Source organism: Furipterus horrens, unplaced genomic scaffold (genome assembly GCF_987537825.1).
Source record: "Furipterus horrens unplaced genomic scaffold, mFurHor1.1.pri manual_scaffold_1, whole genome shotgun sequence".
NCBI lineage: Eukaryota > Metazoa > Chordata > Mammalia > Chiroptera > Furipteridae > Furipterus > Furipterus horrens.
This window is the reverse complement of record NW_028327171.1, coordinates 141,213,930-141,286,018: the sequence shown is the minus strand read 5'-3', so window position 1 is coordinate 141,286,018 and position 72,089 is coordinate 141,213,930. Positions and strand designations below refer to the sequence as shown.

Below are 72,089 nucleotides of genomic sequence, written 5' to 3'. Positions count from 1 at the left end.
GAGCCTCAGCAGCTGATTTTCTCAGAAGCTGAAAATAGATATTGTATTAGTCAACTCTGGCTGCCATAACAAAATACCATAGATTGTGTGACTTAAACAACAGGAATTTATTTCTCATGGTTCTAGAAGCTGGAAAGTTCAAGCTTAAGGTGCTGGCCAATTCTGTTCTTGGGTGAGGACCCTCTTCTTGACTTGCACACGGCCACCTTCTCCCTGTGTCCTTTCCTGGTAAAGAGAGAGAGCAAGCTTTTTGATGTCTCTTCTCCTCATAAGAATATGAATTCCATCATAGGGTTGCCATGCTCATGACCTTATCCAAACCTAATTACCTCCCAAAGGCCCCACTTCCAAATCCTATCATATTGAAGGTAAGAACTATAACATATTAATTTGGAGGACACAATTCAGTCCACAGCAGGAATATCAACCCAAAAGAGGGGATCTGGGAAGAGCACTACAGTATCCACTACAACAATATAATTTGGGAAATCATTGAGCAGGGGCTTTGTGGCAAGACTAATGGGAAGTGGTAAACAAAGACATGTCTTCGCTCATGACAATAAGTGGCTGGCAGAGGTTAAACAAATTACCATTGCCCTAGGAAAACAGGTTGGATTTGGATGGGCTTCCATTCCCAACAGGAAACTGGAGACTGTCTCAGAAATTGAGATAAAACCTCTTTCTAAAAAATAGGAAATTTCATTGATGTAGTCATCAATGGGAGAAGGCAACAGTTCAATAGTTTTGTGCATAAACATGCAAAAAGGGAAGACCCTACATTATCCAAAGATAAGGAAAAAAGAGTAATGAAAGTAATTCCAGATCATGCAGTGTCTGGGTCTTGGGTCATTGGGTTATTTGTAGCCACGATTCTGAAACTGGGTTGTTATGTTAATTGCAGAATTCTCATTCAAACTTCTTCAATGGTCTTTTATTGATATGATCTGCATTATCTATGATAATGGACATGTATATGCCATGCCCTGAAGGTGAAGATGTGAAGTGTGACATAAGTGACATCTACAGAATGCTGCTTTGCAGTAGTACAGAAGGAAGGTTTACAGATTTCAGTTTAGAGCAGAGTATAACCTCTAAGGCTGAGAGGAACCACCAATCTCCCTTTCATGGATCAGAATATGTGCCCACCTCTTGGCTCATTTTTCTAGATTCTGAGGTTTTGTAGTTTTATACGTCACCTTTTCTTTCCCAGTGAGTCTACCTCCACCTCCCACTTAGGTTTATTCAGAATCTTTCAGTGAATTTAGTAACCTTTGAATTTTGCAGTCAGAGCACAAGGGTATATATCTTAGATATACAATTCATTCTTACAGTCCTTGCCTGTCTGTCTTGAAAAAGTCATGCTCATCAATGCCAGTCCTGAGTTATCACACCAAGAATTTGTAATGCCAATTAACTCAAAATTTTCATCATGTATAAAGATTTATGATTACTAGAGTGATGTCTTGACTTACTAAAAAGCAAGCCCTGAGATTGCTAATACAAGCTTTTTCTTCAAGAATGAAAGAGTAACTTCAGGAAAATGACATTAGCTCATCCTTTCCTGTGCTGACTATTTAGAAAAAAGAAAAAACCCTTTTAAAATAGAATTTAATTTATGCATTCATTTTTCCTTATTTCATTTATATAATACATCTTATATTCTTATTTTTATGATAATTATAAACAAATATTCAAAATAATTCTGATATATGTGGGAAATGTTATCTTTACAGCAGTGTTCCTGTTGGCCAGAAAAAATTACATTGCTTATGTTATAATAACAGTATCTTTTATAATGCAACAAAAATATAATATATAACCAGAGCAACAATACTATGTATGGAAAAGATCATCTAAACATTTATTTAAATTATGTAATTTGTAAATTGCTAGACTGTTGAATGACACACGTGACTCCAATTTTATTATCTGATCAGATGTTTCATGTGAAAAATGAGGCCAGTAGTCTAAAGAATGTTTTGATTTATGTTTACTTTGAATAAATTCTCCAAAAAATTAGGCATTTGTGTAAAGGAATAAATAATTACCGAAAAATTCAATTGTATCCCCATGGTTAAACTGCAAAGTTCAACAAAGAAAAATGATACTTAACCCATGGAAAAGATTGTGTGATGATTAGATTTCTTTTTCCCTACAAGTCTCCTCCATTTTACTTTTTGAAAAAGCAAATAGTAATTTCTAGTTTGGCAATGTTTCCTACCTTATTCTCATCTAGGCCAAAATTCAAGTCCTAGTGTGGAGAGAGGGAGTTGCTAATAATATCTCAGGCTGAACTTTGCAGGTAATCCACTGCTACTTTACCTGCAGGAAAGTAACATTCATTGAGCACTTACATTTATTGAGCTAGGCTTATACTTGATTATGCTTCAATAGGTCATTTATTTATTCATTCATTTAGTAAACACTTATTAAATGTTTACTACTTGCCAAGAACTGAGAATACCAAAAAGAATATGGCATAGTTCATAAAGAAATAGCAGATTCCATAAAGAATATGGCAGATTCAAGAGATGTAGTCTGGTTTTCTAATCCAGACCATTTAATCTCACAAAAGTTGAAAGAGAAAAGTATTTTTATTCACTTCTATTTTAAAGGTAAGGAAGCTGAGACATATATTGAATGACTTGCTCAAGTCTAGAGGCAGTGTTCATGCTCAAGTCCATCAGACTCCAAACTGCATTCTTGCTCCATTGTCTCTTCCTTTTTGCTGGATAAAATACTTTTATACCCTGTTTGCAGTGTGATGGTGGGAAATGAAATGTCAGTAAAGTACTCAATGTCAAAATGCCATGATGTTTACTCTGAAAGCTTTTCTTTTCTTTTTCACTTTCTGTATATCTATTGTTTACATAAATGGTGCCTAGAGATGGCTCTTTGCCTTTTCTACAAATTAGGAAAAGAGACAAAACTATATTATACAAGTAATCTAGGGATCATTTGTTGATGCTGGTTTTCACAGGAGTCAAACCTGAGCAAGCTATTACATTTAGACTCAAATTCAGTCAGGGCTGATAATATTTAACAGTATGTTAGTTGAGGTTTATGATTGCGTCTCAGGCTCACTACTTCACAGTTTGTTTTTCCCTCCTGAGGATTGTCAGTACTAACTCTTATTTTCTATGCATAAATGCTGATGCTAAACCAAGGCAAGCTTTTATTTATACTGTGGGGAGTACATTGAATGATTGACCTGGGGCTTGGCCAAAGGCCAAGGCCATTGGAAACTCCCCTCTAGGTTGTGCATTTTTAGGCTGTGGTCATCTTTGGGATTTCCCCTCACCCCCCCCACCCCCCCTGCCCCCACCCAAAACTTCTCTGTCATGGTAGAAATTTAACAGCCCCATGTTCAGAATAGTATACAAAGCCAGATGTCAAAGTGAGTATGAAATAATTTACATCTTAATTTGTCTATTCTTCTTAAATTCTTCCTCATTATTAAATCTTTTCTATTTGCATATTCTTAAGTCTTTCTCTATTTGCCAATTGAATTTTCTTGTGAAAAATCTCTGCTTTCCCCCCAAAATGGTGCACTCAACATTTCCTGACAGTCTGTGTCCCATAGAATTCTAGGTACTTTTGGTTTATTATAACCAAGACTAAAGAGAAAGTTTCTAAATAGCATCTGACATGCTTTCAAAGTAACAAGAATTAAAAGCTAAATGTTTTGTCAAGTACAATGATACAATCATATTTCTAGCAAGCTATTTCTAGGTTAAAAGCTGAACTAAATGTATATATACATACAAAAAAGACATTCAGAAAAAGCAGATCATGCATATTTAAGTTGTTGGTAAAATCACTCAATCACTGGATTTCATTTATTGTTCAGCATAATACAATATTTGGCCTTGAAAAGTGTCCTTATAATGGCAGGCTGTTATGAAAAAGAAAAAGATCCTCATTGGTGGAAAGGTATCAAACTACCTAAACTATTCAAATTGTTTTATTTTCCAAATAGGCCCATTACCTCTACATGTACTGGAAGACAAAAAAGGTATTCAGAAATTACTGGTCAAAAACTATCTGTGACCCAGATACTGTTTGGATTTGCATGAGATGTTTCCAAAGTAGTCCGGGAAAGCCCACAAATTCAAAGCAGCTCTTTATCCTCACCCCCATTTCTGCTGAGTCCAGGAACCTTATTTCATTTCCTGCGTGGTAGGCATTTTTTAGGGACTAGGTAAGCCATGACATCTGCACAGCTTTCTGAGTCATTGTCGTGAAATGATACATGCTTGGGTGTAGTACAGCTACTTGGTTCCCAGAGAAAACAAACAAACAGAAATCAGCAAGGAACTTGAGTTTTTCTAAAAAACAAAGACAATACAAAATGTAATTTTTTAAATTTATTTTTTAAATGCAAGGCCTTCAGCTTTTAAGTTTCCAAACGATATCTTCTAACCCTGAAAAAATATTTTAAAAGAGCTTTTACTTGGTATGCCTCATTTTAGGAATTTGCCAGTCCTCTCTCAAGAAGGTCTGCCTCTGGAAGATTGGGACGTAAAGCCCCTATTTTGATAGATCAGTGAAGCATGTATTTAGACAAAAAAAAAAAAAAAAATCCTATATTCCCATAGCCTTAAAAATAGTTTCATCACTTTTATTTACATAAAAGGCAAATCTGTTTTGATTCTATTAACTGTCATACATCACAGTGTCCTAGGTTCTGGACAGCTCTAAAGAGTGAAACATAGATCTTACTCTCACAGAATTTAGAGTATAGCATAGGGAAATGAGAATGAGGCATGCATACAAAGGCCCCTAACTTCAGTAGATTATGGAATTGCAAATAAAGCATAGAGGACTTCAGAGTTAAGTTTCCTGCTAGTTAGACTATATGCAGGACAGTACTCACATTTCTTAAATCTTTAAAGTAAGACATAGAAACTGTAAGTGTTATGGTAAAATTCTTAGGACAACAAAATCAAAAAATTAAGCAATTAATTAATCCTACCTTCCTCTCCAATGAGGAATAAACTTGGGTACAAATGTTATAAAGTGTCTACATTATGCCACACATGGCTGAGATATTAAGTTCTCTAATCATAATAATATCTTAGTATTATTTGCTTCAGTTTTAGAATGAACTGATGGGAGTAGAGGTCAAGTAAGTTGCCCAAGGTCTCACAGATTAAAAATGGTAGAGTCAGGATTAAAGGCAAAGTCAAGCCTGCTTCAACTAAGTGACCTTGAATAAACAAAGGCTGAGAAGGAGAGGAAACAGACATATGAAGCAATTTAAGGCTTTAACAAGCAGTTTAAGTCTAGCATGCCTAGGCTAGGTTGTGCTGTGGTAACAATACCCATCTCTTTCTGGCTTATAGCAATGAAGTCTATTCCTAGCTCATGTAATATGCCAGCTGCAGGTCTACGGGGGCTCTGTTGTGAGTATTCTTCACTCTGGAGTGCAAGCTGAAGGAACTACCACTATTTTGGACACTACAAATCTCATTTACAGGTTTCATGGCAGGAGGAAAAGCTCCTTAAATCTTCTGCTCAGAAGTAGCACATACAACTTCTGCCCTCATTTTTTTGACTAAGTAAGTCACATAGGCAAGTCAGATGTCAGTTGGGCAGGGAAATATAGTTGCCCTCAGAGGGGAGCAACAAATACTGTAAAGAAGAATACAATCTATCACCATCTTCCCTCTTTTTTCTCATAAAGCCATTTCCTCCTTTCTGTACCATATACCCTGTCCTCAAAAGAGACAATCTGAAATTCATATTTGTTCACAGAATAGGCCCAAAGTTCAGGATATTGTGATACTGACTATATTAGGTCTAGCGGTTGTTCATTTTGATCCAGAGACCTATAAATTAAGTAACAAGTTATTTGCCCCCTAGTCTCCCAGTACAATGTGATGGAACAAGAGCAAAACAAGGAAGAAGAGGAAACACACATGGGCCACTGAAATGTTAAGATTCCACTTGGCAGCCACAGTGAGGGGCTCTGACCAGGGCGTGGGCCTCCCAGTTCAGGTCAATACAGACCCAGGGCAAGCCTGATCTGTGGGCTAGAGTGACATGTTTTGAACTGGAAAGAAAGTAAAGGTTTGATTTTAAAAAACAACAACCTGGACTGGTCTTAAATAATTGAAGGCAAGTCTTATTCTGGGCTACAGAAAGAAACTAAAATCTCCGTGATGACCTGAAGGTGTTTTAAGGGATAGAGAAGGAAAATGCAGAAGAACATTGTTGAAAACAGGGACTAGAGGAACTGAAAATTTATTGTATGTTCCTACCTCACTGAGTTCAGACTTTCTGTAAATCATAATTGGCAGCTGGTGAAGGGGTACCCCAAGATGACTACATTTTTTTTATCTTAGATGGTTGGGAAAATGATGATACTGTACTTAGACATTGGGAAATATAGAAAACTGATTTCAGAAAGGAGACGACGGCTTTCACTTTGCATATTTTAGATTTGCTAAGTGCTTGACATTGAGCTAAATACTATGGTCAAGAGAAAAAGAGAATGGAATTTTAAGAACCATGTTCAGAGTCAGGAAGCTCACAGTGCATTGGGTTAGGTAAGACTAACCTACAAGAAACAAAGGTGAAAATATCATGTTTGGATTTGGTGGTTGAGCTGCTTTTAATTGAAGTGGAGGTTTAGGAAGTGAATTCCCTCCCCTCTTTCTGCATGTTGTGGAGGCCGTGCCCTATCTGTCTCAATGCTACATTTATCACTTCTAATAATGTTTGTCCGACGTCTGGCTGGAAGGCCCAAACGTCAGAGTTTCCAAGCAGTCCTCTCCTATTGCACAACATACAACCTTCATTGCTGAGGAACATCCTTGGATGGGCCATTCTCAAGGACAAAGAAAAAAAGGTCAGAGACAGATTGGGATAAAATTGATGATCTCAAAATCTAAGCCACAAAAAAAGTCTGGATGAGTATAGGTCTGACTGAATCACATACCATAATAGGCATCCTTAGATCACTATTATAAGACTCTAGCTTATTTTTTTACTTTCTCCTTCTCCAAAGGTAAGCCAAAGCGCAATGCTGTTATCTATTCTATACACAATCATAATAATTTTTCACAAACATGTTATTTATGTTAATATGTATTTGGTTTATTCTTGTTTTAATAAAATAAAATATTTAAATATTTTATTAATTAATATATTATTATCTAAATAATATTGTTAGATAAAAATAAATATTTTATATGTCCCTACTTTGATTTCTAATACAGTTAACAATAGCTATAATACATATTTTATTTTACTTTATTTTTTCAGTGTGATTGAGGTATAATTGACAAAATTGTAAGATATTTAAAGTGTGCATATCATGATATCTGATGTACATACATCTTGTGAAACAATTACTTTCATCTAGTTAATTAATACATGTTTACCTCTCTTTTTTGGTGAAAACATTCAAGTTCTACCTTCTTAGCATATTTCAACTGTAGTGCTATCCACTATAGTCATCATGCTATACATTAGATCCTCTGACATTACTCATCTTATAGCTGAATGTTTGTACACTTTTACCAATCTTTCTCTATTTCCTCCACCCTTTAGCCCCTAATCACCTTATTTCTACATTCCGTTTCTACATTGAATGTGACTTTTTAGTGAGATTTTATATATAACTTATTTTATGCAGTAGTTGTCTTTCTCTGTCTGACTTATCAGTATTTCACTTAGCATAATACCCTCAAGGTCCATCCTTGTTGTTTCAAATAGCAGAATTTTCTTCTTTCTCATGGCTGAATAATATTCCATCATATATAGGTGTGTGTATATATCATATGCATACATATATATCACATCTTCTTTACCCATTTATTCACAACAGAAACAGGTTATTTCCATACCTTGTCTATTGTGAATAATGATGCAACAAGAATGGGGAAGGTGATATCTCTTTGATACCTTGAGTTTGTTTCTTTTGGATATATAACCAGAAGTGGGATTTCTGGGTCATATAGTAGTTCTATTTTTAACTTTTTTGAAGAAAGGCCATACTATTTTTCATAGTGGCTACACCAGTTTATATTCCTACCAGCAGTAAATATTTCCTTTTTCTCCACATCCTTGCCAGCGCTTGTTATTGTTTGTCTTTTTGCTGATAGCCGTTCTAACGGGCATGAGATGATATCTCATAGTGGTTTTGACTTGCATTTCCCTGATGGTGGGAGATGTTGAGCACCTTTCTTTTACCTGTTGGCCATTTGTATGTCTTCTCTGGAAAAATGTCTGTTTAGTTCCTCTGTACATTTTAAATCAGATTGCTTGGAGTTTTTTGGTTTTTGGTTTGGGGTTTTTTTTTTTTTTTTTTTTTTGCTATTGAATTATATGAGTTCTCTATAAATTTTGGATATTAACCCTTTATCAGATATATGATTTGCAAATATTTTCTCTTATTCCACAGGTCTTTTCTTTCTCTTGTTGTTGATGCTGTTCTTTACTGTTCAGAAGCTTTTTACTTTGATGAAGTTCCACTTGTGTACTTTTGCTTCTGTCATCTTTTATTTTGATATCAAGTTAAAAAAACTCATTGCCAAGGCCAATGACAAGGAGTTTACCTCCTATGCTTTCTTTCAGGAGTTTTACAGTTTCAGGTCTTAAAGTTAAGTCTCTAATCCATTTTGAGTTGATTTTTGTGTATGGCATAAGATAGGAGCCCAGTTCTAATCCTTTACATGTGACTGACCCATATTTTTAAAAGCCTGTTAGGATCCTTAATAATTTTTAGAATACAAATGGATCCTGAAAGCAAAAAATTGGAGAACATATGAGTTATATCATTTATCCCACCTATACAGTGTGCAGATCAATTACTGCTGCCACTGCCTACACTTTATCCCACATCTACAATGATTATCATTAGTTTTGCCTCAGCCAGGAACTCTCTCTTGTGTTTGAGAATGATAGGAAAGCCCACTGAAATCAAAGCATCCTGAGTCCAGGAACTGTGTCATTTTCATCCCTATAGCTTCAATATCAATCCTGGAGCCTTGAACATGGAAGCTGCTTAATTTAAAAGTTGTATACAAATCAACAGATGGGACAGCTTGATTTGTTGACATAAAATGGATTTCTTCATTTCTTTGATGTTCAAAGGATAAATTGAAATGATATTAATAATGCTAAAATGATAAAGTGCTGAAATGACCTAAACAGACACCAAATAACATTGTATTTTAAAATATAACAACCATAAAACAGTAGCAGCTAACCTTATTTGCATGCTTCATGTATCAAACACTGAGCTAAGCACTTTACCTTCATTATCTCATTGATTCTTGAAAATAACTCCAGGAATTGGGTGTTATAATTCTAATTTAATAGACAAAGATACTGATAGTCCAGAGGGTAAACCACACAGCTTGCCTAAAGTCACACACTCGTGAAGGGCAGAGCTTGGCTTCTTTGTCCACCAAAATATACTCTCACCCTGGCTGGTGTGGTTCAGTGGATTGAGTTCCAACCTGCGAGCAGAAAGATTGCTGGTTTGATTCCTGGTAGGACACATGCCTGAGTTGCGGGCCAAGTCTCCAGCTGGGGGTATGCAAGAGGCAACAGATCCATGCTTCTCTCCCTCATCACTGATGTTTCTCTCCCTCTCGGTCTCCTTCCTTTTATCTCTCTCTAAAGATAAATAAATAAAATCTTTAAAAAAATACTCTCCCCAACACCCCCCCCCTAAAAAAACGATAAGAATGTTTAGAACCTTTATGTCTATTATGTCATTCACAGCAAGGTGAGAGTCTTGAGTAATATCCCTCTTTACAAATGTGGAAACCGAGAGTCAGGAGAGTCCTGAAAATCACCTAAGTTCCCACATTAAGTTCAGGGGCATCTCCTGCTCAGGTATGGAGTCATTGTTCTCAAGGAAATCTATGAATTCAGCAGGCATTTCAATTGAACCAATACTTACTAAGTGTGTGTTTCAATAGCAGCCCCATTGCCTCAGATGGGGACATACTGTCCTTCAAGGACTAAATCTTCTCAGTACAACAATTAATAGATATTTTGAGTACTACTCCTTGATGAGTGAAACTGTATATACTGGGTAAAGAGAAAAGCTAGTTGTATACAGGATAGGAAGTGAAGGAGAGTTGACTTATGGTAGAGAAAGGGGGTAAATGTCAGGAGTAGAGGAGAGAAAGACTGCTTTTATGAATGATTTCCTGAGGTATGAAGATCAAGAAGTAAAGATCAAGAGGTTGGGTCTGTTTTAGGTTTTTGTCTTATTTTACCTGTGTGGCTTAGGGTAAGCCACAATATTTCTGAATCTGTCTTCTATCAGTAAAATGAGGAAGTTGGGCTAGATCAATAGCCCAACTTTTCATGTTTTCCTGCTATCACTCCCAATCCTACTACCAAGAGATAAAATTTTCAATACACTGTCTTTCCAGAAATAACATGTAATATATATGTAAGCTATAAACTTAATAGATCCTGAAGACCTTTCTCTAACAATACATGCAGATTTATTTTTCCTTCAAAGATACCTATTTAGTATTCCATTACATGAAGGAAATATATTTAGACAGACCCTTATTAAAAGACATTTAGGTTGTTTCTAATTTATTGTTATTACAAACATTACCATGGTTAACTTCCTGTAGCAATTCAAATCTTCAATGTTTGGCAGAGAATACATCATTCTGTGTGGAACTCCCAAGGCATGTACCTGAAGACCCAGGATTCCAGGAAGCACAGTTTGAAAACCACCAAATAAGATAATCTTAAATTTCCTCTAGCGTTTGTTTCTCTCACACATTTTGCAGTGCCTCCTAATAATTTCTAGTGAGCAGATACGACTTGTCCCTCAAACCAGAATATAATCAGTTAGAGGCTACTGACTGTTTATCATACATTTGCTCTCCTCAAAAGCCTAGCATAACACTGAGCGAGGTGTAAGAAGTGCTCAATGAATGTATAGGCTGAGTGGTATTAGAAGAGAATTGGGTTGGTAAAACAACATTTAGCTATACTTCTCTGTCGATTATAGTTGCTTAAATAAAGTGTAAATACATAATAGTTAACCCTGATTTCAATACAGATTGCTTCAGTGGGGTAGATACAGCTTAACTGTCACTCAGATAGTGGTATATAGGTGAAATGGTTTGCAATTATAGGATCGTCAGCCATGCACAACTCTGGAGGCTCCTTTCACGTTGTATTTTGTGTAAATGGATCCTCCTAGAGTTTTGCTCCAATTAACTAAATTCACATAAAGTACAACATGACTTGTGCCATCTAGAGCTGAACAGGGCACTAGTGAAATACATACTTTCCATCCTCTATTCTTAGGAACTTGGTTCCATCCATCATACTGTTACCTAAATCTATAGTCTTTCCCATTCTACTTACACTTTCCATATAAACATGCTAAGTTTCTTTTATCATCATAGTAGTACTCCCATCTCTTTCATAGGTGAAGCTCTTGAAAGAATAGCCTACATTCCTGTACTTAACTTTGCAACCAATCCACTTGGTGATTTTCAGTCATTATCTTTATTCTCTGTGGCCTGAGCCACTATTCATCATCTCGTCCTAAAAACTCTCTCCTTCTTTCCTTTTTGTGATGGCACCTTTCTCTGTTGTTTTTTTCCCGAGCTATCTGTTCACCTCTTAGGCTTTTTCAGGAGCTCTTCTCTCTCTACTCAGTCGATATGTCTTATCTCCCAGGGCTTTGTCATCTGGCTCTGTTATTCTTAGTCCAGTCTCTTTTTGATTCATTGGCCTTGACTTTCCATTCTTTCTCATCCATAACATTCAATCAGTCACCAACTTTAGACATTTTCTTATATAGCACAAATCTGTTTATATCTTTTTACCCCCACAGTCACTCTCGAGGCAAACCACCGTCTTCCTAAGTTATTGCACCAGTCTCCTAAGTGGACTCCTTGCCTCTGGTTTAGTCCTTTACAGTGCATTGTGCTTTTGGTCAACTTTCTAAAACATATACCTGCTCAGATAATCAGATTTCTAATGTTTTTAATAGTTTCCTATATCATTCAGGATCAAGTCCAAATACTTTTTCTCAGTACTGTTGAAAAACAAAATTCAGCTGAGTACATTTGAAGATCCAATTGGCTTTATTCGGTGATTCATGAATCAGGCAGCATCCCATCTAGCAACAAGAAGGGCTCTCCAGGGATTGTACAAAATAAAAGTTTTCTACAGGAAAAAGGGTGGGGCAAGGGAACTTAAAAACAAAAAGAAAAAAAAATTACAACTAAAATATAGAACAACCATCACTCAGAACTGTCAGAAATCAAGTTGAATAGAACTCTGACAACTACGAAATTAAAGAAACTACATTCATCCAGACTGGTAGGAGGGGCGCAGATGAGGAACAGGCTGGTCCCTCACCCCCATTTAGTGGATAAAAATTCAGAAGGAATATCTCAGGAGTGAGGAGTACCAGCACTACACCAGACCCCCACCAGTCCAGGGTTCCACTGCCAGGAAGATAAGTCCCTACAACTTCTGGCTGCAAAAACCAGCAAGGATTGAGTAGATGGAAGAAACTGCTAAAGCCCCAAGAAGATTCTCTTTAAAAACCCACACGTGAACTCATCTACTCAGACTCACACCCTTTGAGCTCCAGCACTGGTGTGGCAGCTTGAAAGACACGAGTGGCACACAGGGAGAAACTGAAGTGTCTGGTATCAAGGCGAACAGAGGTCACTGTTCCTTTTCTAAATTCTCCCCACACAGAGCCGATAAGCTGAATCCATATCTGAGACTCCATCAACCTGGCTAATACTGTTTGACTGACCTAGGAGATCCCCAGAGGCTCTGCCCCACACAATTTACATTCCCACCCAAGCTACTTTTCCATATGAACGGTTGGTGTTAGCTCATACTTCACCACTTCCTAAATCCTATCAAACAAGCAATAGCTGGCCTGTACTAGCAGCATGGCTTTGCCTGGGAATTTCCAAGCCCAGCACAAGTAGCAACCATCTCAGATTGTTTTATACCTCAGGCAGGGTGGCCCCAGGAAAAACACAGATGGGAGTTGACATTGGCCTGCACCACCCAGGGAACCCCAGAACCAGAACACCCAGTGGACAGCTACAGATCATATTGGAGTGCCACCACCCTGCTCCTACACAGCTAATACTCCATGGAGGGCAGAGGTTAGTGTTTAGCGGTCACAGCAAGTCTTTACAGATGACTGTCCTGGGTAAACCCTTCCCATTGGTCTGCCAACAGCAACCAAGGTTCAACTACAAGAGGAGGGTGTATTCAGCCCAGCCAAAGGCCACACCTTGAGTACCCAGCTTGGATGATAGGGAAGGCTATGCCACTGAACCCTAGAGGACACCTACTACATTAGACCACACTACCGAGGCATGGAGTCAGAGCAACTCTGCCTAATACAGAGAAACAAACACAGTCAGGCTGTCAAAATAAGGAGACAAGAAACATGGCTCAAATAAAAGAACAGATCAAAACTCAAGAAAATTGGCTAAACAGAATGGAGATAAGCAATCTATCAGAAGCAGAGTTCAAAACACTGATTATAAGGGTGGTCAAGGAACTAAGTGTGGACCTCAACAACATTAAAAAAAAAAGATTTGCTAATTGAAATAAAAAACAATTTAAAGGGAAACAACAGTAGAGCAGATGAAGCTGAGAATCAAATCAATTATTTGGATCATAAGGAAACAAAAAACAACCAATCAGAACAACAAGAAGAGAAAAGAATCCCCCCAAATGATGATAGTATAAGCAGCCTCTGGGACAACGTCAAGAAGTCCAACATTTGCATCATAAGGGTGCAAGCAGAAGAAGAGAAAAAGCAGAAATTGAAAAAAAATTTTAATGAAAGAAAATATCCCTAATTTGGTGAATTAAATAGACATGCAAGTCCAGGAAGCACAGATTCCCAATTAAGATGGTTGCAAAGAGGTGCACTCCAAGTCACATCATGATTAAAATGCTAAAGGTTAAAGATAAAGAGAGAATCTTAAAAGCAGCAAGAGAAAATAAATTAGTTACCTACAGGGGAGTTTCCATAAGACTATCAGCTGATTTCTCAGAAGGAACTTTGCAGGCTAGAAGAAATTGGCAAGAAATATTCAAAGTCATGAAAAGCAGGGGCATACAGTCAAGATTCTCTACCCAGCAAAGCTATCATTTAGAATCAAAGGGCATATAAAGAGCTTCCCAGACAAGAAAAAGCTAAAGGAGTTAATCATCACCAAACCATTATTACATGAAAATGTTAAAGGGACTTATTTAAGAAAAAGAAGATGAACACTATGAACAATAAAATGGCAAAAAATACATATCTATCAACAATTGAATCTAAAAAACAAACTAAGCAAGAAAGAAGGACTGAGACAGAATCATGGATACAGAGAGCATTTTGATGGTTGCAGATAAGAGGTGAGAGGATTGAGAAGTACAAATAGATAATGACAGAATAGCCATGGGTTTGTATAGTAGAGGAAAATGGAGTAGCCACAGAACTTTTACAGATGACCCATGGACATGAACGATGGTGGGAGGATTGTCTGAGGGAGTGGGTGGTACTGGGTGGATGGGGGGAAAGAAAAATCAGAAACAACTGTAATAGCATAATCAATAAACTATAATTAAAAGAACAAGAAAAGAAAGGATTTTTTTAGAACAAGGTATCTTTTGTGGGAGAAGGCAAAGTCTTTTTAAAAATTGAATTTATTGGAGTGACATTGGTTAATAAAATTATACAAGTTTCAGGTGTACAATGCTATAATACATCATGTATATTGTATTGTGTGGATCCTTCAGCTGCGAAGAGAGGGGGGGTCTGCTGCATGGGCAACAGCAGACCCTCCATATCACCCTGCCCAGGCTCTGTAGCTTCAGCTCCACTGGAGAGGACACTCCAGTGTCATCGCAAGATGTCGATTCAACACGGGAGGAGACAGATACCGTGTCACTCCCGAGTCGGACTGCACAGCCATTCTCGGCGGTGCAGATAGACTCTTAAGAAGCTACACCATCGTCTCTTGAGACGGGCGGCTGCCGACGACGATTGTATTGTGTGTTCCCCACCCACAAATCCTAGAAGAAAATACAGGCAATAAAATTTGGGACACTGCTTTTTTTCATGCAGGTTGTCTCTCTTTTTTTTTTTTTTTTTGTATATTAATTGTTACAGTAGTCCCATTTTTTTCTCCCTTTGCTCCCCTGCCCAGTACCCCCCTTCCCTCCAGTAATCCCACCCCCCCCCTTAGTTCATGTCCATGGGTCATCCAAGTAAGTTCTTTGGTCTCACCCTTTCCTATGATTCTTAACTTCCCCCTGTCTATTTTGTACCAACCAATTGTGCTTCTTAATCCCTGTACCATTTCCCCATTTCTCCCCCTTCTCCCTCCCAGCTTATAACCCTCCAAATGATTCCCATACTTATGATTCTGTTCCTATTCTGATTTGCTTAGTTGGATTTTGTTTTGTGTGGATTTTCCTTCAGTTCATTTAGCATAGCCTTCACTTCTTCCCTTATGCATTTGCCAAACTTAACCATATCTGTCAAGCCTGTGAGCATCTTTATCACCAGTATTTTGAACTCTGCATCTGTTAGGTTGGCTATCCCCTCGTTTGTTAGGTTAGCTATCTCCTCGTCACTTAGTTCTCCCACTGGAACCTTGATTTGTTCCCTCTTTTGGACCATACTTCTCTGTTTCCTCATCTTGACAGGTTTCTGTGTTTGTTTGCCTCTGTGTCTTAGGTAGAGCTGTTGCTCCTGTTATGTTGTAAGGGATGGAGCCTTAGGTTTTCTCATCAGTAGAGCGCAACCTGTTTCACCACGTTGTGGTGCTGTTTGTGGGGGAGGGATCTGAGAGGGAACAATGCCGCTTGCTCAGCACTTGCCCCTTTTCCAGGCACTTCTCCCACTTCATATGGGACTGGCGCCTCTCTAGCTGTTTCCCTGGCTGTTGTTCCCAGAGTGGTTAAGTCTGCGAATGATCTAGGACTGTGGAGTCCCTTTAAACAAGCGGACTCTGATGAGAGATTGACAGTTTCTTCCTCCACCCCAACCCCCACTGGTTTGCACAGACAAAAGCAATGAGGCTTTATTTTTCCTGGTGCTAGGACCGTTAGCTGTGCAGTCTGGTCTGGTGCTGGGAGAACTCCCCAGGTGTCCCTCCCGACTTCTTAAAATGTGTGAGTGTGCTTTTCATCAGCCTGTCACCGCCGCAGCTGTTGCTGCCACCACACCGCGTCCTCTCTGCCCTGGATTCACCCCTACCTGTCTGGATGAGTATTTCTTCTTTATTTCTTTGTTTGTTGAACTTCCATGCAGCTCGATTTTCTGGAACTTCTGGTTGTCTGTAGTTTTGAGGTAGTTGTATTCCTTTTTAGTTGTGGAGGGAGATGCAGCATGTCTGTCCAGGCCTCCATCTTGCCTAGAAGTCTGTTTCTTCTTTTATGGAGGCAGTAGAAACATGGAGGAATCATGTGAGAGATTACCTACTGATGCTTGATCAAAAAATTCAGAACTGGTTGATTAAGATTACATTTCTATGAAAATCTGTAACAGCAATTAGGTCAGGTATTAAATCTAGGCTTGGTATCATGGGCATTAGCATAAGTTATGCCAATTTGAGCCTGTGGCTTTCTCCTTAACAGTACAAATAGCCTTTCTTAATCTGTCCTGTTTATCTCCCTCCCAGCTTTATCTTTCAGCATTCTTTTATTTCATTCCCCCTATATTTACACAGCCAATTACTTCTTGGAATACCATTTCTCATCTACTTTTCATTATCATTGCTTCCTTTTTTGTAACACAAACTTGCATTATTCTTATTCATCCATGTCAAGTATCATCCCCTCCAGGAAACCATTCCAAGCATCAATTCTTATTTGACCTTCTCCCTCAGTCTGTGTTCTAACAGTTCTTGAATATAACTTTCTCTTTCCATTGCCAAAGTGTGGTGCAATCATTGACAGATCTCTCTCCTTATACTGAATGGTAAACTTCTTAATGTCTTTTTCTACTGGGTAGAAAAAGGGTTCCAATACTTACAACAAAGAATAAATATTATTACATGAACAATAAATAAACTGTATTTGATAGGGTTATTTTGAAGAAGAGTGACTATTTATGTTAAATTTGAATATTCAAATCTTGAAAGTTTAATACATGAACCTTAGTATTTTTTTCTTACTTATAAAACAACAACATTAGAAAGTATGCAAAGAAAAGGGAACCCTGATACACTGTTGGTGGGAATGTAAATTAGTATAGCTACTATGGAAAACAATATGGAGAGTCCACAAAAAATTAAGAGTATAACTACCATATGATCCAGCTAGTCCACTTATGTGTCTTTATGTAAAGAATACAAAAGCACTAATTTGAAAATACATATGCACACCTGCACTCATTACAACACTACTTATAATAGCTAAGATATGGAAACAATCTGTGTCCATCAACAGATGGAATAGATAAAGAACATGTGGAAATCTATCCAGTGGAATACTACTCAGCCATAAAAAGATAAAATACTGCCAATTGTAACAGCATGGACAGACCTTAAGAGTATTATGCTAAGTGAAATAAGTCAGACTGAAAGAGGCAAATACCGTATAATTTCACTATGTGACTATAAAATAAATAAATAAATGAGCAAAAAAAGAAACAAAAAACAAACTCATAGGGGCATACAACAGATCGATTATTACCAGAGCAGAAGGGAATATATGTAGGGAGAACAAAATGGGTAAAGGGGATCAATCATATAATGATGGATGGATACTAGACTTGGTGGTAATCACAATGTATGTGTATGTAGATGTTGAATTATAATGTTGCACACCTAAAACTTATATAATGTTATAAAGCAATGCTACCTCAATAATTTTTTTAAAAAAAAACTGGGTAGTTATAATTAGTATGAAGTATTAGTACTTTAATGCAAATGAAAATTAATTTTTAATGCATCCTTCCTCTAGTTAACCTATCTTTATTACATTATTAGAACAAACATGGTCAATAAACTATTTTACTCTATAGAAAAAATGAAGGTGATGTCTATGTTTGTTGATACTTTGAGACATTGCCAAATAAGAGTAAAAGAAGGTGGCCAAGAGAAACTTGGGGGCAAAAGATACAACACCTTATTTTTTCTTTCTTTTGTTTTTCCACAAACAGAATTTTTTATTAGTCACCATTAAATGTCCAAATTTTTAACGCATTCTTAGACTGGGTCTCATATCCATCATCTTGTTCAACTTTAGCACCTATCTTACCGCAGTAGCTTTTCCAAAACTTCTACCTCCACCATGAAGATCTATGAGTTTTTCCAATGCTGGGTATTCTCAGCATTTTGACTTTTCTAAGACAGACATTATGGAGTGGATATATACATTGGTAAGCCTTTTCTATGTCTTTTCCAATGTAATCTGGAATCAATTTATTGACCACTTCTTTCAAGTCATTTTTCTGCAGTTCTTGGGTTGTTCCATCATGTTCTTCCAGAGTTGATGGACGTGTTGATGCTGAGCATAAGAGGTCCTCTGAATCTGATTGTTGCATTTCTTAGTAAAACCAGCACAGAATAGACAAAGCAAATAATGGATCGTAGTCTTCACATCAACATGAACTTCAATTCTTTTCTGTCATTTTTGACCATGAAGCACATTTTGTCATGAGTAAGATCCATGCCATGGAAATTATCAGGCAGTGTTTGCCCCGAATATCTTCAGTAATTAGCTTGCATTTTCTAAATGCAACTTCATCATTCTGCAGATCAGGTAGGCTCACTTCAAAAACACAACCCTTGAGACCAGCAGATACAATTTTGGTTCCTTGAGTTCGTGTGACTAGTGTTTTCCAGTATTTCTTATATTGAACATAGCTGGTGCTTTCACATCATACCAATCTTCTTAGAAAAGGGATCAACCACTTTCTCCTCAGCTCCCTTTTTGCTGACTTTCATAAGGCGCTTGCTCTTCTTCACCTCCATGGCACTGTTCAGGGAGACAAAGGGCAGAAGAGCGACCCAGGCAATAACTCATGGGTCTATAAGAACTTATTCTAAAATAAAATGAGACTATTTTCCTTTTTAGTATTTACTCTGATCATCTATATACATCCTTTCATTCTTGTTTTTCTGTTTTCATTTTTCTCCCTTGAACTCTTCATTTCTAACACCTTCTCCTGAATGCTCTCAGTCTACCTCCTCCCCCAGTCAGGCTTCCCAGGCTTTACTTTGGCCCCTGACCCCTCCTTCCTCTCCCAGGACTGTATTTCCCCTGCCTCTCATTTGCCTCCCAGCCACCTAAGCAGAACAATACTGGAAGTGGAACTGGCACTCTGATAAAGGAGAAAGCAGTTGGAAAGAAAACTTTACTCATCAAGAAGGAGGCAAGTATCTTAAAAATATCTGTGGGAAGGTGTTTGCTAAATCATCTGTTTCTTCAGATGTGGAACTTCCAACAATATGGTTTCCACTTTGGTGGAGGTGAGCAAAAAGCGCCTTCTTGGGCTGGCTGAATGAGCAGATGTGAAGAATTATAGACCTCAATAACTTAGCCTTGAATAAAATTCAAGATTTTTCCCTTTATTCATGTTCTTTCTTTCTTTCTGAAAGCCCCGTTGCAGGAATTCAAAGGGCTGAGTTCTGCCATCAGCGGTGAGTCATGACTCCCACTGAAGCCAAGGAGCTCATATGTATGTATTCAGAGGAAGTATTGGGCCTTGGGGACTCAGATTAAATAACAACAGCCCAGTCGTTTGTTTGTTTATTTGCTTAAACCTTTATAAAAGAAGCAAGAGTCCTGCTGTACCTGAATGCCTTTTTATAATCATTTAAAAAATACACAGTAGAATTTAAATTCCCACAGTAGATCTCCTGCATTATGGCACAAATAATAACAGTCTATCTTACCCCATGCCCCAGGTCCGGGAGGGAGTCAGAGGAAAAGAGGCAGGAATGAATTTCTAACGTGCCAGCCTTTCACTGAGAAAGTTCTGTTTGTATCCCCAGGGAACTCAGCACCAGGGACTGAAATTCAGTGTTCCCTGTAAACGGCATGAAATACCTAAACAGCTTTTATTTTTCAGAGCTAGATGGCTGAAGGTAACAAGGGCCACTCCAATGGCTGTAGGAAAAACAGAAGTATACAAGCTAGAGCACCCCTGGACTTTCTCTCCTAGGCTCCCCTCCTAGTTCACAAACCCTTTTCTCCTCCTCCCATAGATTCTCCTCCCACAAACAAATCAAAAACATATCCAATATAAGTTATCTTTGCCATCCCTCTCCCAGACTTTTTTTTTTTCTCCCTAAGTATGGACCCAATGTTCTTTATTTAATCAAGACAACAACTATATCACATATTTTTAAAAATCAGGTGATTTCTCTAACTTCTAAGATGTGTGAAACCTTTATACTCTGCCATTCCTGTTACAATGTATTATTTATTTTTAAAAAGCTTTCATTTACATTTTTATTGGTTTAAAGATGTTATACTCCAACCATTATAAAACAATGAAAAACAGAGATTAATAAAGCAAAAAGTGAAAGATCCCCCAATTCAATTTTCCAGAGACAACCACTGTTAACAGTTCCCATCGTATTTATATTTAAATTCTTAAATGTAAAATGAAATATTGAAGAGACTGGCCAGACAGCATACACCGTTGTATCTCTTCCAGACATTTCTGAGTTCCTCAGTCCCCAGAAAGGTTTCTAGGGGCAGATGAGAGTGTCTAGACATCTCTGGGTTTTTCTAATATCAGCCCTGGAATGTGGCACCTTCTCTACCCAAGTACAGATTTACCTGCTGGCAAATTCCTTCCCTGTAGCTTGTCCTTGTCCTTCACTTTACTGTCTGAACATAAATAAAAATATCTTCCCATGCTTGTAAACCCCAACTATTCCAAGATGCCCAAATGCCAGAATTCAAAGTTTATTCTCAATGTGCCCAATGTCTAAGAGCTTTTTTTTTTTTCTTGGCCTGAAGCTTGACACTTTGGCTCATATGGCAAAATTAGGCCTGTTTGTTTTTGTGTATAAACAAGATTAAACTAAACCAATATTAAACAAATAAACAAATAAAACTTTGTAACATTGCTATTGCTAGACAACTAAAGAAAAAACAAAACTTAATAGGATTATGTAATAGTAATACTAGTGATACCATTTATGGGAAATGGTTATTTATATCTAAATCCTAAGTTATACAACACTGATTAACTATCATTCAATGTTTTATGATTCACTCACCCAACAAGCAAATATTTATTGCCATAAAGGATTTTAATCTTGTGGTAAATATGTTGTTATTACACATGTATTAGATATTGTTTTATAGGTTAACACTCCTCTTTTAGAAACATCATCTCCATTCTTTGGAATGATTACTGCTTCAAACACACCTTCCAACTTAGGGGTCAGCATGAACTGCCATATTTAATGTGACCCCACACACTTGACCATTATTGGTGGATCCAGTAATAGGCACTAGACCCAACCTAAGTCAAAAAGATTCCTTCTTTGGGGATTTTTGAATGAGAACTGTCAGCCAGCCTATTCTTGCCCTAAGAAGGAAGCTGTGGGAATGGGATCTGAAACCCAAGAGCTACTGGCTATTTTGTTTGCCACACATGGAACTGTAGTTCTCAACTCTGGCTACACATTAGGATCACCTCTAGAATCTAAAAAAAATGCCTTGGCTCCAAACCCCAGAAATTCTAATCATCCTGGCCAGAGGTGGGCCCCAGGTGTCAATATCTCTTTAAAACTCCCAAGGGGGTTAGAATGTGCAGCTAGTGATAAGAACCACTGAATTGAAGAAAAAGTTTACAGTGAGAAAGAACAGAGTCATGGCCAGTAGTGATGCCCAGAAGAGACACACAGACACATACTGGTGGCAAACCACTGTTTTAAGTATTCCAAGGACTGAATCGCTTCCTAGACTTTCTATCTCACTGTTCTTTTGATAAATTCTTTTTTCAATTACCTGAGATTTTCCAGTGTCTTTACAATAAATCGTCCTTTTATCCTAAGCTAATTTAAGTTGCATTCGTGTGATTTGCAAACAAGGAAGTCCAAACTAGATTTCTGTTTTTGTGTGCTCAAGTTTAATAGATTTTTACACTCATAGTGTATGAATGAATGAATGTTCTCATTCACTAATTTACTAGGCAACAATGTCCATAATATTCTAGGTTCTGTGCTACTTACCAGAAATACTAAAATAAAGAGACTCTAGAATCCCCTTATTAGCGCAGCTTTTACTCCGTTGAGATAAATGGCATATCAGCAAGGAGAAGTAGCAATAAATGTTATAAAGAAGTATTGAGTAGTTACCATGAGAGCACTGAAGAAAACTGTAGTATGGTGAGATCACTGAAGCCTTCACACAGACGGTGGCCCTGGTGTTCCCTCTGGAGACTGTATTAGTGTCACCTGGTAGAAAAGAAGTTACGACATGAGGAAGTCCATAGCCCAGGCCCCAGGGTTATAAGAGAGTAAGGCATATTAGGGGTATGAAAGTATTTTTGTTATGGTTGGGATTGAAAGTTCATGCCAGGGATTGGAGGAGGGCAGAGAGGGGGTTAGAGCGTGGACATCTGCATTTTTTCCTGTGGCAACTGCAGAAACTTTGAAATGGTTTAGAGAGTGCAGTGCTACAAACAGATTTGCTGCTGAAAAAAAATCTCTCTGGAGAAGTGATTGTGCAGAAACCGGATTGACAGGAAGGATTCAAGTGAGGAGGACATTGCAACTGTCCAGGAGAGAAATGATGAGATCCTGAACTAAGATGCTGATAATGAGAACGTAGTAAAAACAAAAAACAAACAAACAAAAAAAATTAAAAGGTAGATTTCCCTGGATATGATAACCAGCTGAGATCTGTTAAAGGCAGTGTATATGTGTGCACAGTAATGAGAAAAAAGATGGGGCTAAAACCCTAAAAGAGGCTTACATATAAGGAACTTGAGGGTATATAGGTAGAAGAAAAATTGCTTGCAAAGGCAAAGGGGAATAAGCTACACAGCTAAGAAAGCACGGTATTGTGAAAATTAATAATGTCTCTGATGACTTCCACACTGGGTTTAAATAGAGTATAATTATCCACCAACTAAAGCTTCTTTAGTTTTAAAGATATACCTTGTTTTCACTCTGAGATTAATCAGGGAATGGAGACTGATTACATAATCAAAAGCTGCCATTTTTCTCTAAGCCTCTTCCCATGCCCCAGCCCCAAGAAGACTAGCTTGTTCCCAATCTGGTAGTCTGGCAGAGCAGAAAACTGGAGAGAGATAGCCAAGTCAGCAACTAGATGTTTGATGTTGACCCACTTAGCTCTGGTGACAGTGGGACAAAATTTAGTCCAGCTTTGGGCTTATCGGAAGGTAAATGGGAGGTAAGCCCTCTTTAAGGAGGTCTGGGGGACTCTAGTAAGGAACAATTTAAGTGGGTGGAGGTAACCCTGGTTGAAGCTTTTTTATGCAATTACAATGTGGGAACTTGATTTTCATAAGGTAAGATTTCTATCTTTAATATTTTCTTTGTTTTCTCTAGGCCCTTGTCCTTAGCAAAAGGTTCTTATTTAGATCTTAACTCCTGACTTATCAAATCTTCTCTTACTATATAGTCTGCATACATAAAATTTCATATTCATATAAATATGATCATGGCTCTCATGAACTGCAGGTGGGGGCACTTTATAGTGGGGTGGTGCATAGAAAGTAGGACAAGGGACAGTCTGGTGAGTTTTTCCTCCTCCAAAAAGATGTCTACCATAGTGCCTCATTACATTTAGTGTAAAATTCAAAAACCTTTTACCTAGACCATAAGGCCTACATGCCCTGCCTCTACCTCATATTTTACCCTTTTCCTCCTGGACTAGTTTCCAGTCACTCCAACCTTTCATTTTTTCCCCCATTGAGCAAACTAAGTCATGGTATCCAGTATAGACAAATTAAATAATACATACATTTAAAAGTTATGGCATACTGGATTTAAGTCAGGACTTGAAATATGAGAGAAGATAGAAAGTCATTTCTTAGGAATAATGGAGGAGAGAGAAGTTAGAAGGAAGGAAGCAGGAAGTCTCAGGAGCCCAGCGTGGAGCCTGGAAGAAGCTGCTGTTGCTTGATGACCTTTTCTGACTCAGCAATTTTTCAGAATGTACCTCTAGCATACAATGGGCAGCCAGAATTTTCCTCCCTGGGAAATGGGGACTATAAAGTCAAAGAGAAGAGTCAAGAACGTTTGAAAGAAGAACTTGCATGAAAGTAAATCCTGAATGAACTACTTTCCTATGCACTCTAAAATACCTTAATTATAAAGGGCCTGACACCATCTTTTAGTGGGCTAATCAGATAGAAGAAACTGCCTCACTTGGAAATTGAAATAATTCATAAACAGCTCCACTTCCTTTTATCCTCTTAAACACTGACATAACATTTGGCCCTAAATGGAAAATGCCATATTCTTTAGATCAATAATCATGAAGCTCTTTCATTATGTAGCAAACTTGTACAGTATTAAATTTCCTACAGCCCAATTAAATTCTAATGTTCATTGTTTGCCTACTTGGTGCCACACTAGGCACTGACAAAACTGGTGAGTAAAGTGTGAGTATGGAAGGGGAAAGTTCTGGCAGAAAGGGCAGAGGGAATGGCAAAAGTATGAGCCAAAAAAGAAATGAAGATTTTTAATTAGACTGAAAGTTTTAATCCATTCTCACCAGCTGAAAAAAGAGAGCAGGATGATATCAAGTACTCAGACTCATCAGTTCCACCAGGCTGGATGTCATAGGTATATGGAATGCTGATTTTTCAATAAGGGGACATAGAGAAAGGGGATCCAGTTAGAGTAATTGTTCTTAACAGTAATGCATAGGTATAGAAAAGAGAACAGTCGGAGTTAGAGAGAAAGCCTGGATTTCAATGACTCATCAATAAAAGCTGAAGGATGGATAATCATTGATGAGAGGAAGGAAAGGTTTCTATATGCTCATTCTTACTTCACTTGAATTTGTCCACTGGGCCTCCACCCTTGTTCTTCTCTTTCTCCTTCTTTTCTTCTTCTCCTTCTTCTTCTCTTTCTTCTCCTTCTTTTCCTACTTCTCCTCCTCCTTTTTTAAAATTCCACTTCCTTTTCCTCCTCTTTTTTGTATCAACACCTGACTTTCCTTTGAGAAACCATCTCTACGCTATTGTGTTTGGTTTTGGTGGGACTACTACTTTTAAGGGATGCTGCCTTAGCCAAGAAGTAAGCACATGGCATAGACTAAGACTCTGAGCAGAGTGATATAAAGTTGGAAAATACATAGAACTGATTCGTCTCAGTGCTCTGAAGAGAATTCCCACAAGATTCTGCTCCACTGAACTCTTCCTCCAGTGTGTCAGATTACTGTTCTTTTTCAGGTTAGGATTTAAACCTTTTCTTCTAGTGATTTACTTTTTAATTTTTACATGTTTGTTTATTGACTTTATTTGGCCAAAGTTGGTTTTCTGCATTTGCAAACAAAGGATCCTACGAAAAACATCTTAAACATTACCTATCAGATTACTCAACACCATCATAGCTAGATTATGGATTCGTTTTATTTTTTAAATAAACCAGAGTGTTTTTCACTCTAAAAATCTTTGGAATTTGAGCAATATTTAAATTTAATTTTCTTGTACCGTGCCATTTGCAATACAGAATTCAGAAATGGTATAAGATTCTGAATAACATACCATGCCAGAGAAAGGCATAGGCAGGGTCCCAGGGATATGTTAAAAATAACCTAACTTAAGTGTAGGATTTCTTTTGCTAATTGAAGGGAGGTCTAAAAAGGACAAAGGAGTGAAATAAAGATAAAAATCAACCAAGAAAGTGATCATCACTAACCCATGATGACATAAGGGATGTGAGAGTAGATAATTTAAACATACTTAGGTGTGATTATTGCATTACGATTAATAAGAAAACATTCTTTTTGTTTTTTGATGTATACCATTATATCTATGGCAAAATAACATGACATCAGGATTCTCTTTAAAAATACACCAGCAGGACTTCTGATCAAAATGGTGGCATAGGTAAACATGGCTTGCCTCCTTGCATAACTAGGTCAAAATTACAACTGAAATATATAACGACCACCACTCAGTACCATTATAAATCAAGTTGAATGGAAATCTAACAACCATGTAATTAAAGAAACAACATCCATCCAGACTGGTAGGAGGGACACAACTGGGGAATGGGCTGGTCCCACATCCACATGTGGTGAAGGGATATCTTTGGAGCAAGGAGCTCTAGCCCCACACCAAGCCCCCTAGCCCAGGGTTCCAGAGCCAGGAAGATAAATCCCCATAACTTTGACTGCAAAAGCCAGTGGGGATTGAGTCAATGGAAGAAACTTCTGGAATCCCAAGCAGTTAGCCTTAGAGAGCCCACACACAAACTTACTCTAACTCACCCCCTCTGAGCTCCAGAACTGGGGTAGCAGCTTGAAAGGCACCAGTGGCATACAGGCAGGAACTGAAGTGTCTGGCATCAAGGCAGGAGCTGGGGGACAGCAAACTCTCAGAAAAGTAAGCAAAGGCCATTGTCTTTTTGCTGAGCTTCCCCTGCCCCAGAGCCACAGAGCTGGCAAGCTGGTGCTATATGAGACTCCATCAATCAGGCTGACACTGCTTACCCCACCCTGGAGATCCTCTGAGAGTTTGTTCCATCCAAATTACCAGCCCACCCACACTGTTAACTGTGACTTTTCTATATGAATGACCGGTCTTTGCTCATGCTTCACAGCTTTTTTAATCCTCTCAAATAAGCAACAGCTGCCCTCAGTGAGCTACAGGCCCAGCACTAGCAGCAGCCAACCTATATTCACAGCTTGGCTTCACCTGGGAATCTCTAAACCCAGCATGAGTAGCAACCATATCAGATTGCTTTATAGCTCCAGTAGGGTAGCCTTGGGCAAAACACAGGGTGGGGGGTTGACCTTAACCTGCACCCCAGGAAACCACAGGGCCAGCACAACACTTGGACAGCTACAGACCACATCAAAGCACCCCTCCATGCCCCTGCACAGCTGATACTTCATGGAGGGCAGAGGTTAGTGGTCAGTGGTCACAGCCAATTCTTACAGCTGACTGTCCTCGGTAAACCCTTCCCATTGATCTGCCAACAGCAACCAAGGTTAAACTATAAGAGGAGGGTGTACTTAGCCCAAATGAAGGGCACACCTTGAGTACACAGCTTGGGTGATAGAAGATGCTATGCCACTGGACCCTATAAGACATCTCCTATATTAGGCCAGACTACTAAGACATGGAATCAAAGCAGCTCTACCTAGTATATAGAAACAAACACAGGGAGGCTGCCAAAGTGAGGAGACAAAGAAATATGGCACAAATAAAAGAACAGATCAAAACACCAGAAAAAACATGGCTAAACAAAATGATGATAAGCAATCTATCAGAAGCAAAGTTCAAAACACTGGTTATAAGGATGCTCAAGGAACTTAGTGTGCACCTCAAGAGCATAAAAAAGATCCAGTCAGAAATGGAGGATACACTAATTGAAATAAAGAACAATTTACAGGGAAACACAGTAGAGTGGATGAAGCCAAGAATCAAATCAATGATTTTGACCATAAGGAAGCAAAAAACAACCAACTAGAAAATCAAGAAGGAAAAAGAATGAAAAAAAAACTAGGATAGTGTAAGCAGCCTGTGAAACAACTTCAAGTGTTCCAACATGCACAGCATAGGGATGCCAAAAGGAGAAGAGAAAGAGCAAGAAAGTGGAAATCTATTTGAAAAAAAAAATGAAAGAAAACTTTCCTAATTTGGTGAAAAAATAGTCATGCAAGTCCAGGAAGCACAGAGTCCCAAACAAGATGGGTGCAAAGAGGTGCACTTCAAGACACATCATAATTAAAATGCCAAAGGTTAAAGATAAAGAAAGAATCTTAAAATCAGCAAGAGAAAAGCAGTTAGTTATGTACAGGGCCATCCCATAAGACTGTCAGCTGATTTCTCAAAAGAAACTTTGCAGGCTAGCAGGGATTGGCAAGAAATTTTCAAAGTCATGAAAAGCAGGGACCTATAGTCATGATTACTCTACCCAGCAAAGCTACCATTTAGAATCGAAGGGCATGTAAAGAGCTTCCCAGACAAGAAAAATCTAAAGGAGTTCATCATCACCAAATCATTATTATCTGAAATGTTAAACAGACTTACTGAAGGAAAAGAAGTTCAAAACTATGAACAATAAAGTGGAAAAAAATACATATCTATCAATAATTAAATCTAAAAAACAAACCAAGCAAACAAGAAAAACAGAGAATCATGGATATGGAAAGTGTTTTCATGGTTGACAGATGGAAGGTGGGTGTGGGTGAATGGGTAAAGAGGTGAGGGGATTAAAAAATACAAATAGGTCATCACAGAATAGCCATGGGGATGTAAAGGACAGTACAGGAAATGGAGTAGCCAAAGAACTTATAAGCATGAACCATGGACATGAATAATGGTGTGGAGATGGCCTGAGGGGGTGCTAGGTGAAGGAGGCCAATGTAGGAAAAATTGGGCCAACTCTAACAGCATAATCAATAAAATATAGTTTAAAAAAATACACCAGCAGGCCCTGGCTAGGTAGCTCAGTTAGTTAGAGCACTGTCCCCTCAGGACACATAGAAAAAGCAATCAATAAATGCACAACTAAGTGGAAGAACAAATCGATGCTTCTCTCTCTCTCTCCCTTTCTCTCTCTAAAGAATTAAAAATTAAAAAAAAAATTAAAATTAAAATACACCAGCAATAAAAATAACTTCAAAGAAATTATGAAATCTAAAAGAAGTGTAGCGAACACATTGACGACTTCTTGTGGGGTCTCTTATAGTAGCAACATTCCCTCTACATATGTGTATGGTTGGGAATTTCCAAAATAAAATAAGTTTAAAAATTTTGAGTGAAATACCTTTAAGAAGTTAATTTTCCTGTGTATGTGTATTCTTGCACTGACATTTATCTCCTTTCATCATTTTTGAAAACCCCTGGGAAATTGTGTCTTTTAGCATTGGATTTCACCAAGTCTTTTGTAGTCTACTGTCTCATATTTATAAAAATTTTGCTTATTAGTGGTGACCTGTTCACAGTAAATTATTTTATGAAGCTATTTATTTAAAATATGTCTGCTCCTCAAACATGAAAGAAAACCAAATGGTAGTAATGCAAAGTGGAGAAGGAAAATTGTATGATTAATTAACTTAATTTTTTTCCTCCAACTTTATTTTTGTATAGTTTATTGATTATGCTGTTACAGTTGTCACAATTTCTTTTCCATTTGCTCTCCTTCACCCAGCACCCTTCTCCCTCCAACACTCTCACCTCCCTTAGTTCATGTTCATGGGTCATGCATATAAGTTCTTTGACTTCACCCTTTTCTGTACTATTCTTAACATCCCCTGTCTATTCTGCACCCTCCTGCTATGCTTCCTAATCCCTGCACCATTTTCCCCCATCTCTCCCTCTCCTCACTCAGCTGACACCCCTCTACATCCTCCTTATACCTATGATTCTGTTCCCACTCTCTTTGTCTGCTTAGTTTTTGTTTTTATTTTTTAGATTTTGTTGTTGATAGTTGTGAGTTGGTTGTCATTTTAATGTTCATAGTTTTTATCTTCTTTTTTTTAAATATGTTCCTTTAACATTTCATATAATAATGGCTTGGTCATGATGTACTCCTTTAACTTTACCTTGTCTGGGAAGCACTACATCTGCCCTTCCATTCTAAATGATAACTTTGCTGGATAGAGTATTCTTGGTTGTAGGTCCTTGCTCTTCACCACTTTGAATATTTCTTGTCAGCCCCTTCTTGCCTGCAAAGTTTCTTTTGAGAAATCGACTGACAGTCTTATAGGTACCCCTTTGTAGGTAACTGTCTTCTCTGCTCTTTAATCTTTAGCATTTTGATTATAACATGTCTTGGTGTGGTCCTCTTTGGGTCTAGCTTGTTTGAGACTCTCTGTGATTCCTGGACTTATATGTCTATTTCCTTCACCAAATTAGGGAAGTTTTCCTTCATTATTTTTTCACATAATTTTTCAATGTCTTGCTCTTCCTCTTCTCCTTCTGGCACCCCTATGATTCAGATGTTGGCACATTTAAAGTTGTCCCGAAGGTTCCTAAGCCTCTTCTCATTTTTTTCAATGCTTGTTTCCTCCTTCTGTACTTGTTGACTGTTTATTTCTTCCTTATGTTCCAATTCATTGATCTGAATTCAGATTTCCTTCCCTTCATCACTGGTTTTGTGTGGATTTTCCCTCGTTTCATTTAGCATAGCCTTCATTTCTTTCCTTATACGTTTGTCATGTTTAATCATGTCTGTCAAGTCTGTGAGTATCGTTATCACCAGCGTTTTGAATTGTGCATCTGTTAGGTTGGATATCTCCTCATCACTTAGTTCTTCCACTGGAACCTTGATCTGCATCCACTTTTGGCCCTACTTCTCTGTCTCCTCATCTTGACAGCTTTCTATGTTTGCCTCTGTGTCTTAGGTAGAGCTGTCACAACTGTTACACTGTAAGGGGTGGAGCCTTAAGTAGTTGTCAGTGCTGGTGACCCATTTCATCACATTGTGGCACTATATGTGGGGGAGTGGGAGGGGCCTGAGAGAGAACAATGTCACTTGCCCCTTTTCCAGGACACTGTGTCCTCTTTGCCGTAGCTCCACCCCTCCTACTTCTCTGCCTAATTATTTCTTTATTTGTTGAACTTCCATGAAATTTGGTTTTCTGGATCTTCTGGGTTTTTTTTTTTTTTTTAGTTTTGAGGGAGTTATAAATTTCTTCTTCATTGTGAGGAGGATGCAGCATGTCTACCTATGCCTACATCTTGGCCAGAAGTCCCATGCTCCCCCTTTTTTACTGCTAAAATAATATGTCACCAAAATATATCTTACTAAATGTCCTTTAGGAAAAACAGTACTTCCCAAATATTCAAACCTACTCTAAAGATGTAAAGGTACCAGCTCACTTAACATTAATAGTCTTTGCTTTACCCTTGATGTTCAGATATTTTTAAAAACGTGAAGTTAGCCTGGTAAACTCCTATTTTATTTTTATTACTTTTACTTTTTAATAGTAGCCAATCCTGGAGAACAAAGGTCACAAAGAACAAAATGAGTCACTACCCAAACTATGAGAATGCTAGTATGAACAATTATTGTACATAAATTAGACCATACTCCTTCAAATATAACCCATCCCCTTGATTTCTTCAATGTTTACTACAATAATGAACAACTTGGTTAATCTGCCTGCAAAAATTGATTTTGTTTATCCTCCAATATTTTGTACTAAGAAGAATTTCCCTTTAAAAGATAGCTGGTTCTGCCTCATCAACCTCAGACTTTCATTTCAGAGTGAATCCTCTAATTATAAAACCACCCAGTGACAGTCGGGACAAAAATGGTATTCTGGCTAACACTCACCACAAAAGAATATGGATGCCTCAGTTTATACCAGTGTACATCCCTCTCTAAAAATGGGGGAACATGGAACAGTCAGTAATGGCATCATCATAGCAGCTAAAACATTTGATGCAGTCTTACTATTTCATTATGCAGAGACCGATGTAGGTGCTAACTGTTCAGAGAGTAATATATCATCTGTTAAAGATGGTCAGATAGTTTCATGAGAATTAATTTTCAGATGCAATCAGATGTTGAAAAGTTGGCACTTTCTCAAACATTCTGCTAAAAGAAAAGAAGGAAGTTTGATAACATCAAGATCAGCTTCCCGTTTGTAAAGTTTTCTTAAATCATAACTTATTTTCTATAGGAACAAAAGCAGCATGGCCCCATTTGAAAATGGGACAAATACATACCAAATAGAACTGAAAAAGATTTCAGTGAGTTCATTTCACATGGCTTTTCTACTGGACTGCAGGGATGTTATGTGGATTTGTTCAGGAATTATTGAAAAAGCAACAGGAAAAAGAATACAGTACTCTATTTTGGTATTTGGTCTGTGAACTAAGGAAAAGATGATGCGTTAAAATAGAAAAAAATGTTATTAACTGTCCTATACTCATGGGAGAAGTAAACTGTAGCTTGCTTGTATGTGTTTATTTCCCCTTTGTTTCACAAAAAGATTTGCAGCAGCTATAAGATTGGTAAGTAAGGGCATAGTTACTGATAAAAGAGTCTCCGTAGTGCTTGGGAACCCATGAAAGGAGGAGTTTTGCTGCCCTTTCTTTTTGTTAGTATGTAGCTCTTGAACAGTAATTTTTGAAATGATGCAATAGCAAAATCTGGCCTATGGCTCTCCAAGAGAAGCTTCAAGAGTAGATGAGCAAGTAGTATGGATCAGTACCTTCTGCAAACTATATGGTCTTTATGAAAGTTCTTCCGTCATTAATTCCCTCTACCAACACTATCTGATTCATTCTTCCCATAGGTGCTGGACCCAGGTATGTGAGGACAACATCCAAAGTACAGAGAGAAGGGATTCTCTCTGTTTTCAGCATTGCACACATCTGGGCAGAAATGAGTTAGAAATATAAGTGACTAATGTGACAGACATTTAGTTGATGCATGTAAGGAGTGAACTTTAAGCAGCAAATGCAAGTAAGTAATCAATCCACTTCTGACTGGGAACCCTATACATCTAAGTGACCATAGGGTGGACTGTTAATGGTGTATATAACCAGGATAAAGAACAGAAGAGGAGCTAGGCATGGCAAGGACAAATATATTTTTCCTAGGCATAGCAGTTTACAGATTTCACTGATTAGTTTAGAGGAAGATTGAAAAGTAAAGCCCAAACTGAACTATGTAAAGAACATTTGTTTCTACCACACAACATACTATTTGTGATTTTTGTATATCCATTTGTAATTAAATAATATATTTAGTAAATTATGTACCATTTATTTCATTATTCCTTTACTGCTGCTATAAGGTCCGAAGCTAAAATGTTTCTTCAGGGTTGTATTCTTCAGAATAGGCTACACACCCTAGTGTAGTTAACACCACCAGACCACTCAGCTCTTCAACTGTTAAAGGTTTACTTCTAGCTCATAAGAAATCTCTTGATGGTCTAGTTATCCTCCATACAAGCTCCTGAGGATGTGAGGGCACTTCCTTCTTATTCTTATACCACCTAGAAAATGAGGTTCCCAGCACTACAGGAGCAGGAAGAAAAATTCCTCCTAAGAACCTTTGCTGGAAGTGACAAACTTCATTTCTCCTCAAGTTTACTCGTTAGTACTAGGTACATGGCCCTAACCTAACTATACAAGAGGAAAATATAAGAGAGCCACATAATGTTTTATAAATACCATTGACCCTGCCACATCTGATTACTAAAAGTAAGATCTGTGCTAAGAATGGTCCAGACAAGGTAAGTGCTATTTCTTCTATAAGTCTTTCTCAAACATTAGTAAATATAAAACCATGGGGAAGGTTGTTGAAAGGACAGATTCTCAGGCCCATGTGTCAAGTTTAGCTTAGTAGAGTTGAGGTAGAAATAGTGCCTTAATCAGGCTTCTTCTACTAAAATATTGATATGTGAATTACATGCAGAACATGGACAGAAGATTATCCACTGAATGTAAAAGTTGTCTTTAGGGGATTGGAATGTAAATGAAATTAAACCAAAATTCGAAAACAAGTCATATGAGTTCATTCCGCCCTATAGTCCTGGGAAGTTGGACAAATATCCCAATAGCCCTTTGCAGGTATGAATGCAGTACTGCTAAATTTCCCTCTGGAGAATCATGTTAAATCAGGGCCTTTGTCCAGACCACTTACTTTCTCTTCAAGTTTTCTTTTTTTGCCAATTGCTCCTGTACTTGACTTGGAGAAAAAGCAATAAAGGAAAACATCATGTTTGCTTCTCCTTTGAGCTCCAAAATAGGGTCCTTCCATTATTTCTTTTCCTTTCAGCTTGTTACTGAAGCTTCGTGCTCATCAGCTGTTATTCTTCGGAGAGAAAATTAGAAGAAAAAAGTAGATAACATGGCTAATTTTAAGTGTAGGCATGCACAAAAACTTCTTGAAAATCAGGTTGTGGTACGCATTCTTATTTTAGATTTGCCCCTGTTGACATCTTCTCAATAAACAGGTGCATGCACTCCCCCAAGCTGTCACTGTTGTTTATTTAGCTTGTGTGCTTCAAAATCTACTGATGGATGATAACCAACCAGCGTGAAGCTTTACTTTCAGAAATCAGAGTCTTCAAGTTTTAATGAGACTTTCTTAAAGTACAGTACAATTGGTTTGTTAGAATAGGAGCATATCTCTCAAAGATACCATAAAAGTATCACATTTGTATGTTAATTTTAGTTCAACAAATAGGAAAAATGATTATGAGTAATAGCTCTCAGCTTTCGGAGTTCTTTCCATGTTTAAAGTGCTTGACAAACATTAATTAAATCACTGGCAGTCAAATTAGATAAATATGTTCTCTGTATGTGCATAGCTATACCTTCCATGCACACAGTCTTCTAAATCACATCGCTGCAGATCAAACATTTTTTGCCATCTGAATTTGATAGGCTGACACTGGTTGCAAACAACAGATAATTACTGGAAGGACTAATCATGAGGAAAGATTATATAAGCTTTCTTTGTTTTTAAACAAAAACATGAATTTATTCTTGATAACAGCTATAGGACGAACCAACGTATAAAATGTTTCTGTGTCTAGGTCAGAAGCTAAAAGAGATAAAGCCAATTCCCTCACATTATAGTGTTGGTATAGCTAGCTAAACCATAATTTAAAGAGATCATTTTATCAACAGAGAGTACATTTTATGCTTCCTGGGCTACTGATGTTTTTGGCCTCTTTAGCACGCAAAACAAGAAAGCTCTTCAGGCTAAATAAGGTATTGATTTCAGCAATATGGTAATTGTTTGTTAGTGCTAGGAATCCTTGGTCACTACTAACTTGAGAAGCATTTGGGCCAGCAAATTAAACATAGTAAATTTCATTATTATTTTTAGAATAATTTACACTTCTTTTTCCTTCACTGAATTTAATGAAGCTTTCCAAACTATCCCAAGAGATTAACTTCTCCCGATGGTCCCCCAAATGAAGTAAATTTCAAATAAAAAAGAGTGCTAATAGCATTCTAGTTTTCAATAACACCTAACAAATTAACACACTTTACCCACCTGCATCAGATGATTGGGAGAAAGCCTGCACATGCATGTGTGGACACAACTTAGCCAGAGTTAGGCTCAATTTCCTTGAGATGCACATCCTGCATAGTTAAAAATGGAGGGGATTTGAGTTTCTCCTTTCATTCTGACTGCCAAACTAGTCTAATCTATTTCCAGGGAAAGAAGATTACTTGTTAATTGTCTTGCAATTTGTTGAACAGAAGAACATCAAGTTGTCTTTTTGGAAAGACTTTGCAAAATCATAGTTGTTCATGTGGATCTGTGAGACATATTTGTTTCCCTTTTATAGAAGTGCTAACCTGTATGCCTATAAACCTAAAATCTGAGAGGTTCCTCTTCTTTACTAAGGAAAACCTGGAATTCAGTAAGATTATGTGATATGCTCAGGGTAATATACGCAGACCACATGACTTAGACCTGACAGGGGGCAGTAATGGAATGAGAACTAATATGGTTCTACCTTAGCATTTCTACTGTTAGATTCTTGTCATATCCCAGGAGTCGAGTGAACTTTCTCTGATTGCATTTAAAGCAGGGAGTCATTGATGTGACTGATTTTTGGCCCAGAAAAACACGTAAGATATCTTTATGGTATAAGTTTGTTTTCCCTTCAGTATGGAGACATAAATTTAGATCTGGCTGGGAATGTTTAAAGGGCTTTAAAAATTTAATAGTATCCCAAATATAAATGGGCTTCAAAGGTAAATAAAATGTACATATGCTTTGTACATTTTAAGTTGCACTGATATTTACAAAGTTCACTGCCTCCATTTCTACTCTACCTTATGGAAATTCTTCTGTTGGAGGACATACATGACATTTTCTTGTTAACTATACTAGCTTTTACTTACTGTTTATTCTGTTTGACCTTTTTTGCTGCATTTGACACTGTGAACTCTCCCCAACTAACACAACCTACCACCCCTCATAAATACCCAATACTTGATCTCCTTGACATTTTTGTCTTCCTCGCTAGCCTTGCCACTAACCTTGTCTAGCTCACATCATCTTCTGCCCAGATGATCACACAGGCCCAGATCCTAATCCTTCCCTCCTCTAATCCACAGTTCCAGAGTGACTAATCTTCCAGATATCCATACTTTAACCTGACCTTAAAATCTCTTCTCATCTAAAGGACTGACTTACCTCTCCTGTTTCCCTTCTTTTGGCTCTCCTCTTGGCTTTTTACACTCCAGGAGCACGTGCCTTTTTCAGTCTCTAACACATTAAGATTGACCTCTCCTTAGGGTTAGCACTAGATTACTCTCTGAACTGCTCTTCTGCAGATCATCTCATGACTGGTTGTTTCTTTCATTCAAATCATTGTTTAAATATTCCTCAGAAAGGTATAACTTACTGTCCAGATAATCATTTTGAAACCCTCACATTATATTTTCTTTAGAGCAATTATTACTATTTGATAGTTGTGTATTTGTTCCTGTCTCTCCCTAAGGGAACTTATGCACCATGAGAGCAGGCACTTCTTATTTTACTGCTTAACCTCCAGAACCTAGAACAGTGATTAAAGATTAATGAAAAACACTATAGATTATAACATTTCCATCCCATTCAACCCTATTCATCATTATTTCTGTACAAGCACACTTTACAGGTTGTTCTCACTGTCTATGGAATTTATTCTCCAAGGTGTCAGGTGCATTGACCTTTTTTAACCAACCAGATTATAAACTTGTGCAAGGCTGAGGCCCCTTTCATACTTTTCCAGCCCTTCAGACCTAGCAGAATCCTGAGCAGCATTTGGTATGTATTTAACAAACACTTACTAGTTTATTTCCAACTGTAACATTATATACTGCACACAGAACGCTTTTACATCAGTAGGACAGCAAAGGAAATAAAAACAGGTCGACCATAAAACACCAGCACAAGGGCCCATTACAGAGTGACAGCTTTCTTTCTTACCTTCTAATTCAATTTGAGTAGAGAACTAAAGTTTTCTGGAATGAGGATGTGAAGAATAGGAAGGTATACCTTGGGAAAATTTCTTGCTACCTTCTCTAACAATTAATAGTCTGTATCTTTCGAGTGCTGATCATCTTCCAAGGCTAAGGTACTCAGGTCTATGGATACTGGTATTGCATTTTGCTACAATCCTAAAATCATCTTGGACTTCTTCTTTGATCCCTATGTACACTCACTGAACTCACCTTTTTTCTTAGTGGCATTTATGTCTAACATTTCTTTTTAATTCTGACTTACTACTTCAGAATCGAACCAGGTTATGGTCTCTTGTCTTGTCTTCATCCCTCTTCCCCTGCCAAGTGCAAATAGAATGATCTCCTATTAGGTTAAGTTTAAAAGTCTCAGGCTAAAATTCAGGACCCTATATCAACGGTTCTACCTTTTCACTTCAGCTGAGTTTTCTATTTTTTCTAAAATAAGCATTTTGCCCTGGCCTGGTGTTCCAGTTGGTTGGAGCCCACCTTGTTCTGGTTACTGGCTTCCCCATGGGTGCTGCTGCTTGGTGAGCTCTGATATTTTTATTTGGCTTGTTTCAGTTTGAGCCTCAATCCAAAAACTTGGGTAAGGTGTTTCCCTCTTCAGCCATGGCTGAAATATTGTAAAATACTAGTTTTATTTATTTTTTAATAGTATTTCTTAAATGTTAGTTTGTTGTGAGTTTGATTTTCAGTCAGGGCACATCTAGGTTGTGGGTTTGATCCCCAGTTGGGGCGTATACAGGAAGCAACCAGTCAATATTTCACTATCACATCAATGTTTCTCTCTCTCTCTCTCTCACTCTCTCTCTCAATAAAAGTATCCTCAGGTGAGAATTTAAAAAATAAAATAAATTAAACAAAATCTCATTTTAATTCATGTGGTCTCCTCTTTCCCATTTTTAGCTTACTTATTTTCTTCTTAGTGCCTTCGTTCAAGCAATTTCCTTTACCCTTTTCCTATCAACCAATCCAAATTCAACAGTTTTTTTTTTTTTTTGTCCATTTAAGAAGTCTTCTCTTAATTTACATGGATAACTTCCAGCTTAAGATTTGGATTTTAGCATTGAATCTTTGGTTATTAATGGTGAATTATTTATCATTTTATGTTCCATATTTTCCTCCCCAGTAATGTTCCCGACAATGGGGAATTTATAATTCTTACAATCATGGGCAGTTCTTGGCACCTCCTAGGATAAAGGTGTTGGGTTGGAACATGGCTCCAGAGGCCTGGCCAAAATTGCCTGGATTATGAAGATGAACCCTGATTAGGTTAGATGGAGCTTGTGCAACATAAATCCTTGAAACCAGTGGGACAAAATGGCCTCTGACTGCGATACATTCCTAGTTAGTGCTGAGTTCAATTTTATACATCACTCAGACCACGTAGGTAAAACAGCAAAGTCAAAGACCTCTGATGTTGAATAACTATATGTAACTGCTAAGTATAAGCCAGATGTTGGCAGGTACATGAGATGAGATCTGAGCTTCAATCTTGGCTCTGTTTCCAATTAGTCTGGGTAATATTGAGCAAGCAATTTACCCCCTCTTGGTGTTAGTTCTTCATCTGTAAAATGAAAAGATTAGACTCTCGAGGATATTAAGACTAGATAATTCAATTATAAAATTGCATGATTCTGATTCCATATCAATGAAATGGGTGCCATGGCTTTGGAATTTTTCATATACTTGTTCTGAGGGATAAGATTTACTAGTTTTGTGGGTAGTTAGAAACCCTTGCTTTCAGCTTTTGGTATTTACACTTTTCTTTTTCCCAATGTGTTAAAATGGATGGACAGATGGTTTATTAGGCTTTCATATACTTGCAATGCTGTTGTTCAATTTACAATGGCTTTAAACTTTGAAGGTCCACATAGAGCCCGTATTTTGTTTAGAATGGAAGAGAGTTCTAACTCTTCAATTTAAGGATAATAACGTCTACTCACATACTTTAAAGCAACTTGTGAATGTAACTCCAAAGGCCTAATCAGTTTCCTTCATTCCGGTATGTTAACGCATGTCAACACCAGCCACACCACAGCCTAACTCTTCCAAGGAGCAGTTTTAAAATTTAAGTTACCAGACTGCCAGTTACAATACATTTGAATGTTTTGCCTTCTCCAGACTCATTTAACCCACAGCCTCATTCCAAATACAAAATCTTTTAATTCAGAATCACAGAAAAGACAAATTCCTCACTTTATATGTAAAAAAATGAGACCTAAAACGTCCTGGTGCTTTTTCTACTGACTGAATTTTCTAAATAAAAGAGCCAAAGTGAGGTTAGGTTGCAGAGAAAAAATTCAGAATTTGTGAATTGTAAACCTCAATAGAAACATCCATTCCTTAAAATTTAAGTGTCAATTGAGAGAAAGTATAGATGGAACTATGTGAGTCAAAGATGGTCACCACTACTATCGCTTTGCTTTGTAATTTTTAATTCCTTATAACTCGAATAGCGAACACGCAATTCTCGAACACCCAAACTGTCTCTGAAGTGTGTGGCTGTAGTCAGAACGAAAAGGATAAGTAAAGGAATGACAGATTCCGTTAGCGGGGTTCCAGGAGGGGGCCAGAGGGAGGCAAATTAGGACGCGTTGGCGAAGCAGGCGCAGAGGAGGTGCGAGCTCCACAGCAGGTAGAGGTGGCGCGGAAGGAGCCGGGGACGCGCGGGGATCCTGAGGCTCCGGCAGGCCAGGGAGAGGAACCCGGATGCGGAGAGAAGTGACCCGCAGGAAAACTGCAAGAGGAAGCCGAGGCTGACCTAATGTGCAGAGAACTTCCAGAATTAAAGAGAAGGCGCAATATACAACAAGCCTAAAGGACTGGGGAAGGTAGGTACAAAAGAGCTGAAGGGACAAGACGGGCGTGGGGTGCTGACGAGAGATGGGAAAGGGCGTGCGGGGAGGAGTAAGCGAAGCGGGGCCCTTAGAGTGGGATGGTGAGGAGAGAAGCGCTGGCCGTGCACCGAGGAGGCAGCCCTCGCGCGGGCGGGAGCTAAGGCTGAGTCAGGAACCGCGCCGCAGTGTCCGGCCAAACAGGGGACGGTACTTGAGTACATGGGCGGATCTAGGGGCGGGGCCTGCGCCTGACGTGCCCCGAGGTCCCTGCGACCGCGGGCCGGGAGGGGCGACTGGCCGCGGCGGCCGCGGGGGAGGGGCACGGCGTCAGTGCGTCGCCGGCTGTGCCGTGCCGGTGGCCAGGAGGGTGAGTCGAGGAGGAGGAGGAGGAGCCGAGGAGGCGGTGGAGTAGGAGGAGGAGGAGGAGGTGAGTGAGCTCCGGGCTGGGAAGCCGCGCTGGCCAGCGAGGGAGGCGGGAAGCGCGGCCCCTCCCCTCTCCGGCGCCCGCCTCGCGGGGACGCGCGGCACGGAGTTCCCGGAGGGACTGAGGAGGGGGCGGCGGCTTGGGGAGGCCCAGGGGGTGGGGGAGGCGGGGTTTGGGTGGGCGGAGCTGAGGATCGCGTGGGCGGGTGCTCTTTCCGGGCGCACGCGCTGCGCTTCCTCTGCTGTCGTTGGTTCCGCGATCGGAGCGCGGCACACACTGCAGACGGACGTCCTGCATGCTGGCCATTTTCTGATTTCATTTTCTTGCGTTCTGCATGGCTTCCCGCGGTCCGGCACCGTCGCTCTTGACCGAAGGGCGGGTGGGGCGCGTCACCTTCGTGCAGGGAGAAGGGAAGCAGGGTTCCCGGGTTTTCCTGAGTAGGCGGAGGGGCCTCCTCGCCAACCACTACACTGCTGGGCCGATGGTCCCTTTCCGCCTGACCCCGTTAGGGCCCTTAACTTTTCTCACCTAACCAGCTCTTTCCTCCTCTGTGTCAGCACGGACTGAAGGCCTCGCTCTGCCCTCCAGAACCCCTCCTTTCAGGAATCAGCGTGTACTTAACTTTGATCAGGATGCGGTGGTGGAAAGGCTTTCTTAATCGAAGTCATGTAAATCCAGCCATGTGTACCCAATACGTATATTCATTTAACCTTTGGTCCCGAGGGCGTTTTTTAAAAAAAATCTCCCAAATACAACTTTTAGAGTCTTCTGAAAACTGTGCTGCATTAGATTATCTTTGAGATAATTCTTAAGTTAGCGCCTCGAGGAGGTTCAAAGAGGAGGCTTTACACTTTTTCCTCCACCTGTATCACAGTTTGAAATGGAAAACGTGAGTTGATGGTGATTTTCCATACGAGGTGGGTTTCAGAATGCAGCCCCCATGTGCCATGGCCCATCCTGGTTATTTGGTGTTACCCCTTAAGTTGATTTTAAAGCTCAACATTGTGGTCAGGTGAAGGAGCTGGTAAAAAGAAGTCCAGTATAATTCAGTAGAGCCATTTTATTGGATTCTCTTAACCTGTTTAACCTTGAGGTAAAGCCTGGCAGGAGTTTCTTGTAGGAACCCACAAACCAAGTGCAGTATTGAATTTTAATGAGTGTATTCCAGGTCTGAAGTGGAATAGATTTTCCTCAGCTCCCACTCCCCGTTGTTTCGTATTTTCCGTAGTATTTTATATTTAATGAAGCGATTTTAGAATTGAGGGTTGGAAGAGTACCGTTTGATTCATGAAACTTATTTGCCAAACTTGGAAACTGAATTGGTAAAATCTGAACCATGATGCTGAAATAAGGTAGGAAACAGTGAATTTTATGGCATTACCAATTTAAGAAGATGGCTTCTTTACTCCCGTTTTGAAACTGCATTGATGTTTTAATTTTACAGGACCACAGAAATACAGAATTTTCTATTTGTGAGGAACATTGGCAGTTTAATCCAACCCCATTATTTTATAGGGAGAAATTAATTAGAAAGTTTTTTGAAGAGATTTAACAGGAGCTGAATAGAACTAATAGACCTTATTAACTAGATACTTAAGTAGATAATTCTGACCTCCCCAGTGGATATTCTTGTACAAAAATTTGTTTTGATTATGGTATCTTATAAAAAGCCAAGTAATTACTAAATTTTTATTTTTCCCATTTTCAGTAATTGCCTTAATTTGTAATTTGGACCCATTAGAAGCAAATGATACAAATTAATTATAGTTCAGAAATGTTTACATTCTATCAATTGAAACTACTTTCCAGTTAGCTTGAATTTAGTAATTATTTTTATTTCAGTAATGTTTACTCATATTCTTGATTCTGATAGTCTGTGTCAATCCTAGGAGATTGACATTTCAAGAGTGTTGCGATGTTTATAACCATGGTATTAATTAAGAATAAAGGTCCTGTACACATGTAGTAATCAAATTCCAGCATCCCCAGCATCATCACTAGTGGTCCTCAAATGCAGAATCCCTGAAGCCCTTGCTGGGATGGGCTGAATTCTTTGTGTCTCCCACATCCCAGTGTTTAGTGTAGGCATTTAGTAAATACTTCTCGGTTTGTGTGCACTTTCCCTGGTGGGGGCTACATGAAAGATGAACCTTGTTGTATCTCTGTATGCCTTGTGTCAAGTGTAGTGGATATTCTGTAAATGCTTGTGGTCTTCAGTTTAACCAAACTTAAGACCATAACAGAATGGCCTGAAAGTTGTGAATCATTGTAAACCTGAAATACTTCATTTCTGTTTTTGTGTTGAATCAGATACTCTAGTAGGCTGAATTCCAGTACTGAAAGATAGCAGGTATCAAATATATTAGAAAAAAATTGAGAATTTTGTTTTTTAACATATATTACTCATTGTGAAATTGGGAAAGGACACCATTACTTAAATCTTTTGGTAGAACACCTCAGTCAAGCTAAAAACTGAATTTTCCACTGGAAGCAAAGTTCGATACCATGAGTTGAATAACCCTAATTGTTACTGTAGGGCCATTTTAATTAAAGCCTTGATTTCACTTTATAAGGATATACTTTTCAGCAAACAGACCTTCGTAATAAACATGACTGGGAGTTCAGACTACCTTGGTAATCTGTTTTGAAATGATATTTTACAGTGTTAGGCTATGTTTGATATATCGTTCTTCATGTTGGTGATGCTGTTTAAAAACAAAACACAATGAACCCATTGTATTTTCTTTTTCTCTAAGTGTTATCTCCTTGTTCTTTAATAGAACAGAATAGCATGTTTTGTTTACTTTAAAAAAGTAATAAGGAAAATTGTCTAGTATTTCTTTCAGAAAGTACCACCACTCCACCCTTTGAATAGCCTTGGCAGATAATGTTTGGGCAAATGCAGTGCCAATTCCATAGAATGATTCCTATTTGAATATGTAATCATATAAATAATATCCTTTATAGGAACATCATCTTTGGACTCCATGCAGTTTACTTTCTACTGACACTATTAAAAACAATTGTACAGTAGATTAGGATGGTGTTTAATTTATAGGGATCAAATAATTATATCTCTCTCAATGCTGGTTCATATGTCAGTGCTAGTCTACACAGCCTACCCACTGTCAGTGATGTTTCTTCCACCCAGTTCTTAAATTGATTTTTAAGACTGAACATAAAGTATAATTGGTAGGCTCAAAATAGACAGGGGGATGTTAAGAACAGTACAGAAAAGGGTGAAGCCAAAGAACTTACATGCATGAATCATGGACATGAACTAAAGGGGGTATGGTTGCTGGAGGGTAGGGGGGTAAATGGATGGAGTGGGGCAAAGGTAAAAGAAATTGGAACAACTGCAATAGCATAATCAGTAAAATATACTAAAAAAAAAAAAAAAATAGACTGAATACACATTAATACTCCCATCTTCTTCAGAAGGTGGGATCTGGAATTATTCTGGTGCCCTGAGCGTTATTGCTCACAGAGGTAGTGTGTCTCATTGTACCCTTGGCATGTACTCTTGACTATGAGATTCTCATTTTTAGAAACACTGTACTCATTAGGAATTTTGAACTATATGGTATAAACATTTTAGTGAAGTGTGTGTGAAACTTCTAGACTATACCAACTTAGGTTTAGATGGAATTAGGATCTAGAATCAATTAGTAAGAAATAGTAAGACTATTTAGCCCTTTACTCCCACATGTGAAGGTCACAGTTAAGTCATTTAAACAGATAACTTTTTTTAAAATGTTTATTTTTAAAAGTAACCAGAGAAGCAGTTCCACAGTCTTTCTTTAGTGAGTGTTAACAAGTCCATTGAGTTAATGTTTCTTGTGTAGTTCCTTTTTGTATTTCAGATCCCTTGTGGACCTGGACCTTTGTTTTAAGCCTCTTAACAGCTTGGCCATTTTCCTCTGCTTGCCATCTCTTCTCCCCTCAGGGAGCTGGGATCTGTTCTTGTCCAGAGTCTATACTGGTGTCTTTGTTCAACATAGGGCAAAACTTGCAGAGCCACAATAACTGTTGATACTGCCTCCTCCACCCACACTCATTCGATTGATGCCTTTGATACTGAGGACAGGCCAGCTGAGAACATGGCTCTTGGGCTGTTATCATTTGAGCCCTTTTGAAGGGTCAACTTTTCATTTGCATCAGGCACTCTAGAACACTCTGTACTCCTCCAGTCATTACTTTGACTCCTTTCCTGACTACCTTGCTGTTGGGTTCTCTGTCTTTTTACCTCAGGCACTTAATGGGTGATTTTCATCCAGTTTCAACGGCAACTGATTATTTTCAAGTGTTTGTTTTTCTACCCCAGTCTTCTCTTAGTTTTAAACTTTCATTTTACTAAATACCTGTTATATTCTCCTGTAACACATGTGTACATTATCTGTGTTTCCTTCTAGACTATGTGTACCCTGAGTATTGGGACCAAATCTGTTCTGTTTGTGGTAGTGTCCTCAGTACTCAGCTCATAGCAGGTGATAAATAAATAGTGATTTGATATAAATTCATCCTAACAGTAAATCTGTTATCAGTATGGGAAACCAACTCATAATAGAAATTTAGAGTTCATACAAGAAGTTTAGACATTTCACCATTAGTAGAGAGTCTTTTTATTTTAAATTATAAGCATATTCTTATAAAATAGCTTCATCAGTCATCTGGCAGGGAATTTAAGAAGAAGAAAAGTATATAATTTTCACCATGTATGTTAGGTGTTCCACATTTCAATTTTTCTTGAGTTTGATTAATATGTACGTATATATTATTTTATATTTCTTTCACATATAAGTTCTATGGCACTATAAAGAAATGAGTTTAATGGCCCTATTTTTGTTCATTAGTAATTGTATACTAAAGAGTAAATTCTCATTAAATACCCTTAAATGCCTGTTCATAAAAAGGAGAGTCCTCTTTGATTTTGTGGTCTATACAGTTCCAATTATTGTATTGAGGCAAGTCATCAAACTCTTTCAGTAGTATAAACCTTTAATTTGATTTCAGAACAGTAGTCATGTATTGAATACCCAAATTACTATGCCTTTTAACAAGTAATGCTAACACTCTATATTAAAAAGGTAATGACCATAACTTTTCTTGTAGAATTTCTTGTGCTAATTTTTTTTAATGTGTTTTATTGATTATGATATTACATTTGTCCCAATTTCCCTTCCCTCTGCTCCCCTCCACCTTGTGGCCCCCCTCCCTCCAGTTGTCCCCCCCTTTTAGACCTTGTCCATTAGTTGTGCATATAGTTCTTCTCAACCTCTCTCTGTCTATTCCATTCCCTCCTACCATGATCCTTAATTCCTATATCATCTCCCTCCCTCTCCCCGTTCCCCCTCCCTGTTGACCTCCCCCCAATATGCTCCCCATACCTATAGTTCTTTTTCCATTCTCGTTGCCTGTTTAGTTTGCCTTTGTTTCAATTCCCTAGCTTCTGTTGTTTCTTGTGATGCAGTTTTCATTTTAGATTTCATAGTTTTGATCCTCCTTTTTCTAAACCAGTCCCTTTAACATCTCATATAACAGTGGTTTGGATCTAATGAACTCTTTCAGTTTTATTTTGTCCTGGAAACACTTTCTCTGCCCTTCTATTCTGAATGACAATTTCGCTGGATAGAGTATTCGTGGTTGTAGGTTTTGGATTTTCATTACTTTGAATATTTCTTGCCAGTCCCTTCTTGCCTGCAGGGTCTCCCTTGAGAAGTCAGCTGATAGTCTAATTGGGACCCCTTTGTACATGATTCTTTTCTTCTCTCGCTGCTTTTAAGATTCTCTCTTTATCTTTAATTTTTGACATTTTGATTATAATGTGTCTTGGAGTGGTTCTCCCTGGGTCCAGTTTTTTTGGAATTCTCTGTGCTTCCTGGACCTGTAAGTGTATTTCCTTCCCCAAGTTTAAAGAGGACTTATGAATTAAGTTTCCCTTGAAGGCCAAAAATCTCATACTTTTAATGGTAGTTCAGTATGTGTGTGTGTGTGTATAGGAGGGGGTGTAATTTTTGTAGTGGTATTTTTAAGTGGACAGTTTACTAATTATGTTGAGGTAAACACTCTACAACTCTAAAAGGAAAGCTTCAATTATCTGAATGAGATGAGGTACATGAAATTAATTCAGATAAGTGGGGGAATCCTTAGTGTAAATGATGCATGTCAAGGGACATGACCTCAATCATGATTTTTTTTTTTCAGTATATTCGTCAGCTGTTTTTACATTATGAGATTGTGAACCTTTTTTTTTTCTTTCCTTTGGTCATGCTAGGAATCATTGATGGGAGGAAGTAAAGTTTGCTCGGTAGTTTTTTTCCTTTGCCACAGAGGGAATCCAGAATGTTGTATTCTGTGACAAGTATAATTGCTCATTTCTTGCTTGTTCTGCCTACCCTTTTATGGTGGTATACCACAGCCTTCCATTTTGTCACCTTCCTGTCAAATGTCAAATGTGTGTGGGAACTCCTTGAGAATACTTAAAAAAAAAGAAAAAAAAAAAAAGGCACACTTTTTTGTTCAGTTTCACGATGTTTATACTTCCCAAAAGTTGACTTACACACGTTATAATGGTGAATTGAGCTGTATAGGTTTTCATTCCTTCCCTGACTCACTTAGGGTATAATATTAAGCAATATCTTGCAATGTAGGCCCTTAAAATAGAAACAAATATTGGAACTTAACCCCTGACCTTTACAGATCCTAAGTTGATATAAAAATTTTATTGATTGATTAGAGTTTAGGAAAATTTCAGGAAAATGATTTCTGCTACCATTTACTAAGATTTGCAGTATTCCAGGGTTCTTGGCATCTGATGTAATTTGCAGATAGCCCTGTAGCTATGATGACAATTTTCTCTAGACTTTTCTTGTTTTGTTTTTAAAGGGAGGAAAGCTTATCTCAGCCCCAGAGATATATGCTTGACACCTCTTTTTAAGTGAATTTTACTTATTACAACATTACTTATGGATGCTTTTCATAAAGCACCTGAGAACATGGCTCCTTATTTGCAGCATGCACCAGCTTTCTTTTAACCTCTTGGTCTTTGAGATACAAGATGATTCATATCTTTTTTACCTTAGGTGGAGTGGATATGTTATCATCAAGCTCTGTATCCAGAACCCCTGAGTAATTTCTAGGTCATTGCCTGAGACCTCTTAAAAATATGCAGGCTGTGTGATTGAAGAGTTTAGACTTTAGAGTCTGTCCAAATTCATTTTGACTCTACTGTGTATGAATGGCTTATATTTGGGAGAAGTTAGTTTCTTCTCTGGGTTTCAGTTTTCTCTGGGGTAGTATCACTGGGTATTGAGTGTTTTTAAAAGTAATTAATCTTAGCTGCATTGGCTTGTCATATACAGAGAAGTATTTAATAATGTGAATTAATGAGCTATTTACTTAGATCATATTTTATAAGGAAGTAGGTTTTGTTTCATTTGTTGACAGAGATAATCAGATTAGTAAAAAATAATTCCAGATAGTGATCTTGCTCAATTGATTTTAAAACTATATAAGATTCTTGGAACTATCAATCTATATACAAAGGATATACTTACTGATGGTGTGGCATAGAGAGGCAGAGAATACGTAGTGTTCTTGTTGGAGTATGACAGATTTGGATTTGTGTATAGATATTCCAACACTTGGGTGACCTTGTACAGGTTACTTTACTTTTAGATTAAAATTTTCATCTGTTAAAAGGGTAATAAAGGTATTGTATAAAGAATAATAAAGGGTAAAAAAGGATAAAGGTTTAGGAGTTGAGGTATGCAAAATACTTAATAACTGAGTCTATAAATATTGGTAGTTGTTATTGTGACCTTGGACAAGTGACTTCTCTTTCCACTTCAGGTTTCCTCATCTATAGCATAAATATATCAGAGAATTAGTATATATAAATGCTCATTAAATATTAATTTTTATTGTTATTTGTATTAATTCAGTTCAGAATAAATTGGGTCAATTCTGGGTTAAAAGGAAAGAATTTGTACAGCTATTTAATGTACACATATTTCTTGTGTTGGAGGATATTTATTTTAGTATGGATTTGGGGATGGTAACTTATTCATAGCTTTCCTTAAGTGTTTTCCTTAAGATAGTAGTTCTCAAATTGTGAACAGACCTGTGGAGGTCCCTGAGACTTTTTCAGGGGGATACATGACATTAAAACTATTTTCATAGTGATATTTACTTTTTCTTTTCTACTGCTTTGACATTGGTCATGATGATAGTACTACAACCATGGTGGGTAAAACTGTGGGCATTTTAGTAGAATTGAATGGCAGTGGCACCAAAGTATATTATTATTTATTGTATTTTTCATAGTTTTTAAAAAAGCTAATTTTATTTGAGTATCCTTGATGAAGCAGTAAAAATTAATTTTATTAAATCTTGATCCTTCAGTATACTTTGCTTTAATATTCTGTGTGATGAGGTAGGAAATGTGTAAAAAGCACTTCTGCTGCCTATGCAGAGTACATTGATTTTCTCAAGGAAAACTCTTATATGATTTTTTGAGTTGCTAGCTGAACTAGCCATATTTTGCATGAAACATCATTTTTACTTGAAAGAATGACTAACAGAAAAACTTGATTATTTAGACTTAGATATTTGGAAGTCATTTTCTTGAAAGTGACCGAAGTGAGCCTGTCACTTCAGGGAAAACAATTGACAGTATTTGTTGCCAATGAAAAAATTTGAGCTGTCAAGTGAAAATTAAAATTTTGCTTAACTTGTATCACCTGCTGTGCTCTTGTCAGCTTTCCAATACATAAAGATTTTTCTGATGGGATAGTGATATTAATGAATGTTTTTGCTCTGATATCAGTTAATAAATTAATTATATGAAGATTAGGAATATCTTCAGAACTCAATGAATCAATATTTTCAAAGTGGTCAGTGTTACAAAATTATAGGTAAAAGACCCTTATAAAAAGCAAGTAACAGTACAAAATGTTTATGTCATACTAGATTCCATTTATACCTAACTCAAACTCCTACTTGTCAAGTTTTGGTGTAGTATCAAAGAAGAACATCCACAGTTATCTGAAAAGGCTATTAATATTAACATGTACTTTCTTTTTTCTTACTGCATATTTGTGTGGGACTCCTTTTTCACATAGTTCATTCAAAACAACCTATTACAACAGATAGAACGTGGAAGGAGATATGGAAATCTAGCTATCTTCTATGAGTTTGACATGAAAGTAATTTGCAAAAGTTGTGAAACAATATCATTTTTTTTTATTTTTATTTTTTTTTAGGTATATTTTATTGATTATATTGTTACAATAGTTCCAATTTTTTCCCCTTTGCTCCCCTCCGCCCAGCACTCCCCTTCCCCAACAATCCCCTCTCCAAGTCCATGCCCATGGGTCGTACATACCAGCTCTCCCACCGCACCCTTTCATATATTCTTCTTCTTTTTTAAAAATAATTAATTAATTAGTTAAATATTTTAACAATAAAAAATAACAATCCCTCCCTCTCAGACTTAAGACCCTTTACAATCTTATAAAGGACAATGGACGAAGGTCTCGAGCTCCTCTAGCTGCTTCAAGCTGGACATGGTCGTCGTCCTACCTACCCTTGGGTCAAGAAATCCCTAATAAGAGTGGGGGTGTGGAGGGGAGGGTAGCCTTCCCACATGGGGAAGGATCGTGCAGACTCCAGGTTGGTTGGCTGTCTCTGGACAACAGCATGCTTGGTTTAACAGGCTGGCATCCTTGTTGTATTCTGGGGGCAACAGGGTTAAAGGACATCATTGAATCCGTAACCACTAGATGACAAAAGACAGGTATTAATTTTTCAATGTCCCACATTAGGGAAAAGAAGGGTTTCTTTGGAGGAAGGTATGCCAGGTACATCTCACCTGTCCAAAACCCTTTTGCCCATTATACTTAGTTTGGGCTGAGGGAAATAGTTTAGGTTTCCCCCCTCTCAGGCCTCTGGGCTCTTTCTGTCCAAGACATTAGGATAGAAAAGAGAAACCAGTTTTAAAGTGAAGCCCACAGACCACCCCGTTCTTCACCAACCCAGCCACTTAGTTCAGCCAAACCATTGAGTCTCAGGAGGCAGCAATGCAGACAGGATTAAGTGAGGCCTATACGTATAGACAATCACTCAGGTAATGAGATCATAGGCTTATGCCCTTTGAAAACAAAAAACACATGTTAATTTATGTAACATAACCCACATACAAGTCTCTAAATCTGTAGGACTGTCTTATCAGAAAGACATCCAGTTGCAAGGCATTTGACATTCTTCTTGCCTGTAAATTAAACATCTTTGATAATGCCACAGACATAGTTTAACTTTCAAATGAAAACAAATTTTAAATGAAAAGAAACTTTAAAGACGGTTAGTTGCACTACTTTATATAGTCTACCACTGGGCATTGTGATCTTCTTTGAATCGTGATTTTTCTCCCTAAGATTACCCTCCTTGTCATTAAAGGGACAGCATTAAGTTCATTTTTAATTTATCCTGTTCATTTGCATAAACACAACAAGAGCAGCAAATGATCACTTATGATCTTTAGTTCTGCTTTGCTGGAACTTACGCAAGGAACATTTAGGGTGACCTTCAGTCTCCCCTTCAAGGCACAGAAGCAGATCCACATACCTGGCATTCAGCCTTGCCTGTAAACACCTGTCTTTTCCAGGTCCTCCTGGTTTTCCATTGTGCCTTAAGGTCCCTTCTAGCCATCTGTCAGGAAAACAACCTTCATTCCTTCCCTGGAAAGATTGCTATGGACCGCTCATCCATCCAAGGTACCAGGCCTTTTATCTCATGGACTTCTATTACCTTTGAAAGTCAGTCCCAGTTGCTCAGAGCTTTTTGGTAACAACCAAAGCCCAAGCATGTCTCCTTTATGCATGACATTCCATTCAAAGTCTTAGTTAAAAAAGAAAAAAAATAACCTCTATTAACAACTGGTCTTACTAGTTTTATGCAAAGAAAGTTAGGTCATTACTTCTTTAGAATGCCAAATTCTGGAGGAATCAGATAGGGAGAAAATATATACAGTGTGAAGGAAAATTCTTGTCCTTCTAATATTCACTGAACTTGCATTTCTATTCTTTATATTTTTATTTCTTTCCCCCCACTAAAAAATTTTGTTTGTTTGTTTTTCCATTACAGTTGTCTCACTTTTTTTCCCCCTCTTGCTTCCCTGCACCCTGCCCCCCCTTTCTTCCACATTCAGTCTCCACCCAGTTGTCCATGTCCATGGGTCATTTATACATGTTCTTTGACTAGACCCTTCCCCTTCTTACCCCTTCTCTCCTTCCCATCTCCCCCTTTGTTACTGTTAGTTTATTCCTTGTTTACATACCTCTGGTTCAATTTTGCTCATTTGTTTGTGTTGTTCATTAGTTTCCTGTAACAGGTGATAGCATAAGGTAATTTTCTTTTGTTGCCTGGCTTATTTCGCTAAGCATAATTCTCTCTAGTTCCAATCATGTTGTTGCAAATGGTAGAAGTTCCTTCTTTCTTTCAGTACTTATTCATTGTCATTTTCCCCCTTTGTACTCGTGTTCCTCTCTGTCTCTCTCTGTTTCTTCATCTTCTTAAAGCAGACCCTTTAGCATCTCTTGCAATGCTGGTTTGGTGGAGATGTATTCTTTTAGCCTTCTTTTGTCTTGGAAACTCCTTATTTCACCTTCCATTTTGAATGAGAGCCTTGCTGGGTAGAGTATTCTTGGTTGTAGGCCTTTGTTTTTCATTGCTTGGAATATTTTTTGCCATTCCCTTCTGGCTTGTAGTGTTTCTGCTGAGAAATCTGATGATAGCTTTATTGGAGCTCCCTTGTATGTTATTAGCTGTTTCTCTGTTGCTGCTTTTAGGATTCTCTCTTTGTCTTTGAATGTTGGCATTTTAATTATGATGTGTCTTGAAGTGGGCCTGTTGGGGTTCATCTTCATTGGGACCCTCTGTGCTTCCTGGATTTGCATGATTCTTTCTCTCCTCATGTTAGGGAAGTTTTCTGTCATTAGTTTTTCAAAGAGGTTTTCTATTCCTTGCTCTTCTTCTTCTTCTGGAATTCCTATGATACGTATATTATTACATTTCATGTTGTCCTGCAGCTGTCTTAAAGCCTCTTAAGTCTTGTTTAGTCTTTTTTCATTTTGTTGCACTGTATGTGAGTTTTTGTCTACATTGTCCTCCAGCTCGCTGATCCGATCTTCTGCTTCCTCTAGCCTGCTTTTAATTCCTTCTACTGTGTTCTTCAATTCAGAGATCGTATTCTTCATTTCCTCCTGGCTCTTATTGATAGCTTCCATGTCCTTTTTGATGCTGGTATAATTCTTGGTAAGTTCCTTATAGTTCTTCTGGAGTTCACTGTAGTTTTCGCTGAGCTCATTGAGCTTCTCCATAATTCCTGCTTTCAATTCCATATCTCATAGTTTGCTCCCCTCTATTTCATTTAGCACCCTTTCTGGGGACTCTACCTTTCCTTTCGGTGGGGGGTTGTTTCTCTGTCTCCGCATTTTTGTGACTCCTATTGTTTGTTGGTGCTTCTTAGAATGATCTGCACTTCCTGGATCTGCCCCTGGCGGCGTAAGATCATGTACCAGTCTGGGCCTAGGCAGCCTGTTGGAGACTTCCAGGGATCTACTGCCTTTGTCTGGCTTCTTAGTTGTTAATCTATTCAATCTGTGATTAGCTGTCAGGCTTAAGGACCATGGGTGTGGCAGCTTAATTCCTGTAGGCAGGGCTTTTGCTTCCCCTCAGGCTGAGGCCACTTGGCCAGGAATGGTCTGCTGGTCAGGCTGTGATGTAGCGGCCTTTTCTGTCTCTCCGTGGTTATAAGACTTCTCTCCAGCTGGTGTTCGGTTGGTTATTCCAGATGATTTCTCCAAAATTACATTGTAAATCCAGACTAGTTCTAGGAGGAAGTTAGTGTAGCTTACACTTACTCCTCCGCCATCTTGTTTCTACAATATCATTTTTGTTAAGTTTTTTTGTTTAGGAAAATTTTCTTAAAATATTTTTTGTTATAAAAATGCTATTAGAATTTTAAAATGAATTAATAAAGTTTTCTCATTTAATTTTTTATATGGTAAATATTGATAATTATAACTCACTTCAGCAAAAGCTCTTGGGAGTTCTCAAAATTTAAAAAATATTTTATTTATTTAATTTTAGAGCGGAGGGAGGGAGAGAAGGAAAGAAACATCTGCCTCTCACACTCCCCCCAACCAGGGACCTGGCTGCAACATAGGCATGTGCCCTGAATGGGAATCAGATTGGCAACCTGAGTCATACCAGTCAGGGCGGGAGTGCTCAATTTTTGAGAACACAGGAGGCCTGATGCTTAAAAGTTTGAGACCTTTTTCTTTAATGGGAAGAGGCTGAATTCATCAAATGGGTGAAGTTCTCAACTTTTAATCTATTGAGTATTTCTTTGGAATATGGAGTACATGCCTGTAGTTTTCTGGTTGTAAGGACATGTCCCTGGACTTCCATGTCTTTACCCAAATAGGCAGAGGTTTCCTGTATTTATTTTGAAGATTTTTGTTTTCATCTCAGATTGATGCTATCTATATGGTTGCTATCCATAACTGAGATTTGGTTAATGGTCATTTCAATCAGTATCTTTATTCTTTTATTTTTTTTAAATTTATTTTATTTTATTTTTTTGGTTTTTCAATTACAGTTGTCCCCTTTTCTCCCAATTTCTCTCCCCCACCCAACACACCCCCCTCCCGCAATCATATCCCTCTCCGTTGTCCATGTCCATGAGTCATTTATATATGTTCTTTGACTAAACCCTTCCCTTACTTATCCCCCTTCTCTCCCTCCCCCCGCCCCCCTATTGACTGCTATTCTGATCTTTGTTCTATTTAGTTCTTTTGTTTGTGTTCTTTAGTTTCCTGTATTAGGTGATATCATATGGTATTTTTATTTCTTTGCCTGGCTTATTTCACTAAGCATAATTCTCTCTAGTTCCATTCCATCCATGTTGTTGCAAATGGCAGGAGTTCCTTCTTTCTTTCTGCTACATAGTATTCCATTGTGTAGATGTACCACAGTTTTTTGATCCACTCATCTACAGATGGGCACTTAGGTTGTTTCCAGCACTTAGCTATTGTAAACAGTGCTGCAATGAACATAGGGGTCCATAAGTTCTTTTGAATTGCTGTTTTAAGATTCTTCGGGTATAATCCTAGTAGTGGAGTCACTGGTTCAAAAGGCAGTTCCATTTTTAATCTATTGAGGTAATTCCATACTGTTTTCCACAGTGGCTGCACCAGTCTGCATTCCTACCAACAGTGCAGTAGGGTTCCCGTTTCTCCACATCCTCGCCAGCACTTGTTGCTTGTTGATTTGTTGATGATGGCCATTCTGACTGGTGTAAAATGGTATCTCATTGTGGTTTTTATTTGCATCTCCCTGATGGCTAATGATGTTGAGCATTTTTTCATGTGTCTATGGACCTTCTGTATGTCCTCTTCGGAGAAGTGTTTGTTCAGGTCCTTTGCCCATTTTTTAAATGGGTTGTTTGTTTTCTTGATGTTGAGTCGTATCAGCTCTTTATATATGTTGGAAATCAGTTCCCTGTCTGTGATGTCATTGGCAAATATGTTTTCCCATATGGTTGGTTTCCTTTTCATCTTGCTGATGTTTTCTTTTGCTGAGCAGAAACTCTTCAGTTTGATGTAATGCCATTTATTTATTTTTTCCTTTATTTCTCTTGCTTTAGGAGATGTATCCGTGAAGAGATTGTTACGTGAGATATCTGATATTTTCTTGCCTATGTTTTCCTCTACGACTTTTATGGTGTCACGGCTTACATTTAAGTCTTTGATCCATCTTGAGTTTATTCTTGTGTGTGGTGTAAGTTGGTGGTCTAGTTTCATTTTTTTGCAGGTCCCTATCCAGTTCTCCCAGCACCATTTGTTAAAGAGGCTCTTCTCACTCCATTTTATGTTCCTTCCTCCTTTATCAAAGATTAGTTGACCATAGAGGCCTGGGTTTATTTCTGGACTCTCTATTCTGTTCCACTGATCTATATGTCTGTTCTTATGCCAGTACCATACGTTTTGATTACAGTGGCTTTGTAGTATTGTTTGATATCTGGTGTTGTGATTCCTCCTGCTGTGTTCTTCTGTCTCAAGATTGCTTTTGCTATTTGGGGTCTTTTTTGGTTCCATATGAATTTATGGAGTATTTGTTCTAGGTCTGTGAAATATGTCATTGGTATTTTAATAGGGATTGCATTGAATCTGTAAATTGCTTTGGGTGGTATGGCCATTTTGATGATGTTGATTCTTCCCATCCAAGAACATGGTATTTGCTTCCATTTATTTGTTTCTTCCTTAATTTCTTTCTTCAATGTTATGTAATTTTCAGAATACAGGTCTTTTATGTCTTCGGTTAAGTTTACTCCTAGGTACTTTATTTTTCTTGTTGCTATAGTAAATGGTATTTTCTTTTTTGTCTCTGTCCCTGCTATTTTATTGTTGGTGTACAGAAATGCCTTAGATTTCTGTATATTTATTTTGTACCCTGCGATTTTGCCAAATTCACTTATTATATTGAGTAGTCTTTTAGTGGAGTTTATAGGATTTTCTAGGTATACTATCATGTCATCTGCATATAATGAAAGTTTTACTTCCTCTTTCCCAATTTGGATGCCTTTTATTTCTTTTTCTTGTCTGATTGCTGTGGCTAGGACTTCCAACACTGTATTGAATTGGAGTGGAGAGAGTGGACAACCTTGTCTAGTTCCTGAATTCAGGGGGAATGCTTTTAGTTTTTGTCCACTGAGTATGATGTTGGCCTCAGGCTTCTCATATATAGCCTTAATTATGTTAAGGTATGCTCCCTCTATTTCCATTTTGCTTAGTGTTTTCATCATAAATGGGTGTTTTACTTTATCAAATGCTTTTTCTGCATCTATTGATATGATCATGTGATTTTTGTCTTTCATTTTGTTTAGGTGATGTATTATATTTATTGATTTGCGAATATTAAACCATCCTTTGCATCCCTGGAATGAAGCCCCCTTGATCGTGATGTATGATCTTTTTGATGTATTGCTGGATCCTGTTTGCCAATATTGTATTGAGGATTTTAGCATGTTCATCAGTGATATTGGCCTGTAGTTTTCTTTCTTTGTTGTGTCTTGGCCTGGTTTGGGGATTAGAATAATACTGGTTTCATAGAAAGAGTTTGGGATTTTCCCCTCTTCTTGGATTTTTCGGAACAGTTTGAGGAGGACAGGAGTTAGTTCTTCCCTGAATGTTTTGTTGAATTCGCCTGTGAAGCCATCCGGTCCAGGGCTTTTGTGTGCAGGGAGATTTTGGATTACTGTTTCAATTTCCCTCTTTGTTACTGGTCTGTTGAGACTTTCCACTACTTCTTGATTCAGTTTTGGAAGGTTGTATGCTTCTAGAAATTTGTTGATTTCTTCTAGATTGTAAAATTTCTTGCCATACAGTTGTCTGTAGTAATTTCTAACTATCATTTGTATTTCTGTGGTATCAGTTATGATTTCTCCTCTTTCATTTCTGATTTTGTTTATTTGGGTCTTCTCTCTTTTTTTCTTGATTAGACTGGCTAGAGGCTTGTCGATTTTGTTTATTTTTTCGAAGAACCAGCTCCTAGTTTTGTTGATCTTTTGGATTGTTTGTTTAGTCTCTATGTCATTTAGTACTGCCCTGATCTTGATGATTTCGTTCCTTCTTCTTGCCCTAGGCTTTGATTGTTGTTGTTGTTCTAGTTCTTGTAGCTTTATGGTGAGGTTTTTTATTTGAGATTCTTCTATCCTTTTCAGATATGCCTGTATTGCTATGAATTTCCCTCCTAGGACTGCTTTTGCTGTGTCCCACAGGTTTTGGGCTGTTGTGTGCTCATTATCATTAGTTCCTAGAAATTTCTTGATTTCTTTTTTGATGTTATTGTTAATCCATTCATTATTTAATAGCATGTTATTCAATCTCCATGAGTTTGGGTGTCTTTGATTTTTTTCTCTGAGGTTGATTTCTATTTTCAAGGCATTGTGATCTGAAAAGATGCTTGATATGATTTCAATTTTCTTGAATTTGTTGAGGCTTGTTTTGTGTCCTATCATGTGGTCTATCTTTGAAAATGTCGCATGTGCATTTGAAAAGAATGTATATTTTGCTTCTTTGGGGTGGAAAGTTCTATATATATCAGTTAGGTCCATGTGGTTTAGTATGTTGTTCAATGCCTGTATATCCTTGGTGTTTCTTTGCTTTGATGATCTGCTATTGTTGATAATGGAGTGTTGAAGTCCCCTACTATGTGTGTGTTGTTGTTGATATCCTTTTTGTGGTCTTCTAGTATTTGCTTTATGTATTTGGGTGCTCCTATGTTGGGTGCATATATGTTTATCAATGTCATATCTTCTTGATGGATTGTTCCTTTAAGTATTATGAAATGTCCTCCTTTGTCTCTTTTTATTGCCCTTGCTTAGAAATCTGTTTTGTCTGATATGAGGACTGCTACCCCGGCTTTTTTTTCTGGTCCATTTGCTTGGAATATTTTTTTATATTCCTTTATGTTCAGTCTGTGTAAATCTTTTGTTTTGAGGTGTGTTTCTTTTAGACAGCAAATATGTGGGTCCTGTTTTCTTATCCATTCCGTTATCCTATGTCTTTTAATTGGAGCATCTAATCCATTTACATTTAAGGTTATTATTGATGTGTATTTATTCATTGCACTTTGTACCTCTGTTCCTCTCCTCTCTTATTCTTTTCTTCTTTTTTCTTAGAACACACCCTTTAGCATCTCTTGCAATGCTGGTTTGGTGGAGATGTATTCTTTCAGTCTTCCTTTGTCTGAGAAACTCCTTATTTCACCTTCTATTTTGAATGAGAGCCTTGCTGGGTCGAGTATTCTTGGTTGTAGGCCTCTGTTTTTCATTGCTTGAAATATTTTTGACCATTCCCTTCTGGCTTGTAATGTTTCTGTTGAGAAATCAGTTGATAGCCTTATCGTAGCTCCCTTGTATGTTATTTGCTGTTTTTCTCTTGCTGCTTTTAGGATTCTCTCTTTGTCTTTGAATGTTGCTTTTTTAATTATAAGGTGCTTTGGAGTGGGTTTTTGGGGTTCCTCTTCATTGGAACTCTCCGTGCTTCCTGAACTTGTATAACTTTTTCTCTCGTCAGGTTCAGAAAATTTTCTGTCATTATTTCTCCTATCAGTTTTTCAATTCCATGCTCCTTTTCTTCTCCCTCTCTAATTCCGATGATCCTGATATTATTTCTTATCATGCTATCCTGTAATTCCCTTACATCTTGTTCATATGTTTTCAAACTTTTTTCATTTTGCTCTATTGTCTGGGAGTTTTTCTCTACATTATCTTCTAGCTTACTAATCTGATCCTCTGCTTCGTTTAGTCTGCTTTTGACTGATTCTACTGTGTTTTTCAGTTCAGAGATTGAATTCTTCAATTCTTCCTGGTTCTTGTTAACAGTTTCTATGTCTTTTTTTATGCTGGTGTAGTTCTCTGCAAGTTCCCTGTAATTTTCTTGGAGCTGTTGGTAACTTCCTTGGAGGTTGTCATAGTTGGTTTTAAGGATGTCGAGTATATTGAGCTTCTTTACCACCATTGTTTTGAATTCCATGTCTGACATTTGGGCCATGTCTATTTCATCTATCTCTCTGAGGATTCCTCTTTTCTTTTCATTGAAGGGTTATTTTTGCGTCTTACCATGTTGGATTCTTTTTGTTTGATTTTATTTATTTATTCGTTTTTGGGGGGGGGATGGTCTGCTTTGACTTCCCTCCTTTGTGATATGAGATTCTTTATGGGAGATCTGGGGGTTTCAGTGGTGCAGTCTCTTTGACATCCTGAGCCTGATGTTCTTGAGTTACCCTTTATGTCGTTTGTTTATGCTGTCTGGTTATATTTCAGATGTTCTTTGGTAGGATCTTCCTTCTGGCTAGTTGGTTGGGAGTCACTCTATGCACTTTGTCTTGAGTTCTTTTGTGGAGATGCTGTTAAAAACATAAACACACAGCCCAGGCAGGAGACCCACACCCTCAAAAAATATCCCCCACCCTCTATCCCGCTATCGTCTGCCAACGAGCCCGTATTAATATAAATGTAAAGAGATTAGAGCTTTTATATTATAAGAAGAATAGATAAGAGTTGTTTTTAGGGAGGAAAAATGTAATTTTTGATAGAGGGGGTGATAGATTAATAATAGTTGAGACTATGCAAACCAGTAGGTAATATTTACATTGTATGTTAATAAAAATAGAAGAAAAGGATGGAATAATGCATAATATAGTAAGAAAGTGGGATTGTATTCTATTGGGTTTATATAGTAATTATATTCTATTATTTAGAGTGATAGGGGGGCTAAACTAGACACATAAACAAATAAACAACAATTGAAGAGAAAGGATGAGAAGGAGAGGTTATATGCAACACGTTTGAGATAAAGTTTGTTTTTCTTTTGGAAGGGAAAAAAACAAAAAAATAATAAAAGAAGAAAGAAAGAGAGAAAAGAAAGAAGAAAGAAAGAAGAAAAAGTAATAAAAAAATAAAAAAAAAATAAAATCCCAAGAAAAAAGAAGAAAGAAAAGAAAGAATAAATAAGAAAGAAAGAAAGAAGAAAGAGAGAAAAAAAAAAGTTAAAAAAAAAATAGGAGGGATGTTTTTACTCCGTTTTAGCCTTGGTGTGTCGCCTTCTTTTTCTGCGTCCACAGCTGGTCTAGTGTGGCGGTTCAGAGGTTCTTGTTTGTTGCATCACTGGTGTGCGCCCGCGGTTGCTGGCACTGCGCGTTCCCTTGCTGCCCGCTGGAGCCAGCTGAGGTATCCTTGCGCGGGCGCCCCTGCACAGGTGGGGCTGCCCGAGAGCTTGCCCCGGGATTGGCGCCTATTGTCCCCGGGCTGAGGTGTTTTTGCCCTCACGCGCCCGTGCCCTTAGTCCCGCTGAGCCGAGCTCCAGGAGTTGGTCTCTCACCTCTTAGGACGGGGCTGCGGACACTTGTGCTCAGTGGAAGTGAGCGTCTTGTGAGTCGCTGCCGCCCGCTGTTCCAGTGCTGCAGCCGCCCGCCTTCCCTCACCTGTCTGGGCAGGCACGAACAGAGCCTGCGCTAGTGGTCTGCTTTCCGGCCTGGGGCCCGGCGCCCACGGGAGCTGGTAGGGGTGTCTGTGCACGGTCCTCTGCGTGTTCAGTGGGCCCTCCGTGTGCCCGTTGGGGCACTGATCTTATGTCCGTTGGGGAGTGTCCGAGGGACGTCTGGACTCACTGCCCCACACATCTGGGCCAGTGAGTGAGAGCACTTCCCTATGCGCACCCCCGGGACCCAAGGGTAGGGTTGGGGAGTGGATGAGTGCGCCTCTGCGCCTGTGCTCCTCAAGAATGGCCTACCACCCCCAAACTTTCCTCCCCTCTCCACCATCCACTAGAGAAAAATACAAAGGAGAATTATGTTCTCACTTGCCGGGCAGCACGCTGTCTCCTGTCCTTCAGCGCCAATGCCACTTGGTCGAGTCCTGTCTCTGCCAGCGGGCAGAGATCCGCTCTCCTCCCGACTCCTCTCCAGGGCAGCCTTCCATCCACCGAGGACCACACACTCTGCTCAGCCCTGTGGACTCATCCTCCGGCTGCAGGAAAGGGCTAGTGGGCTCCGCTTTTGTTCCCTAGGGCTGGCAGGTCCACGTTGGACCAGATGGACGCGCTGGAGATGCCATGGCGCTGGGTATCCCGAACAGGGTTGCTCAGTCCCGGCAGCTCTTCCAGCAGCAATAGCGGCGGTAGCAACAGAGGCGGTAGCAGCAGCAGCATCTTTATCCTTGACATCTCTCTTTGGTTGTGAGCTATTCATGCAATTTTCCAATCTGTTTTTTCACCATGGCAAGCTACTTTAAGGTTGTAGTTAAATTCACTTTGCTGAAAATACACTGCCATTCTCTGAAGTCTTTTCACTAGGCTTAGTATGTCTACAGTAAAGTCTTCCTGATATTTCATAGTTATTTTCTAGTTAGGTTAGAACTTATGAATATGTGAATTATTTGCAGCAGTATAATGTGAATTATAATGGGTTCTATAGTGCCATTAATAGTATGAGCATAGTTTATTGTGGACTGTTAACATCTTCCTGTGGGGGAATTATATTTCGACTCCTAGAAATATAGTCAGATACGTTTCTCCATTGTAGTCCAAATGGTGCCAAGAAACTCCCTTTTGCCCCTTAAAATAGAAACGGGTGTTAAAGCTTTAATAGAAACAAGAGGATACTTCATTCTGAAGCTATGCTCAAGAGGCATGGGTATCTTAGGCACCCCAGTGGGTAGAGGGTGGTGGGACACACACTCAGATAAACTAAGTATAGAAACTTGGGGCTAATTAGCAATGGTTGAGGGAAAAAGGAGAAGGTATTCTGCTTGGAAGTGATATATTCCTTTTTGGCAGTTGTTGAAAAGTAAGGAATTATCTTAAAATGGATAATCCTAGGTTGAGAAATCTGTCTATATAGGATTTTGTTCTCTTATGTGGGTATTGTATGAAATGAGCTCAAGAAACAGAATGACAGGCCATTTGGGAAGGTTGATCTTATATATATAGGTCAGAAGTTTGAACATAAAAGGAAATTGAACAACTCTAGGGGCAGTTGTGATCATGAAGAGTAGCAGAGGCCAGGACAGTGTTGAGATATGCAAGCTGTTCACAAGGGTCCCAGACAAATTCACAACACAGGGTGGCTGTTAGAGCAGGTGATTAGCTGGCACAGTTCAGTCCAAGAATGCTGTGATTCAACATCCTGTCCTAGGGTCTCTAGCAAGAAATACAAACTTTTAACACTGGTTTCCAGTATAGGAAGCCTATTATGGGAAAAGGGTGCTATAAAAGCAGAAATCTAGTACCTGGGGAACCAGGGGACACAGAAGAGGCCAATGTTGATGATTAGACTTTGACCTGAAGATGAGCTTTTAGCTGTCTTTCTGCCCAAGGATAGTATTGATCCCTTGGATTGAGGCAAGGCAGAGCCAAAATAGGAAGTAAAGTGACTAAAGTCTGCACTGGAGTGACAGGTTTACCCAAGGAATAGAGTCATGTCTCTTACTTACTGAAAAATGAGTTGATAGGCAATTTTGTTGTTGTGAACATCATAGAGTCCCCGGCAGCCGTCCATCTCGAGAGACGATGGTGTAGCTTCTTAAGAGTCTATCTGCACCGCCGAGAATGGCTGTGCAGTCCGACTCGGGAGTGAAACGGTATCTGTCTCCTCCCGTGTTGAATCGACATCTTGCGATGACGCTGTAGTGTCCTCTCCAGTGAAGCTGAAGCTACAGAGCCTCGAGAGACGATGGTGTAGCTTCTTAAGAGTCTATCTGCACCGCCGAGAATGGCTGTGCAGTCCGACTCGGGAGTGACACGGTATCTGTCTCCTCCCGTGTTGAATCGACATCTTGCGATGATGCTGGAGTGTCCTCTCCAGTGAAGCTGAAGCTACAGAGCCTGGGCAGGGTGATATGGAGGGTCTGCTGTTGCCCATGCAGCAGACCCCCCCTCTCTTCGCAGCTGAAGGATCCAAGGGAAAGACGGAGTCAATACAGCTTGGCTTCAGGTGTGCCGCAGGAGTTGCCGGTGTTGACTACAACGTCAAACCGCCTTAGGGACTCCGGCTCCGGATTTTCTGTCGGGGTTTACTCCCTTAGCCTCTCTCTCACATCATAGAGTACACTTGTACAAAGCCTAGGTGGTAGAGCCTATTACACACTTAGGCTATATGGTATAGTTTATTGCTCCTAGGCTATAAGCTTGTAAAGCATGCTACTGTACTAAATACTGTAGGCTTGTAACATTGTGGTAAGTATTGTGTATAAACATATCTAAACATGGAAAAGATACAGTAAAGATGTTGTATAAGAGAGAAAAGATGGTATACATGTATATGATACTTCCTATGAATGGAGGTTGCAGGACTGGAAGTTATTTCTAGTGAGTCAATGAGCAGTGGGTGAATGTGAAGGCCTAGGACATTACTGCTGTACACTACTGTAGACTTTATAAGCATTGCACATTAAATTTATTAAAAAATCTTTTTCTTCAATAGTAAGTTAACTTTAGCTTATTGTAGCTTTTTAATTCAGAAACTTATTTTTAACTTTTTACTCTTGTAATAACAGCTTACAACAACTTGTAAAGTTATACAAAAATATTTTCTTAATATCTTTATAAGCTTTATTTTTAACATTTGTTAATTTTAATTTTTTACTTCTTAAACATTTTTTGTTAAAAACTAACATATACATTAGCCTAGAACCACACAGGATCAGATCATAAATATTACTGGCTTCCAGTTTCATATGTTGTCTCACTGGAAGGTCTTCACGGGCAGTAACATGCATGGAGCTGTCATTTCCTTTGATAACAATGCCTTCATCTGGAACATCTCCTGAAGGACTTGCCTGAGGCACTTCTTGAGGAGATGTCCCTCTTTTCAGAAGTATGTTTATATTGGTTTGCTTCTTTTTTTAATTATACATTTGCTTGTAAGCAGATAATGTACCATGAACATTCCTCTCTATTAGTGAGAACCATTCGGTGTTGTGGTCCATGTTTTAAAACTTTTGAGGAACTTGTTGGTCTGCAAGAGTTTCTGCTAAACCCTTCACTGTGAATTTTTTTTTGGGTTTCTGCATACCGGGGCCACTGTTGTACATGTGGTTTGTTGTTGACCAAACATCATTGTGTGGCGCATGACTGTGTTAAAAAAATGAATGGAAGTAAATGGAAACAATTGGATTATTACACTTAACTTCTTCATACAAGAGGCAGTAGGTATCATATTACTTATCCACTATATATCCTATAGGCCCGGGGTCAGCAAACTTCTTTAAAGCACCAGATAGTAAATATTTTGGCATTTATGGGTCATATGGTGTCTGCTGCACCTATTTAAGTTTGCCATTGTAGCATGAAAGCAGCTGTAGAAAAATACATAAGTGAACGAATAACTGTATTCCAATAAAACCTTATTATGGAGACTGAAAATTTGAATTTCTTATAATATTTATGGGTCACAAAATATTAGTGTTTTTAAAATAATCTTTTCAAAACTTAAAAACTTTATTTTAAAAAATGGAAAATTTATTCTTAGATCATTGCTGTACAACAATAGGTAATGGGCTGCATTTTGGCCCATGGGATCTAGTTTGCTGACCACTATTTCAGTCAAATAAATGACTGTCAGTTATGATGCAGTAAGCTTAGCATTACTGAAATAGATGTTCTCCAGGACAACACTGTTAGTGACACTGTCTTGTTTTATAGGTGACACAGATGATAAAAATCCGTTCGAGAATTTGTATGTGATACCTGCAGCAGGTTCAAAACCCTCAGCTATAAGACAAACTGGATACTTCGTAAAGATTTTCGTCTGTTATGCACAGAGAGCAAACCTGTTACTGAAATTGTCTGGGTCAGCTGCCTCCTGGGTCCAGTGATGTACTAGTAGACAAAGAAGTTGTAAAAGAAGGCTCACTTATTCTCTGGATGACTGGCAGAATGTGACACCATATGGTATCATGCCCTACTATGATTCCAAGGACTTGACGACTCTATGACTAAATAAAAATATCATTTATTTATTTTTTTTGGTGGGAGTAGTTGAAGTAAATTTGATTTTTAGTTGGGGAATATATACTGTATTAATCCATAATGATATATGGGAATTGCCTTTGTAATGAATTATTAAAATTCCTGAATATTTATGGAACTTATGTAATTACACCTTTTATTATTAGGTTCTCTTACTGTAAGCAAATACTGTAAAGAAAAACCTTTGCTTAACCTAAAAATAGTTAACCAAAAAAGATCAAGGACTATGATTTTCATGTAGAAATTTTTACTTTTTTTACTTACAGTATTCTTGAAAATACTCTTCCCTAGAGTATTTAAAATGTTTCTAGTTACAAAAAGTTACGGTATCCAGAACTTTCTGGGGAAAGATTCTTTTGTGTAGGCTCTTGAATTCACTAGTAAGAAAATCGTACTGTACAGTATTACTTGCATAGGACAATTAATAAATTGATAATAACTAAAAATACCAATTAGTGACTTCAGACCTATTTAAATTTACTTAAAATGATTGAATGACCCAATTAAAAAATGGGCAAGGGACCTGAACAAACACTTCTCCGAAGAGGACATACAGAAGGTCCATAGACACATGAAAAAATGCTCAACATCATTAGCCATCAGGGAGATGCAAATAAAAACCACAATGAGATACCACCTTACACCAGTCAGAATGGCCATCATCAACAAATCAACAAGCAACAAGTGCTGGCGAGGATGTGGAGAAACGGGAACCCTACTGCACTGTTGGTGGGAATGCAGACTGGTGCAGCCACTATGGAGAACAGTATGGAATTACCTCAAAAGATTAAAAATGGAACTGCCTTTTGAACCAGCGACTCCACTACTAGGATTATACCCGAAGAATCTTGAAACACCAATTCAAAAGAACTTATGCACTCCTATGTTCATAGCAGCACTGTTTACAATAGCTAAGTGCTGGAAACAACCTAAGTGCCCATCTGTAGATGAGTGGATCAAAAAACTGTGGTACATTTACACAATGGAATACTATGTAGCAGAAAGAAAGAAGGAACTCCTGCCATTTGCAACAACATGGATGGAATGGAACTAGAGAGAATTATGCTTAGTGAAATAAGCCAGGCAAAGAAAGAAAAATACCATATGATATCACCTAATACAGGCAACTAAAGAACAACACAAACAAAGGAACTAAATAGAACGAAGAGCAGAATAGCAGTCAATAGGGGGGAGGGGAGAGGGAGAGAACGGGGATAAGTAAGGGAAGGGTTTAATTAAAGAGCCTGTATAAAAGACTCATGGACATAGACAACGGGGAGGGATATGATTGCGGGAGAGGGGGGGGGCTGGGTGGGGGAGAGAAATTGGGGGAAAGGGGGACAACTGTAATTGAAAAACCAAAAAAAAAAAAAAAATAAAATAAAAATAAAATGATTGAATGAGCAGGTATGAACTGGAAATAAACCTGTGTATTTACTAAAATTACTAAATCACAAGAAAACTGAAATATCGAAGTATTCTATAAACCAAATCAGTATCTTATTTGGTTAGAGCCCTACATTTGTCATACATCTGTTTACGTCAGTTATAGAGGATTTGAAAGCAGTTCTGGGAAGCGAGGTAGGTAGATTCTCTCAAGGTTGAATCCCATTTCTTTTCTCAGTGAATCGTTAACCTTTTTTTCCCCTTTCTTAGTGTTCAACAAAAACTGGCAGTCCAGGATATAAAACATAGATTACATTTTATATAGTTCATACAGCTCATTTACACAACAGAAAAAGACTCCCTCATGACTTACCTTGAAATCTTTATTCAAGGCCTGTACCATTCAATTTGTCAGTGTGCTGCTTGCCACTATGGCACGTTTTCGGTCAGAATGCAGTGTAACTAACATAGCCTTTCTGCCAGGAGAAAGATCTGCGGGTTGCTGAAGAGTGGAAATTAAACACATCTAATTTACAAGTCAGATTAGAGATGAGAATCATACAATAGCTTTATGTGGAATTGATTTTATTTCATGGTTTTTACACTATTGTTTCATTGAAGTAATGCCTATAACTGAAAGACAGGTGTACTGTAGCATTCGAATGCCTTAAATTCTTTTGAATCTGGAATGAAAGGGGATGTTCTTAGATGTTTAGATCTAAAACTCAGGAATTTTGAAATGAACTGTTCTGTCATTCATTTATTGTGCCATAATTGAACTGCCCTGCAGATTTTGTTTTGGATTATTGTGATTAATATTTGGAAAACTTTACCATTCAAATATAAGATACTTTCGGAAAGACTATGATTTTGTGTGTATGTGAGTGTTTAAAGCAGCAAACACCATTTTACCTTATAAATAGGATGTATTTAGTAAGAAATCTGTAGATTTAACATTGATAGACATTTAAATGAGGAATTCCATTGTGATCTTCTAAGGGGAGAACATTAAACAGAGCACTTTATAGATTGCCTTTATTATTTTTTCCCTAACATAACCTTTAAAAAAATGTAACGTATAGAAGAATGCATAAATATAGCTTGATAGGTTGCAGTTATTCTTATTTCACCTCTTATTGAAATTGAGAGGACATATGAAAGTGAGCCTGAAAAACTAGTTCATTGCAGAAAGGAAGTGCTATTTATTGGGATTTGAGAACATAGTTGCAGAAAAGCATCTATGTTAATCTTTTGGATAGTTCTTAAGCCAATAATTGTTGTGAGTGTAACCAGGAAAAGAAAATCCAGGTGTTTCAAACTAGTTTTGTATCAGTAGTCAAAAGATTTAGTTTCATTCTTTCCCATGAGTTTTCATGAATTGATTTCTGAGATGACAAAACATTGGGATGTAGGGTGTCTTGAGAATGCATTAATTACATCTTTTTGTCCACTGACTATGTTTTACATAGGACTTACTTAGTCATTATATTTATAGGACATGAGAAAGATAGTGATCCTAAGTTTTATGGACTTCAAAAAAGACTTTTAAATTAAGATTAATGTAAGGTAAGGATATACTATGCATACATTATTGTGTTTATTTCAGTAGAGCAGTGACAGGTTAGGTGGTGTTTTCCCTCACTGCCTTTCCCCCTAACTTCATAACTGCTGGTTAAAGCTGCTTTTTCTTAGGGCAGGTGGAAGTAATTTTGTGAATGGAGAAAGTGAGGCTACTGCAGACACTGGGAAATTAGTGGAATGTAAAAGGGAGAAAAGATAGTAAGAGCAATAGGTAATAAGATCATAGAGGAGCACTCATTTTTTTTTGGATTGATAAGGGTGCTAGAGTAAGGATATCAGTGGAATAAAGTGGTTTATTATTATGTACTATTTATTGAAAGTTTCCTATATACCAGGCATTGAGTAAAACACTTCCCATAAGTTATTTCTAATTATTTCCACACCTTGAAAGCAGGTGCAGTTATCTCAATTTCCTGATGAGGAAACTAGAAGCTAAGTGGTATGCCCAAGGTCTTAGAGTAAGAAGTAAAGGTAGAGGCCTACAGCTTGTGGCTCATTTTGTGCAGAGACCTGTACTCTCCAGTGATAGACTGATAAATAAGTAAATAATAATAATTAAAAAATCTGAAAGGCCAGTTTACATTATGGGAAAATTTTAAGAGTAATGGTTTTTTCACGTGAATGATTTCATGTTGGTGTTATTGAAGGATGTTGGGGCTTATTGATATATTTGCAAATATTTTACTGGACTTTAGAACTTTTCTACTGTTTTTTTTATGTTGCCTTTGATATTAGTTAATATAATATGGAATAGATGTATTTTCAGATATAAGTGATGCCACCATACAAAATTCATATATGAAGGGTCTGTGATAATGAGTTACTAGAGCAACTTATATACAGTGTATCATAAGCTGAACTGGATTCAACTCCAAACAATATATGTAGAAAAATTCTTGAAAGCAATCTGATACTGTCCAAGGTTACTACCAAACAATTTGAGGTACAGGAATGATAACAGTGGATAACAGTGTTATGAAGTCCGTTAGAATAAGAAGTAAATATTTATGGGCTTTTACAAGCAGTCATGTACAGCCCTGAACAAACATCATCACCTTAGGAAGAATACATTGTCATTTGATTAGGAACAGTGATTTAGCAGCAGCATTTTTAAATGTAAAAGATAATTACACAGTAGGGCTTTGGAGTCAAATGCTCCAGTTTATGTTTTTTAAGGTCATAGAGTGAAATGATAAAGGATCTTTAGCTTTTCATTCACTGGTCCCATGGAGGAGGGAAGTAAAAAAAGCACAGCCAAGGTGGCATCATGGTCAAGAATTCTAAATGTGAATACTTTGGCACCTTGCTGAGGAATGTTGTAACGAAGACAGGAAAACAGTTATTGAAATTATTCAACTCAAAGTGTTCGAATGGAAGAAACAATTTTTAATTGCTTGAAAATGTAGAAAAAAGTTAAACAAGTTATAGGCAAACAAGGCAGTTGGACAAAGGGCAAGAAGTAAGGAGGTTTATTCCAGAATGAAGTAGTTGTATGATATTCCTTGATAGATTTTTTTTTTATTCAAAAAGAAAATTTAGGAAGAGAGATTAGGAAAAGTCATTTAGAAATAGGTATTACTGAAATAGGATAGTACACTCCTTAAAGATTGCTAGTAGGCAGAGAAAATAATTGGTTAAGTGGGGGAAAAGTTATCTTTAACATGAAGTTGTATTCATATTTTATTAGTGAAGAGTGACCACTTGCTTTAGAAAAGGCATGCTGATTATTCATATTCATTCTGTGAACTCTTATGGATGTAACTATAGGCTAAAGTTATCCTTGTATCCTTGTGACAGTGGGTAAACTTAGAGTTAGATTTGTGTTGTAGAGTTTGATTTAGTTTATTGTAAGTTTATTATGGTTATTATCAGAATATATTCAGCTTTTGGCAAGAGATTACACTTTACATTAGCTGGGTATCCTTGACATCCAGAAACAAGATACCAGATTAGATTTAAATTAGTTTTATTGGTTGTAATTCATATATTAAAAATCTAGGTAATTAATTTTGGCATGTGTGTAGATTCATGGAACTATCTACATTCAAGAAATAGAATATTTTAACACCTCCAAAGTCACCTCTTTCTCTTTTCAATCAGTTCGTCCCTCTCCTCCCCATAGACGACTGCTGTTCTAATTTCTGTTTCTATTGACAGCAAAGTGACATCAGAATGTTACTGGTGATTGGACCTCAGTTCAGCAAACTTAGTACTTGAGTTCTGGCTAAGAAAGAATTCAAAGCCAAGAATCAAAATAATCATACAAGAGAAAATTTATTTAGAAAGGCACAGAGGTAGAAGAAGTGAGATGTTAAAGAAATGGGGTCAGGAAACAAGTTATGGAGGCAAAGGATGGGCCCTCGGAGCTGAAGGGGTTGGGGAAATTCATGGGCTTGCTCCAGAGAGAGTGCCACACTGGGTCTTATTTTGAGTGTGTGTATTTGGAGGTTTCGGGAGAAGATCCCAGTAGAATATTCATTAGCTTTCCAGGTGTTTTCTTAAAGGGTCATGGTCTCTACTGATTGGCTAGTGCCATGGCAGGGGGTCATTAGGCAATTCAACTAGTGCTGATGTCAGCGATGGCCTCTCATCTGGTTTTGCTGCTTTTCTGGGGCTGGAGTGGAAACACAGATAAGGCCTACATGTATTTGATGCAGCCCAGAACCTCATTGTCCACGGGGCTTAATGCTACAGGACTATTTTCTGGCGCCCTTGTTTGTTTTCCCTCTAAGGGGATCCAACCCTTGTGACTAGCAACATGCTAGGGGAGGAAAGGTTACCCTGGGTCAAGGTCCTTGTTTTTCCAGCTTTGCCCATTGCTGGGCAACTGGAGCTTTCTGTCCTGGTGATCTTCTGTGTCGAGTCCATCATTGCTCTGTTTAACTGCCTGCCATATTTCCATCGATTAAGCTTGTTCTTGAACTTCATATATACGTAAAATCATAGAGTATGTACTGTTTTGTATCTGGCTTCTTTTGAGATTTGTCTGTGTTGTTGTGGTTCATTTGGTGTTGCTCCTGAGTAGTACTCTTATTTTACCACAAGTTGTTTATCTGTTATTCTGTTAATGGACTTTTTCTTTTTTTTTTTTTGCAATTGCGAATAAAGTTGCTACAAACAATTTTTGTATAAGTCTTTTTGTGGACATGTTTTAATTTCTCTGGGTTAAATACCTAGGAATGGAATTATTCTGTTATAACTTTTCCAAAGTGATTATATCATTCCCACCATGCATTTTTAGTTCAAGTCTGTAAATCTATAGTTTGTACTAGATACAGATATTGGTGTGTACTAAATGGTTTTTATACAGCCAGAGAGCTTTTATGAGTATTTTTAATGTAATAAGTGAAACCCAGTACTTTTATGATAGCTATTTTGTTTTTGATTTTTATGAGTTTATTTGAACCAAACTGACGACATGCCAGGGAGCAAGATCTCAAATGATCCCAGATATATCTTTTTAAAAAATTGTAATAAGTTATGTTGTATAATTTGACTTCAAATATATACAGGTTTCCCTCTTTCTCCAGTATCTTAAAGTAGAGAGTTCCTATGAAGCCTTTTTTTTTTTTCCAGATTTAATGTGTTTTATTGATTAAAATATTACATTTGTGCCAATTTCCCTTCCCTCTGCTCCCCTCCACCCAGTGGCCCCCCTCCCTCCAGTTGTCCCCCCCTTTTAGATTATGTCCATTAGTTGTGCATACAGTTCCTCCCAACCTCTCTCCGTCTATTCCATTCCCTCCTACCTTGATTCCCAATTCCTATATCATCTCCCTCCCTTTCCCCATTCCCCCTCCCTGTTGACCTCCCCCCAATATGCTTCCCGTACCCACAGTTCCTTTTCCACTCTCGTTGCCTATTTAGTTTGCCTTTGTTTCATCTCCCTAGCTTCTGTTTTTTTTAAACCAGTCCCTTTAACATCTCATATAACAGTGGTTTGGATCTAATGAACTCTTTCAGTTTTATTTTGTCCTGGAAACACTTTCTCTGTCCTTCTATTCTGAATGACAATTTCGCTGGGTAGAGTATTCGTGGTTGTAGGTTTTGGATTTTCATTACTTTGAATATTTCTTGCCAGTCTCTTCTTGCCTGTAGGGTTTCCCTTGAGAAGTCAGCTGATAGTCTAATTGGGACCCCTTTGTACATAATTCTTTTCTTCT

At 38.1% G+C, this 72,089-nt stretch overlaps 1 long non-coding RNA gene across 1 annotated transcript; it reads left to right on the top strand.

Moving 5' to 3' along the window:
- Positions 1 to 41,110: 41,110 nt before the first annotated feature.
- On the top strand, positions 41,111 to 64,882 carry LOC150021987 (uncharacterized). The gene is made up of 2 exons (XR_016509142.1): positions 41,111 to 41,283; positions 64,633 to 64,882. It is a non-coding gene; the product is annotated as an uncharacterized LOC150021987 (long non-coding RNA).
- The last annotated feature ends 7,207 nt before the right edge of the window (positions 64,883 to 72,089 follow it).